We start from the raw sequence: 72,089 nt of genomic DNA on the forward strand, positions 1-72,089 counted from the left end.
TTGTCTCGGGGGGTCCATTTGAAAGTCTTTTGGAGGATGCAGAGGGTGTTGAAGCAGCTGGAGGTAATGGCGTTGGCCTGTCGGATCATGGAAAGGGAGGAGTCGCGTGTGATGCCTAGGTTTCGGGCGTGGTCTGGGGGGTGGGGGGGCTTTCGAGGGCAGTGGGCTACCAGGTGTTGTCCCATGCAGAGGAGGAGTGTCTCAGGATGAGGACCTCTGTCTTCTCGGAGTTGACTGTCACCACATTCATTGCTGAGTGTACTGTCAGCCTCAGTACCCTTCAATATTATGCTCCCCAACAGCAAGTGTAGATTGCTGTATTCAACTTGATAGCAGAACTCCCTTTTTCAATCACTATGCATTCTCCTTATTATTCTTTACACCAATGTTCGTCTTATTATAAAATAAATCTCTGCAGAATCCTTCATACAGCCGCTTTCTTGCCTTTTAAATGAACACGCCTAAAAGGGAAGCATAAAGTACCCTCCGCCTATCCATGCAATCATGGTACAACTCGTGTCAGCAGGTTCCCATTTGTACCAGGTTGCGGTGGTTCGGCGACTTCCAATAACTTGGAGAATACTGAAAAGTGACACAATGGACCATCTTGAGGATCGGTGCTCAAACATGCCTGTGGCAGCTATATATCTAGCACTGGATCGCTCCCTTTGGGAACCAGGCCAGAGCAAACAGCGCGTTTGCAGGACTTAACTTTATTAGACCAGCATGACATGTTTTGGCTTCATTGCCTTTTTCAAATGCTGATGACACAGATGTTAGAATTCAGCATTTTAAATAAGTTTCACCCCACTAAAATTGGAGGATGCAAAGTAGCCACCGTGGAACGACTAAGCAAACACAGCACTTCTGAATCAGTTTGAAGAGGCGCTGTCACCACATATATTGTTGTGTGGTCTTTCAGCTTTAATGCCCTTCAGTATTATGCTCTCCAACCTCAGGTGCTGATTGCAGCATTTAACTCAGTATGAGCACTCCGCATTCCTAGGTGTCATCTACATAATCTCATAATAATGATGACCCTTATCAAAATAAATCTGTATTGTGGGTTGAAAAGTTGGCAACTTCTACAGTTGACTGTTTGTTAATTTGATTGAGGATTTCAACACTCCTACAGGGAGTGTTGCCTGTTACATCCTAATGTCCCTATCAGTCACATGTATATATTTGCATCATGTATTTCATTTGCGCACTATTTATTCACTTCATCACTCTCACTGCACCATCACGCGAATAGGAGCACCTTGTTTAAGATTGATACTGAGAACTGTTAAATGAAGTTCTAGTTTGAAACAAGATTTTTTTTTGCGGCTAATGAAAATAAACTTCCAAATTGCATATTAAACCTTACTAATGGAGATTTTCCTAAACTATTGAATTGGAAGTCAAGGGTTACAATGTACCCCACAGGGACCAAATATGTCTATAATAAGAGATCTGATTGGTGGCCACCACATCAACAACAATGTGGCAGTATCATCCTAGGACTCAGGACTGAGCCCTACAAAAAAACAATAAAGAAGACATAAGGGGGCTGGGTAGGGGTACTCGGATAACCTAGGCCTGGTGGTAGGATCGTAAGAGGACCCTGCCTGGGGCCCAAAAACAAATTTTACCCCTAATTTGGCATAAAATTCCCCCAAATCCTTCCAGGGTGGGCCGGAGCTAGTAACTATAACTTTCGCCGTTGCATGTAGTGCAATTAGCCCACATAATATATCACTCGTCACAGGTTCTGTGCCATCTTTGATAATGTCACTGTAACATTTGCTATGAAATTATTGATGAGAAAGCAACAACCACAATCCTTGTTAGGGTCTACCACAAAAGTTACAAAAGTAGTTTGGAAGGAAAGCAGTAGGGCTTATCTTAGAGGCAACTTGTAAAGTATTTTTGCAGCACCCACATTGTAATAAAGTGAAAACACAATAATAGAATAATCCCACAAAAATTGAGAAAAATAGATACAAATGTATTATATAAAATAACATCAGAACAAATTAATTCAGCAAAATCCAAGTTATCAATCTTCAAAGTTGTTCGTGGAATGTAGAGCCTGACTTTTAAAAGCACCAACAACAGGTATCAGGTCACGGGAGACCATGGCAAATTAGAAAAGTTAAGGCACACCTCGATGAAGCACAATTCAGATTCACAAGGTGGATTGGGCCTAGTCTTAGCTTATCTTCAGAGTTAGACAACATTATGAAAAAAAGTCTAAGAGTTCAGCAAGTCAAGGAAAGAAGCAGTATCTGGGGAGGAGTAATCATCTCCAAGGAGCAGTGGATTAGACCTTGGTGAAGCTGTCGACCATGACAGGAAAAAGCTCCTAGTAGAAGTCACCTGAATTCCAGTCCGAGGAGGTCATCATTGTCAATGGAGAGCCTGTCGCTATCGAGTTGGTGAATTTTGTGAACGTTGAAAACCTCTAGCAGGATGAAGCTCTAAGCCTTAGCTGAAATGGGCTCCATGAGGCCAGATACTGACACTTGGAAATCACGCTGAATAGGATTTTCTGCTGTGAATAAGAACATTGTATGAGCTACTGCAGTCAAGCTGACATCAATGCACCCTGGGCAGATTGGCCTACTGATAGGCCCTGGCCTTTCTATCAGTTCTTTTAGCACTTTTGGTAAAGTGTTTAGGGTTTGGCAGGAACAGTACCTCTAACCCCACTTCCAAGAGTCCAGGATCTGGGAGCACCAATTGGGGGTGTTTAGGGTTCACATTATCAGCTGCCGAGGACAGGGTTCAAAATCTTTGGGGCTTGTTATGTCCATGTAGCTCACGTAGGAAACCAGTCAGCTAGCCCTTGGAATCCCTCTGGTAGTCCTGGTTTTAAAGAGATGGTCTCCTCTCATTCAAGCAGCAAGGTAGGCCTTAAGCAGACAGTAGTTGTCTGGTAGCAACAGGGCAGTCCTTTGATGAATAAGAAAAGCCTCCAGCAGCAGGGTAGGCCTCTGGAGTACAAGGCAACCCTTATGAATTTTTCCACAGTTCCAGAAGTGTATTGAAGTGGTGATGGAGGAGATTCGGTATTTATACTTGATGTCAGCCTTTGAAGAGGGGTAACATTCCAGCTACCCGCACATCTCGCTCTGGACATTTCTTCCCTTTCCCTGTCAACGCTCCAAGTAGGCTGGAGTGACAAAAGACTGGTGTTAGGTTATATTGTGTGCGCAAATTGGAGGCAGCCTTCTGAAATGTAAGTGGGAAGGGAACAGCTCTGCAGCCGCGGCCCGTGGAGGGAGTTAAGGTGGGGCAGGAAGGCGGGGCAGGGGAGGGGCAGGGTGGGGGGTGCTAAACACCGGAATATGGATAATTGGAGGTAAGTAAACAATTTAATAAATAAAACGAATTTCGTAGCGTGCCCTGCATCGCAGTTAATAGTACTGTCGCTTTTTTTTATTTTCATCAACTTTTAAAATAAACATATATAATTATTTCACATTAATATTTTTCAGCAAAACATTTTAACTTCTTTTTAAAGTTTAATAAGCATTTTTACTTTTCCATGGTGAGATCTCCACCCTGGTGGCAGAAATCTCCAACTATTTGCTGGATTACAATGTCAGGCGGAAAGCCTCCAACTGACATCCAGATTCTCCTAGACTATGTCTGAACCTATCCTCCCGACTCAGCACCTCATTACGATGTTGGTCGGAAAGGCTCTGAGCGGCATTTGGTTTGTCCACATCCAATTTGGAACACACGTTTCCGACCGACTCGGAAACACATCCGACCGACCGATTACGATAGTTGGAAACCGTTCAGTCATTCCAACTCGGTTCCATTCGGCATTCGGTGATACCGAGTTTGTTGCATCCGAATCGTACATAACTATGGACGTGTTTCCGACGAACGCATTACGATGTAGTATTCGGACAGCCTTTTCGATCAGCTCTTGGAATCAGACTTTGGGGGCCTGCAGCAGGCCCCCTTTCCCCCAGAGACCTCGGGTTGGGGCTTGTGGGGGTACCCATGAGTCCCCTCTTTCTAACCATGCACAGAGTGCAAGGATGTCCATGACCATTACTTTTTTTAATGGGAAACTGTGTTGTCGGTCGGAACACAGGCTCCCATTGAAGTCAAAGGGAGTCCAACCCAATGGTGTTCGGAAACATCGTAATCGGTTAGTCGGACTCCCCAAATCCGATTCCGATTCGGTCAGAAAAGATTCCGAGACCAAGTCGGTCGGAATGCTTTTGGACCAACATCAGAATGATGACCTTGGTCGGAAAAATTTCTGACCGATTACGATGCTCGCGGTCAGCAGGGAAACCGTTTGGTCATTCCCAATCATTTCCAACCTGCATTCGAAGAATCCAAGTCAGTTGGAGCCGATTCATACAGCTCAATGGATAGCGTTTCCGACTGACCAATCGGTCTGTCCGACATGAAAAGGCTGTCTGAATCTTACTTCGGAGCCATCGGCAGTCTTCCAGTTTGGGATCAAGGGTGTAATTCAAGAGACCCCTGTAAAACCATGAACAGTGTGGCAGCCACCATGGGGTGCCAGCCAAACGGTGCAAGGTTTTCCCCAGACACCTGTTTTCCCCAGAGGAGTCTGTGTTGTCGGTTGGAATACAATCCCCCACTGAAGTCAATGGGAGTACTTCCGAATGGTGTTTGGAAGCATTATAATCGGTCTGGAGGAACTGACGTCCACAACTCAGTCTGAACCAAATCCAGCAAGGAGTCGGGCGGTTTGTTTTCCGACCAACAACGGATTCAGTCCCTACGTGTTAAAAGTCACTAGTAATATCTTTACATCCCTAAAGAAGACACCGTCCCTTGAATTCAGCGGATGGATAAATGCGAGCCTACACTTCCAATAAATGTACACTTCCAAACAGTAAACAGCCAAAATTAGTACATTTTCTACAAACTAAATAAATTAATGTGTAGATTTACCCAAGTTTCAGTTAACTTTGTGAATAGGCCCCTGTGTATTGCTTAAAAAATAAGGTAGGTATGCAATTTCAATTTGGACTGTTTACATTCTGAGTGTACTGGACTTGCCTGTGAAATGTTAGAGTATAAATGATGGAAAAATGCCTTTCTCTGTGATCTCAAATGAAATACTATGCTCCAGAAAATATGAAAGAGGTTCATATTACATTGCACAAACATATTTATTTTTTGATGTAATTGGCGTTATTGTTCTTTCCTTTTCTAATTTCAAGGCTCCTCCACTCTTAGACATTGTCCTTATTGTAAGCCCTGTAGATGTGTCAAAAGCAACAGTCATTCGAAACATTTGGGATTAGTTTGTGAAATATTGTCTTGTTTCTTGCACCTTCCCTCAAAACATATTTGCATTACACCGTTACCATCGTTTCTACCACCTGACAACTCTAGAATGTAATTTATAATATTTAATTGTTTATGAAGGGAACACAAACATGTCAACATTTCTTGTCGGTTACCAACTTTCTATCTCTTGTCGTGGTAAATTGGCCAAAACATGCCTTTCCCCAAAACATCTGCTTTCCAAAACTGTAATTGGATTGACTATTTTAATGACGGGTACGGGAAATAAGATGTTGTTCCAATTTGCACCAGCTATCCTTTCACCGAAGAGCACACAAATAAAGGACAGCTCATGCATTTTTTTAAGTAGATTAAGATCTAATTCATGAAATGGAATTCAGCCATGCCACGTTTATTCCATGCATGTGCATGTGTAAATACAGCTATTTTCTTTATTCACAAACAAGTCCAACGTGTATTTCATTAACGTATGCACGTGAGTAGATACAGGCAAAAGTACATATGAACCATGATCAGTAAGGCTGTTTTGCACATCTTCCGTGTATCCTCTATTTTACGTACTGTATATAGTGTAGGTAAAAATTAACTCTTCAAATCGATTTTCTTTTCACTTTAAAAATACTTACATAAATCGCCTTTTCTTCACACACACCCTTTAATAAACGTTTATGATACACTTTTTCACACTTTCGAAAACTTCTGGGTATAACTTCATTTAGCTGAAGTATTTGTGAAATCTACTTAGAAATGTTCATAAATTCACAATGTGTAATGTCTTAGTTAGTTTTCAAAATATTATCATAGGATTTCCCTGCTCAGTTCACAGATTCGTGTTAAGTATGCTAAAGTTTAATTTAAGTATGCTTTGGTATGCATGCGTACACCACACACCTACGTCTGCCAATACATCTTTCAGAATTACACATAGTCAAGCATATCTGTGTTATAATTTTTCCCAAGAGTAATTCGGACCCACCACTTTGAAATATACCTCTTATTTTCTTCCCATCAATATTTATTTATTTATTATGATCGAGGTTTTATATACGTGAAAATGACCTGAAGGTGTCAGAGCGCTTTACAGAGTAAGCACAACAATAATGAAATGAGGTACATAGGGAGTACATCGAGATATGTATATAATAATGGAAAAAAATGCAAACGGTGTACAACAAGTTTTGGAACAAAAATAGCAGCACAATGATTGCATAAGGCGTCAATACAAATAGACTGTAACCACTGTATAAAAGAGTCCGAAGGACAGTAGGATGAGTGAACGCAGAACGTTCTGAGGTAGATGAGACAGTAAATTGTCAGGGTTAGTAGGATAGATGCATAGCTTGACCTAAGGTGGTAAATGAAGATGGGATCCTAGCACTAATGTTCAAGGCAGCTTAGCACTTTACTGCGTAGGAACAATATCAGTAACACGAGGTACATTGAGAGAAAATAACAATATATGGTACACAGTGTATAGTGGGATATGTAAACAGAGAAGCAGGAGGACCCGAGTTAGATAAAAAGTGTAGATAGCAGTTCAAATTGACAGTAAATCGAAGAAGAATGCAATTAACAGTGTACATAAGAGAACCAAGGTAGTAAAGGAGGGGTGGGGATGCATGGTGGGTAGTCTAGTTTTCCCTTAAGTTGTGGCACATAGATAAACAAGGAGGTGTAGAAAACTATAGGTGCAAATGTCAGGCATGTTATGGGGTGATGGGAGGAAGCGGACAAATGGAGGTCGCAGCCAAACAGTGCTACCTGTTTGACTGCGTCCTCCATTTGTCCGCTGTGGCTGAGTCTTCAGTGAGAGTGGAACTTATTGGGAAGGAATTTTTTACAGCTTTCCTGAAGAAGGATGTGGAAGTGTTACATCTAATATCAGTGTGGTGAGAGTTCCAGATATTAGGGGCCATTCCAGAGAAGGAACAGTAGTAGGAAAGGGTATTGTGATGCAATGCTTTATGAGTCAGGCATGCTATTTTGAAATGTATCCTGGCCTCAAGCGGAAGCCAATTCAGAGCTCGTGGGTCAGAGGTGATGTGATCACTTTTTTTAACCTGTGATGAGCCTGGCAGCTGCATTAGGAGTTGCCTTAAGAAGGGCAAGTGCTGTTTTCGGTAGGCACACAATGGTGGTGCTATAATAGTCCAGTTTGGAAAGAACAAGTACTTGAGTCGCAGTTCTGAGGCCAGCTGATGGGAGGAAAGATTGTAGTTTACTAAGGATATGCAACTTGTAGTTGGCTCCTCTAGTAATGGCGCTGCTGTGTTTTTACATGGAGAGATCTTTGCCTAGGGTGATGCCAAGAGATTTGGTGGTTCGATGATGTGTGGAATGCAATTCAGGCAGAGAGAAGGGGAAGCCAATCTTTGATGTTAGAGGTGGAGGTGGGTGAAGCAAGAGATGGGGCAGACAAAATTAGATGAATTCTAATCGTCTGTCCCTGGTCAACATACACGTCCAAGGTGGCAGCTCAGTGATGGTAACTGCTATCCCTCCCCTTTGTGGAAGAGTTAGAAGGCTTCCTGTAAAAGAGTGGGATACACTTACAAGCTGACCTTTGACAAAGGACAGTACCTAAATCATTGACACACAAACACGCACACTTACTTATGGAAGCAGTCCAAATCTATGCTGGTTGTTTTATGGAACCATCACCCTGGCTGATGAATCCTGCTCATGGTCTCCACCTTCAGGGATGATCTTCAAATGGTGATGCTTGGGTATGGTTTGTGTGTGCTGGTTATTGGCACAAAACACTGATGAAATGTACAAGTGTTACAAATGCACCAGCACAGTTCGTCTTACAGATGGATCCGTTAACTCCTAACATATGTATTTGAAAAACGCACATTCACTATTCCTCCATGTTGCTGTCATGTGGTCACTTTAGGCTTGGGCAAGATCACCACAATTTTACATGTTCATGTTTAAAGTTGAGATATTTTATTTAACATTGACATATGACATACATTTGTATGCACGCTTGTATGGATTATGATCCATAAAAAATCTGTGCTTGCATTTACACATCTTCATAGACATATTATCAGAGTATTGAACTTTCTTTGCAAAAGCTAAAATTCCCTGCACAAAATGATGTTGTTGATTATTGTTCACTCAGCGACAGCTTTGTAAGGATATAATCAATAATGACAACCTGACTGGGACTTCAGCTTGGCAACATGGATAAAGTTTAATATATAAACAACATCACTCCTTTGCCTAGTTAAATGAGTATTTCACTGATAATTTTGAGTTTCCGCATGTGAGAATTCCAGCCTACATAAATCCTGTTTACCTCCTGAGAAGTATGGTACCTACCTCTACACAAAGATTGACACCGCAATGAAAATTACCCACATGTAGTTGGATCACCCTATAGGGATTCTGGCAAATTCACCCATCCTAGCCACACTAGGATAGGGAGCACTAGGTAGGAACACAAATATAACTGTACTTATAAGCAAATTTATAGTCTATTTAACAGCACCATGGTTGAATTTTTCATTTTATTTACCATTCTTGAGCTGCTGATTTCTCTGTTTCATTTCCTTCTATTGATTTTTGCAGCATATTTTACACAATAATATTTTTTCTTCAATACATATTGAAATGCCAACTTAACTTTTTCTGGTGTCTCTCTTTGGACATGCCTGAACTACCTACTGAAAGGGGTCTACATCTGTTTCCAAAATTTCCTTGTGAAGTCAGGGTTGTCAAGTTCTGAGGCTGCACATATAACCTGTTAACTTGCTAAGTTAGGGGTGAAGATGGTGTGCTGTGAGCATGCCAGGACTCAGGCCAACGTATCCTGATTGTGTGCGTTCCCTTAGTCTCACACAGTTTTGAGATTTATGTTGTTCAACAAATGCACCGCTTTAGAGAAAGTATGACCCATATAACATGGCGCCTAATGCTCTAGCTAGGGTACTTAATTAATGGGTCCCGAGTAGGTATTCTCCTGTGTGCCCAAAGACCGTACTCACCTACTAACCAGAGGTATTAGAGAATAATCCTCCTCAGCTAGGTAGGGAACCCCTATTTTCCAGCTTTCAAAAGGATCACACCACTGAAGTCCCCTCTCTGAATTCCTCCCTTTATGGTGCTGAGCTTTGGGGATTCGACAAACATAAAGAGCTTAGCAGATCGGAGCAGAAATACTTAAGAGACCTGGTCATGGCACCCTCTTACTCCCTTATTGCTGGATATAGGCAGGCGGTCAATAGCCCATGTAGACAGGTTGTGCCCACTACTCTTCTGGGCCCGCATTAGACGGACTCCAGAACTTTTTTCCTATGCTGAGGCCCTTACTGAAACAACCTGCCTAGACACTGGTTCCAAAATAGGTTGGATAGCTGGCATAAAAAAACCCTGTTAGACATTGGTCTTAGATCCTGCTGGACTAGCCAGGAACCCCCAACGAGAGAAGAACTGAAACTTCAATATTGGGGCTGGTTGGACCAACGGGAGAATTCTAAGCCTGATGTGGGCAGATTGACAGCAGAATTTCTTTCTCACAAACATACAAGGTATCTTGAGCCCTTTCTTGACATACTCCAGGTGCCAAGAGGTAGAAATCTGTACATACACTTCAGGGTTGGATCTCTTCCAGTTTGTGAGGCGACAGCATAGTGGGCCACCAGCAATGGAAAAAACTGTCCTTGCTGTCCAGCCTCTGCAGAAAGTATTGCCCACCTATTATTTGCCTGCCCGGCAAACAAAATACCACGGGTGAAATGGCCGAAACCGCTTTGCCAGCAATCAGCACACAGAACCACCACACAGCACTACGCATCCTTAGGTCCGACTCTAGGCCGCTCTTTGCATGTTGCTTAGCCAAGTTCTTGGGACAAGCATATTCCGTTAGACTGAAAGCCCCTGTAAGATTGGTTTAATTTTAATCAAAACTGGGATAGCAACAATGTCGCGATTTATCAGTATAGATATTTTGTACTTATCCTACACATGCACTTTAAATGCTAAACTTTCGCTGCCAGAAACTGTATAGTTTTATACTTTTATATTTTCAAAAACCTCTAGGGAAGTGGTCCTCACCATTCCTGATGATGAATTATCTGGTTTTATACTTTTTAATTGTAGAAACAAGCTTGATAAATTGATCTACAAGGTTTTCTTGTCTTTTTAATATGCTGAAAATGAAACATCATTCAACGGATTAAGGGCTCAAGAGTTCATTTCATTGTATTAACTGTTTATGCATAATGGAAGTGTTTTATTTATGTATTCTTAGTTTGAAGGAAAAATGTGTTTTTAAACTGTAGCTTTTATGACATCTCTGTAGAATAAAGCTTATACAAACAGACAAACAAACAAATTCCACATATTTCAAATACTACAATGACTGATCCAGCACAAGTAGTCCTACCAATTAATTGCAGACATGCATTAGCACAAATTATATTACAGCATGGACACCCGCAAACAGGAGGGGATGTTACTTTTCTGGTAGATGCCCACAAAGTGCACAAAGAGAGGTATTCTATTTATGGATCACATTCCTGGCAGTTAATGCCAACTAAGGGAATTTTAACAAGTACACTGAAGTAGCAGTATATGAGGAATTAGAAATACCACTACCTTATCAGGAACACAAGAATTAGTCCCTAGGCGCCCTGCCACATACATAGGAAAATGTCAGAAAAGGCCCCGTCAGCAATGAGGGAGCCACCTGGCCATATTTTCCAGTTATACACCCTATCCATACATAGTAAACATTACCAACCTTAAGCTAGGAGAGCTTTACAGAGAATTAGTTACACTCTATAGACATCAAGTACAATTTGTTATGCAAACCATAACTGCTATCCCAAAAAGCTGTACATCCACAATTGGCTACACCTGAATTTAGTCCAGTTACCATCAATGCAATAATGGGTAAGGGTTCCATCAGATGGGATGAGATTCCGTTCTGTATTGCACAAAAAACAAGTTAGCTTGAAGAAGTGTTTCCCCATACTGGACCCTAAGAAAAAATATAGAAATCTCACATTATGCCTGCCAATGGGGATGGTTCCCCCAGTGGAAGACTGTGCTACTTGGGGCACAGTCTTTGCTGCAGTATATACCAGAACATATGATGTACTATCATTAGTTGTTTTGCCTGAAGTGTTCAAACAGATCCAAAATGATTACGGGGCAGCCCCTGCCTAGGATTTGGGGATGAAATCAATGGTCAATATTGCCACAGTATCTTCAATTATACTAAGTGATACAAAAGGGGAAGAGCAACATTGGCTATATGCCAGTAACTCACACAGGTTGCTCTGGTAGATCAGGAGCGCCAATTACTTAAAATGAGTGAGAAAACGTATACATTTATAGGTAGGGATCATTTGGAAGCCAGACTTAATAAACCAAATATTAAGGGCAAATCTGAAAAGGATAGCTCGAAGTAGGCACCTGAGTCTTCAGAAAAAAATGCAATAGTAAGAAAAATAAAGAAAAGGCTAAAACATGGGATGGATCTTCCCAACAGGAGTCCACTGAATTTGCATAACCCTGATTCAAATAAACAGCCTGATAGGTATATGGATACTGACACAAACTTGACTTCCAGGGTGAAATATAAAGCTGCACCTCACAAATGAATAGTCTCTTGTTTCCGGTATTGAAACCAGACCATTTATATTGTCTTAGAAACAGACACTTGAACAATGCTACACTCACATTTGCAGTACAAAACATGCATAGTGTGACACTAATGAACAATATAGTGCACAAAAAATACTAAACCACATTAGACATTTCAAATGGGTTTGCCTGCCAAAACATAGCCCCTTGAAATCAAATAGTTGACTGCATTTAGTGCTGTCAGATCACAAAAACAGTTCTGTTGAATGCCCCAAGGATGTTAATATATCTTCAGGGTGTTTCCAGTCCATTTATCTGAACTATGACAAGATTTTGATGGCCAAGCATTGTCCCATGTCTATGACATATACTTGACGGATGATGACATAACAACACACCTGACCAGAGTAGAGTGCATAATTTTAGGATTTGCTCACATGGGTAATAAATGTAATGTAAATAAATCAAAGATTGCTCATCTCAGTATCCTGTCCTTGGGCTACAACCTTTCAAGTGAAGGCAAAAGCCTGGTGACACATTTCTTAGAGATGTATGAACTTTTACAATCTCCAAACATGTTGAATAAACTCCAGTCAATATTGAATTTTCTACATTTTGTCAGAGCCCACAAACCAGATTAAGCATAAAGGGTAACACCATTATATGACTTGATTTGACCAGACTTTTCAAGCACATATTGAACATCTGAATATACACAGATTTTACATTCAGCACATGCTGAGGTTAGCTTCATAGCACTTATATATTCATGTATGCACCATGGGCCCGATTCACAGAACTAACTTAAGACAAAATCCTAAACGTACTACCATTTTGGTATTCACAGAAAGCACTTACTCATTTGGTACTCACAGAAGGCACTTACTCATTGATGAGTAAGTGCCTTCTGTGAATACCAAAATGAGTAAGTGCACTTACTGACAATAGAACTATTATAAAGGACTTGCAAGTCTTTAACGGCATATGTGCGGTAGCGACAGTCTATTTGGACCAGGGTCCGATGTTTGCCTTCAGGGTGTACAGAGACACCATGGGAAAATTGGGCGCAGTACTCCTGCTCCTATCATCCCAAGGGAAATGCAGTAGTGGAATGACAAAAATCACTTAAGGCAGTCTTTAACAGCTAGATTCTTAGGTTCCAGTCCAAGTTGTCATCACCACCTGTATGGGTTTCAGAGAGCCTTAAACAATCTGGCTAGAAGATCCTACAGTGGTCGGACTTCCTATGATGTCCTATTCGGGGTTTAGATGTAGAATCCAGACCTTCACAGTTCCAGTACAGTGGCAACAGAAACACCTTTTGATTTCAGTGTATGTTTGGATGGTTTACAGGACCTGAATGACTTCAGAGACGCACAGAGCAACATCCAGCAGAAACGTTCTGCCACTGGTGAAGTAAAGGAAGCACTGGCAACTCCTGGCTGGATTCCAATAATCAGGGATCTAGTAAGGAGAAAATAATCAACTAGAAGGAATTTGGGCCAGCTTACAGAGCACTAGTGCCTGTCCTGGCTGTTGATGGTACCATAACAGTTCTTTTATCACCCCTTGAGAGCAGCAAACACAAGCTATGTGTGTCTATTGATCTAATCAAACCACATAATGTGGCTGGTTCTTCAGAGGAGGCCCGATTGCTCCTGGGTAGTAATCTGTAATGATGAACCTTCTTCTCTCCAGCTGGGGACAGTATAACTGCTTCCAGTTATATCATCGAATACAACTACCCAGATTTCAAATAAAAAAGCAGACAATGATGGAGTTTACCATGTACCACCATTGAAGTCAGCTACCGGTTCTACACAGCTACACATGTCTCCCGCGGTTGGACAACATCCTCCGGCTTTGATGATTTCTCTTCGAATTCATCAGACCGACCTCCACAAAGAGGACAACATGAACTTTTTATTTGGCACAACAAGAAATACTTTATTCCTCTGAGGATATACATTTGGATTGCAATTTCATTACCTTTCTTTTTGATTTGGATTGCTTTTGTGACTGTCTTTTTTGCTTCTTTTGCTGAAACAAAACGATCACTTTAATGTGTAAAAAATGTGTGCAAAAAAAGGAGGAACAAGCAATCAAGGGTTAAATTCCTTAGTGTGTGTTTTTTAGCTGTGTCTGCTGATTCTATGTATTTGCTCCCTGATTTCAGAGGCTTTCTTCTGCTCAATATGTTTTGGGACACACTGGTTGTGCATTGGCTACTTGCAGCTGTTGTTGCCGTAATTTACAAGCCCTGGATACATGTAGCACCACAATACTAAGGACTTACAAATAACTGAAACATGCCAATTGGGTGTAAGCCAATATTACCATATGTAAAGGAAAGTGCACAAGCACTGCAGCACTGGTTAGCAGTGGTAAAGTGTGCAGAGCCCTAAGGCGAGTAAAAATGAAGTCAGAAAAAACTTGAGTCTGGAAGGCAAAAAGTTGTAGGTAAACCACACCAGGGATGTAAAGTCCAACACTAAAAATATGATATCAAATGATATTGCTCTTTTTCTGTAATTTTACAAGGTCACAACTCCAGAAGGGGACGTTTACATATTCAAGGGATTGCGTATTGAGGTGGGACTCTCTGCTTTTGGCTCAAGGGGTTCTACCTTCATTCAGGTCCTCGAACAAGTAACAACATTGCACAGTGTTTTCAACAATCTGACCCCATATAACACTTATATATTGAATGCAAATATTAATGATTGTATTTACAACTTTATATATAGCTTTCTTTGTGTGACCTAAGGTAGTGAATACGGAATCAGAAACCCATGGGCTCAAGTCAAGACTTTCTGCCGATGTTGATAACGTTTTAAGGTGAGAGTCCCTAAAATCTTGCAACTCTAGCAAACTTCATAAATTGAAGAAAAATTGTAGTTCATGCTTCACTTTTTATTTTTCAATGCTTTGTAAACCATTGAACACTCCCCTCGAGGTCGTGCACAGCTCTGGTTTGACGCAGTAGGTATTCTCCTAGTTTGACATGGTGGCCTAAGAAGCTTGATTCCGGTCCAGGGAAGGCATGGCTCGGCAGTTCGGTCTGGACTGTTCCCATGAGACACAGGGTCAGACTGATTTGCATATGGCCATGTCTGAACTGGGGTTGCAGAGTGGGATAAAGAACGGTGATGGATTAAACCCAGATCTGTTGATTGGGTGTGAGTGTTTGATTGGTTCAGATCCTCCGTCACACACCACCCCCTTTTGTACCGCTTTGTTCGCTATAAGTTGGCAGGGTATGCTCAGACGTTGAGTCCCTTGCTCACTGTGCCACTGGATTCAAGCAAACCTGGCTGAAGGCGGCTGAAATGCCGGAAACCAGTCCTAGGAAGCTTGATTCCGGTCCAGGGAAGGCATGGCTTGGCAGTTTGGGCTGGACTGTTCCCATGAAGCACAGGGTCAGACTGATTTGCATATGGCCATGTCTGAACTGGGGTGGCAGAGTGGGCTAAAGAACGGTGATGGATTAAACCCAGATCTGTTGATTGGGTGTGAGTGTTTGATTGGTTCAGATGCTCCGTCCATCACCACCCCCTTTTGTACCGCTTTGTTCACCATAAGTTGGCAGGGTATGCTCAGACGTTGAGTCCCTTGCTCACTTAGCCACTGGATTCAAGTAAGCCTGGCTGAAGACGACTGAAATGCCAGATACCGGTCCTAGGAAGCTTGATTCTGGTCCAGGGAAGGCATGGCTTGGCAGTTCGGGCTGGACTGTTCCCATGAGGCACAGCGTCAGGCTAATTTGCATATGGCCATGTCTGAACTGGGGTGGCAGAGTGGGCTAAAGAACGGTGATGGATTAAACCCAGATCTGTTGACTGGGTGTGACTGTTTGATTGGTTCAGATGCTCCGTCCATCACCAACCCCTTTTGTACCGCTTTCTTTGCCATAAGTTGGCAGGGTATGCTCAGACATTGAGTACCTTGCTCACTTTGCCACGGGATTCAAGCAAGCTTGGCTGAAGATGGCTGAAATGCCAGAAACCGAACCTAGGAAGCTTGATTCCGGTCTAGGGAAGGCATGGCTTGGCATTTCGGGCTGAACTGTTCCCATGAGGCACAGGGTCAGACTGATTTGCATATGGCCATGTCTGAACTGGGGTGGCAGAGTGGGCTAAAGAACGGTGATAATTTAAACCCAGATCTGTTGACTGGGTGTGAGTGTTTGATTGGTTCAGATGCTCCATCCATCACCACCCCCTTTTGTACGGCAAGTGGTGTAGCGGGAGTGTAAGGGTGGTTGGTGTTTGTGTGGCATGTGTGTTAGGAGTTGGTGTTGAGAGCATTGTTAGTATTTGCTTGGAGGCTATGGGTGGGAGGGCAGTTTGTGGTTGCAGGTGAAAATTTCTACTATGATGTGAGGCGAGGCAGCAGATAGGGGTATGGGGTTTGGTGTTTAACAAACTATTGAATGCTGCAGAGTCTCATGAGGCGGGGATGAGACCATTCTGCCTGGTACTGGAGCATGGTCAAAGCACAAATGAACTTGCCTTCTGCACCCCACTGGTGCATCTGCAGCTCATCCGTGTTGCAGCTGCTGTTAAGGAGGTCCTGTGCAGGGGGAGAATTGGGTCATAATCTAAAGCTGAGACAAATCCCATTACAGTCACAACCCACTAATCAGGATGCATTGTTCCTATAGCATCTGCATGTGAAGACCACAGAGTAGTGAATGGAACTGGTGCCAGATCACACAACGTTTCATGTCCATGATGCAAAGTTAAGTCAGGACACAACACAACAACCTCTTTAAAACACAAGAAAATTGAATTGCAATAATACAGCACAAAATATAGTGCCTAAAAAAACCAGATCATGTCAACACAACAACAAACTGTCACACAAATATCACCTCCAAATAAAGTTTTTCATAATAAGGTGGTGAAGGGTGTTTGGAGCAAGCACTGCCTTGAGTTACCACATTGGTTATGAAATGCCTTCTGTGCAAAATGTTTTGTGGCCCGGCCCCTTATGTTAACATAGCGCTCAAAGTGCTCACTTTATGTGATACCGTTGTGGAGTGCTAACTTAGTTCACAGAATGCAGCTATACTGAGAGACCTACTGCTCGGCAAAAAATCTCTCGAACTCGTCACTTTACTTTTCAACAGGCTGGGGAATAAAAATGTGTTTGTTCTTGCTGCTCCCACCAAATATGTCTTTAACTGTGTAATCCACCAAATAAATCGTATTATTTAAATGCACAGATAAGAAGAATGTTTGAGTTTAAGAAAATACTTATCTGATGTTTGCTTTATTGACCTATACTTAGTGTTGTGGTTTGTACGTTTTTCAAACTGGGAAGGTGGTAATAGTTAAAATGAATAACAGGTACATGCCGTGTTTTCAAACTGAAAAATCCCATACAATGTGGCAATCTCATCACGCACACATTTGCCTATTTAAGGTTTAAATGTAACTATAAAACACTCCTATGGTGCAGTAATATGCAAACGAGAGCTACAGCATGACGTAAAATAGAACTGGAAGGGACACTGTTACAGAAAGATTATGTTGCAGTGATTGGAATCAAAAGGATGAGTTTCCTAACTAGGAAAATCATTTTTGATGGACACTGTAGTACCGTTGTCCTCCCTAATTTTATATCTACTTTTTCTGTGGCCCAAATAATTCCTTTTAACTAGCATTTTTTTTATAAACAAATTTTATTAAGTTTCCACAGATGATACATTCACATCTTACACATGTCTATCCGCCATCCATGAATACATATTATAATGTACTATTATAATTCAAACACACAGACACATTTATGTTTCGACAAAATGCATTCATATTAAATCTGTCAATATGCATTTTTTTTACTTTGTCCAACACAAAGGGGCATATTTACAAGCCCCTACTGCCACCACAGTGTCACTTACAGTGATGTTGTGATAGGGGCCTCGCCTTATTTACAAGGCACCCTTTCCCGCTATGTTTAGCATGAAAGGTGAGGGCAATGGGTGTTGCGGTGGGCATTCCACTGCAAAACACATCAATTTTAATGCTGCCCCTATTTACAAGGGCAGCACAAATAGGAGTCAGCACCAAAATTAAGACCAGAGAAAACCTGGTCTTAACTAGACGAAACAAGGATAAATGCTTTTTATTTCTCCTGGTTTTTGCTGTTTCCATGTGTGCTGCCTTGTGCAGCACACATAGAAACAGCAAATTACCTATGATTGTTTTTTGTGCAGGAAGGATCCCATTCATGCACATAAACACTCATTTAAAAAAAGGCAGTTTTGCAACTTCTATGTGTGCTGCATAAAGCAGCACGCACAGAAGTTTAAAAATGCCATGAATGATTGTTTATGTGCAGGAAAGGAGATGTTCCTACACATAAACAATAATTTCCCCTAACGCAGACAGTCGTGCACCTGCGTTGGCGCTAGGTAGCTGAACTCAGCGGCAGAGCTGGGGGAAATGCAGGGGTGCGCCGTATTCTTCTACGGCACATACCTGCGTATTCAGAATGGAGAAGCAGTGTTTGCTTAACGCCAGCTACTCCAGTCTGTTGTAAATATGCCCAAAGTATTTTGAATCTTGAGCATGTTCATCTAGTCAGGTGCTAAGAAGAATGGCAACAAAACGAGCAGTAACATTTCTGATTTGGGTAGCACAAAGTATCAATGTAAATGAGGGACATGAAGATATATGACGGGGAAACGACCGTGTATAGTCCAAGATTTAGCAGCTAGCAGTACAAATATATTTACAGTCGCAAAAGTCTGTAATTTCCAAAGTCACATGGATTGTGACTGCACAGCACTTTTGTGGAAGGCATAAGAGTCATTTTATGATTCAGTAAAGTCCTTCCAACTTTCATAGCTCTCCTAAAGGATTTTGGGCAAGATGTACGACTGTTTTTTGTGGGTATTCAACCCTTTTGTGATCGTAAAAAATGGTGGTGATATCTATCAATGCAATGTTGTGAGTCTGTGACTCGCAAAATCGCATTTGCGACTTGTTATTAGGAAGGGGCGTGCCAAGGGCATCCCTTTCTTATTGCGAGTCCAAATGGTATGTGCCATTGTTTTGCGACTGCATATTTTGTCGCAAAACACTCACAGTTTACCACCTACTTCAAGTAGGCAGTAAAACATTTGCGAACGGGAAGGGGTACCCGGGGACCACTTCCCTTTTATGAATGTGTGCGAAAATATTTTTTAAGAGCAGACAGTGTTCCCAGGGAACACTGCCTGCCCTTAAAAATGAAACTGGAAAGTTTAATTTTTCTTTTTTAAATGCATCAAGTTTTCCTTTAAGGAAGACGTGCTGCATTTAATTATTGAAAAAGCAGTCACAGACATGGTGGTCTGCTGACCCCAGCAGGGCACCATCCCTGGGAGTGTTAGCCATTCCCAGTTTGGTTGCAAATGGCGCTTGCCTCCTAAATTTTGATGAGGCTTGCGATTTGCGATCCCCATTGGGAATCGCAAACAGTGTCTGAGACACTGTTGTACATTGCATTTTGCAAGTCGCAAAATGCGAGTTTCAAAGTCACACATTTTGTGAGATGCAAAATGCAAGCGTCATACACCTGGTCCTTTGTGAATAATTCCAATTCACAATGAGGAGGAAAATTGCAGAGTGATTTCTCTCCTATTTGCAATGTGGAACTCAGGGTATCGATGGTTTGGGACACCAGCAATTATGTATTGAAAACATAGATCATGTACTGATGCCCGAAATGGGAAAGTAACTGATTTATGAAGAACAATCTGACCCTTCAGGACAGGTTCCCCTTTGAGACAGAGCTGGCAGGGCAACACTGCATGCTTAACCTATATTTTCCCATGAAGTCAACATGTTTTCTAAAACAGCGCCTGTCCCCTTATGTGGACGAGGATGAAAAATAATATTAATATCCAGTGAAAACAAATGCATAGATGGAGGAGTGTTGTTACTTTGCAGGTCTCACTCTCAATCTCTCCATACACAGGAATTCCTAGTGATGTTGATATTCATGAGGATGGAGGTTTTGCCCCCTCCTAAAAAACTAAGAATACATAATTTGCAATGTGGTCCATTTATTGATGTACTATTTTGGCATACTAGGTTGAAAACAAAGCTTAGGATAGTGGGCCCCTGACTATGAAATGGGATTTTGCACATAGCAAGAAAACATTTTCACAAACAATAATAATTATAACTAAATGGCATATTTTGATTTCTACACCTCTGCCCCACCTATCCTTCCTGCACATGTATCTTTGCCCCGGTGACAGAGATATTTGCACATGCAAGCATAGGCTTTAGTAGACATTGTGGTAGGTGTAAGGGATTATGGGCGGAAAATTGGATAATTACTCAAGGAGCATTTGAGGAGGGTTCAGAGAACGGTATACTAATACAAAACTCACACCCATGCAAAGGAGCAGGCTACACTTACACCACATAGGAAACAATATCAAATACATATATATATATATATATATTCACTGAAAAAACCATAGGTTTCAGCCACGTTATAGTTAGGAATTAGCATTGAGAAAAACTTAGAAATTCACTGAAAAAACCATAGGTTTCACACGTTATAGTTAGCTGAGCATTTCACTCATACAAAACCATTGAAATTCCCCCGTTATGGATGTATGACATTACAACGCATGCTTTTACCACGCATGCCTTTACAACGCTGTTTTTACAACGCATGCCTTTACAACGCATAGTGCTTTGGGGCGCTGGATAGAGAATAGTTACATTTACTATTCCAACTCCAGTCCCCGTGGATAGTAGGGAAGGTGTTGGATAGTAAATTAAACCTATTCCCTATCCTAGAGCGCCCCCCAGCGCAATGCGTTGTAATGGTTTGCGTTGTAAAAGTTGCATCGTAAAGGCACTGCGTGGTAAAAGTTGCATAGTAAAGGATGTTTCCCCCGTTATAGTTAGTTCAGCTAACTATAATTCGCGCGCCCGCAATGCACTGCTGATGATGTCACATATTACATCCCTCATGACATGGTCAGTGACATCAATCATGACATCACTGATGACATCTCAAATGACATCAGTGATGACATCGCTGATTACATCCTCCTGGGAATGTGTGTCTTTCTGAAAAATAAATATTTTTTATATGTATATCTAAAGGTCGATGGAAGAATAAATGGGTAAATAACTGTCTAAATTGATGTTTTTTTGTAAAATTGATTGTATAACTGACTTATTAAGTATATCTCAGTGAATACATGTATTAGCGACTAATGTTTAAATATGTAAATATCTGTATCAGTGTCTCAATTTGTGTATAAGTGGCTGCATGGGTTAGTGAGTAGCTACATGAGTGTCTATATGGGTTAGTTGGTTTTTGGAGTATCAGAATGAGTGTCTGTATGTTTTGATGGGGTATTACTTAGCACACAGATGCATGAATGACTAACTCACTGTTCCTCTGTGTTTTGAAGGCAGCATGTGTGCATCACTCTATGGGTGGATGAGTGTATGTATGGGTGTGTTAGTGAGTGAATGACTGCCCTAGTCATTATATGGGCTTCCTTAAGTTCTTCCCATGGCGGTTCATAAAAGATGTGAATTAGGACCAAGTTGATATGTCCTACATCTAATTATGAGACATAGGGTCATCACATAGATGGTAAATGATGGTGTTGAGTGAGGGGTAAGAATGAAAAAACTGCAGTGCGTGAAAGGTGTCAAAAAAAGTGAGTGACTTTAAAATTGGGTAAGTGAGAGAAAAACAGAACGCCCAACTTGCCCAAGATTAAAAACAGTATGGCAGTTTAAAGAGATATCTGCCAAGAGTGAAAATTGGTCAACATGTTTCGGCAGTTATTCAGGACACTGTTATCCTCTGCCTTCATCTGGACCTAAATAAGTGATAGCTACTGCATTAAACAAAGAATAATGTGAAGTTATTAAAAATTATCAAGGAACCATGTCACCTGAAATCCTTGGTGTCTGGTCAAATCCTCCTGTATGTGGTTATACCCTGCCACTGTGGAGCAGAAAAAACAATCTGTTGGTTGTATGTAAATCAAAAGACAAAAGCTAATCTAGACATCTTAAGCCAACACATTAAGCAGGCGCAAATATCTTTACACAAATAGACAGCGTACATTGTACATATATTCTTGCACATAGTATGCAACTTCTCCAGCTTACCTATTTAGCAGGAGGGTACAGGCTCACCAATGTCATATAACCTGCTTTTAATGATAGGTATGTGCACTTCATGTAGAAAACATCATTCGCAACATTAATCATAATCTCTACAATGAATCTATCTTAACGTTTCTTAAAGACTCCAAAAAGCTCACTTCCAGGTCCTAAGAGTGACATGGATCCAGGAATGTGCTATCTGTATAAGTGAATGAGTCCCGGGTTGTGCGGATATCTATAATTAGAAAACCATATTCGCAATCATTCTCGGGCCGTGTAAACCTGAGACTATCTGATGTTCTATCTCTCCCTCCATTGTGTACCGAAGCAGAGGGTGTGGTTATGCTCGTAAAATCACACTCACAGTCTATCTCGTAAAAACGTTCTGTTCAAGGCAAACGCCCATACCGAGTCCATGCAGTGGACTTTACGCCTACGAATACCCCCAACATGCCCCCACTGTTGCGACCTAGAGTTGGTTGCACCTGATCAGAGGGGGTACACCGAAATCATTGCAGACTTTAAATTCTGACATCCTCAATCATAGAATCAAGAAACCATTTCATTGTTCGGACCTGTTGTACAGCACTGTAAGTCCAGCGACTACAGTCAACAAAACCCAATAATCTGGTACAGCAGTTAGCTACGGAAGCACAGACTGTGATGCACCTCAATGGAGGGAGTCCTATCAAAACCAAGCAACAGATAATATCGGACATCGTCCATTGTGGGATCAAGACACCATTCCACTATTGGAATGTAGAGTTGGTTGCACCTGCTCAAAAAGGAGTACCTTCATCTCCACTCTCAGATGCATTTCTAACATCGTCCATTGTCAGCTCAAGACACCGTTCCACTCTTGGGACCTAGAGCTGGATGCACCTGGTCAAAAGGAATACCTTCATCTCCACTCTCACATACAGTTCTAGCATCACCCACTATGGTATCAAAAACACCGTTCCACTGTCGGTACCTGTCAGACTACTGTGTTAGTAGTATACAGAGCCCTCCATGGTGCTGGGCTTCAGGTTGGGCGCTGTGTGCCTGTATTGCGGTAGCCAGCGTTAATCCCAGGAGCCTTCCGAGCTTGCAGACCTCGGCTCAGGAGCTTCCGCCGGCAGGTGGTGGGCCCTGTTTCACATACGGCGGTGTCGAAAAGTGAACTGTGGAGCATATGCAGTGGCCATGACAGTTTCTGGATACCAGCACGCTGAGAGCATCATTCATGCAGCCACCTTCACTCACGGCATCAACCTTGTGGCGGTGTAAGCTGCGCAGGCCTGGCAGACAAGTTCGCCAATCCGGTAGAGAACCACACCCAGAGAAACGAGCCTCTTCTTCATACCCCTATGCTAGCATTGCGTATGCTGAGCCAGCCCAATACTCTAAACATTTAGGGAGGGAGGAGGCACGTACATGCTACCATTCCATAATCTTCCCTACTGACTGTACTATCATGGTTGTGTCCACTGTCCACTTCACTCAATAGACCATAAGTGTATGTTGACATGTACATGTCTGTGCTCTGCATACTCAACTCTGTCTGGCACATTCCCTCAAGACTTTGCATTATATACTTTTATAATTGATAATTACTTGCCACCTTTGAACATACTTTGCTCCCATCTCTCCCGTATTCTGCATTGTGTGGCAGAGGTGCCATGCCATGTTTAGTTTGTGTACATGTCTAGCCATGGTTCCCACAGTATGTAGTGTTGTTGTGTCTGCTATGTGCACATGTTGTTTGTCATATTGAATGTGATTATATAAGGTAGCACGTTTATTTACAAGCAGTGGTTTATCCCATTTGCATAGCGCTGTCTTTAACAGCATACAAAAGTTTTTCTCATAGGTGAATAGTGCGACCACAATAGCAGTCATTCATTACTATCCAAGAATGTCCAACTAGACTGCGCTTATAAAATTTTAGCCACCAATCTTGCGTCCTTTCTTAAAAGGACGCCAACTCCCACAATCAGACCAACATTCACACAGCTTTCTAACAGCAGTTACCTGCTTCTCAATAACATGCACTCCTACGGAATGTGAGCTGGCACACCGCATATTCTTACTGTTTCAAACACAGTAACTTCCTGTGGCAATGTCTATTCCCACCCACACAAACTAACTTCCAAACTTCAACTTGGCCTTCAATTTCTAGTTTGAAAACCGATTTCAAGAAACAAAACAAACTAAAATCGCCTTTGTTCAGAACAGAAGTCTCCCTCACTTCTGCAAAAGAAATGTATCGACTGCAGATACCACGAACATCAAATAAAATACACTCCCTTTTAAATACGAACCGCCAATTACACTTTGTGAATTGTTACACAATTTTCAACACATGTCACACTCAATGGCTGGCACACTTTTTTAACACTGCCTCCTACAGCCTTCTTACATGCTTTCAAACTGTTCTTCTTTTAATAGCAAACTACATTCTGACATTTATTCGATCATCTCTGGAATACCAGGAACAGTGCCCATAATTCTTGCCCTCTTTGCCGCCATCCTACTACTAATTCTACTTCTAGAAATGGCTACACTCTCTGTGGTAACAACTATGTCCAACAGAATACGCCTCTACGCCAAGGTACATCAATACTGTAAAAAACAGAAAAAAAATGTGGCTACCTTCCTCTATCTATTATCGGAGCTAGCTACAACATAACATTTATCTACACTTTACTTATAACCATCGTTTGATTGCAAAACATCCCAACAATCGCTCCCGATATCCAGCAGGTAATGCACTATCTTGAAAACCATGAACGTGATTGTTCTAGCAGTGGAGCTATGGTGAATACAATGCAAAAAGAAATCACAGCAGAATGGGATTTCTGCCCAGCCTCGAAAGATCTCCTGCAACGTGCGACCTTTCCATTCAAATTGCCGCTCCAACATTCGAGGAACATTACTGTCCCTTCGAGGATATGAATTGGATCGCTTTGCTTTTCTCAGACGACGGCAACAATAGCCTCTTGGAACAATATGCATCTCAAGCCACTGAAGATTTTCTGGACTGGAATCTCCAAGACTTGTCAGAAACTATGTTATTCTTGAATGGATTTTTTTCCGTCTTTTTTGACTTTTTCCTTAAATTTTTTTATAATACACTTCAATCCTACTACTTTCATATAATAACTTCCTAAGTATATTCAGACATTTGAACTCTATCTTCATTATTGCCCCTCATGTCTTCACTCTAACCAGGGATCAGTGATGTATGGCCTATGCAAATATGCTATGTACTTCCTAAATTACCCTAAACGTGATACCCATTTAAAAAGCACGTCTATTCTTTGTGTACACGCCTCTCTGCCTGTCTGTTAGTCACAAAGCCCTTTCACACACATTTACTCAAAGTCAGCCTCTGCTCAGATAAAAATGAAATCGTAATCGTAAACTACCTTTATTATCATTATACAAAGTATTCATCCATGTCTATTAGCTATTGTGTAGGTCACATGGAACTGTAACATAACATGTGCAATTCACTGATGCAGGAGCTTTGATTTGCCTACAGCAGAAGCGGTTGGAGTTTGTCTCAGCTCGATGCCTTAGCTCTCTACACAAGAATGTTTTTTTTTAAACAGCTGAAGACAATAATGTATGGTTTGACTACACAGGTATTGAATGTGCTTCTCAGAAGCACAAGGTTTGTTTCCATCCCCAAAATTCCAATGTGGGTAGAACTAGTACCAATTCTGACACACACCATATTGAATCTACTGTACAAGAGACTGCTAACTATTCTACTGTTGATAATTTTCTGTTACAAAAAAGCACTGCCAAGGTACCTAAAAAGTTTGATGATTACATTTTGCAATTTCTTTTTTATTTCTTTTCTTAAAGGATACATGTGGTAATTGTATCCTTCCTTTATTTTCCTTATAGAATGTAGAGTCATTCAAGTGTAATAGCTATTGTTTATTTCACATGCAACTGTAACATGTAATATGCAATTCACTGATGCAGGAGCTTACGTTTGAATACAGCAGAACTGGTTCAACTTTGCATCAGCTGGATGCCCTAGCTCATGCACCAGTGGGTCCAATTATGGCACTTAAATAAAGATACTTTCTATATCATTTTCAAACTCACCCACGGATATATACGCGCTCTACAAATTGCTTAAATACATTTATTACACACAACCACTTTCTTAGATACACCTCATTTTACCATTATCCTTCTCTGGCATTGCAACTTTCTGCATTATATTCTTCACAATTATTTCTTTATTCTTGCTTCCTAAAACACTACATTCGAGTCTTCAGACCGGTAGGGGTGTGTAGTTCATTTCCCACTCCCTGTATAGAATAAACATACAATAACACTACTTACAAAGGTACACTACAGCAGGCAGTATCCTACAGCACCCACAGCACATCACTTCACAGCAATAAACTCACGACTTACACTCACAGTTTCATCCCTGAGTCTTCAGACCAGTACCAGTGAGTAGTGTGCTTCCCACTCCGGATACACTCTAAATGCATACTAACACCACCTGCACACATATGCTACAACACCCACTATGCTACACCACCCGGAGCACATCAGTTTACAGCACTCAGCTCCCAGTTTAGGCGCACAGTTTCATCCCCGAGTTTAGCAGTACCTCACCTCTACACCATCTCACTCTAGACAAAACAGAACTTTCACACAGTAAGGGTAAATACTTAGCTTCTGCCAGTATACTACAGAGCACTCAACTCACAGTTTAGGCACACGCTTTCATCCCTGAGTGTACCGGCACCTCACCTTCGCACCATCTCACAGCGGGCAAAACAGCACTTTCACACCGGTAGGGGTAAATACTTCACTTCGGCCAGTATGCTAGACCACCCAGAGCACATCAGTTTACTTTAGGCACACACTTTCATCCCCGACTTTACCGATACCTCACCTCAACACCATCTCACTCTAGATAAAACAGCACTGTCTCACTGGTAAGGGTAAATACCTTGCTTCTACCAGTATGCTACAAAGCACTCAGCTCACACTTTAGGCACACGCTTTCATTGCCGAGTTCACCGGCCCCTCACCTCCGCACCATCTCACAGTGTGAAAACAGCGCTTTCACACCGGTAGAGGTAAACACTTCACGTCGGACACTATGCTACAGCGCCCAGAGCACATCAGTTTACAGCACTCAGCTCACAGTTTAGGCGCACGGATTAATCCCCGAGTGTACCGGCATCTCACCTCAGCACCATCTCACAGTGGGCAAAACAGCACTTTCACACCAGTAGCACCAGTAGGGGTAAATACTTTGCTTCACACTCCCTCTATAGCACACCCCAACAACCCTACAAACCTCACAGCGCTCCTACCCTCCTCGTTCCCACTTTTTTCTCCCTTTTCCCCTTACACGCTTCAACAGAATCACAAAACGGCAGCCAACACTTCCTAGTTGCAACCGCTCGCACCCATTCAGCAGCAGGCTTGTGCTTGTAACGCCTCAGCCAATCAGATGGCAGAATTCCCAAATATCTAGATCTGTAAATTTTTATATTTCTCAAAAACTACTGAACGGATTTACACCAAATAAACAAAAGCGTGCTTTCTAGACCAAGACCTTATCCCTGCCAAATCTGGGGTAATTCCGTTCACCCGTTCGACCTGTAGCCTTGTCTAAAGTTTACTATGGAAATTAACATGGAGAAAACACGTTTTGGGACCCCCCTTTTTATCGGCCCCCCTTTGAGGATTCACCCCCAAACTTTCAACATAGGAGCTGATATCAACAAAGAATTAGTTTTGAAAATTTCGCAAAGATTTGTCAATCGGCGCCAAAGTTATTTGGAATAGAATGTTGAGATTTTCCTATAGTAGCTCGGTCCTAACTGTAAATACCTACTGGCAACCGCCAGTAGGTAATATATATATATATATATATATATATATACATATATATATATATATATATATATATATATATATATATATATTACCTACTGGCGGTCGCCAGTAGGTATATATAGTTAGGATTTTTTCTCTATGGGTTTTTTGAAAATTCTATGTCTAATAACTTTGGCGTTTGTGGACGGAATTGGCTGAAATTGTCAGGAAAATGGCACATTTTGTTTCTGAGCAGCCCTTGAAAATTTGGGGGGGGTTCGTCCAGTGGGGGCCGAGAAAAAAGGGGGGTCCGAAAACGTGTTTTTAACATTGAGTTTTCCATAGGGCGGTTGGCCTCACTTTTAGCCCGAACGGCTGAATGGATTTGCACGAAACTTGGCAAAATTGTAGGGACTGGTAGCCCGATGTGCCTTTTGTAGGTCTCAATATATGTGCTCCAGTGGATTTTGAGAAATTAACGTTTAAAAAAAGATATATATCTGTAACAGCGGACCGGGCAGCGCTCTGGTTCGCGGACTTTTCGCGCAACGGAGCTTTGTGAAGCGAAGCTGATTGGTTCTCCGGCGTCTGTCAACATTCCAAACAGTCCGTAGCGGCCGCCATCTTGTCTCACGGTAGGATCGAGAGACAAGAGGAGGCCGAAGCGAAGGGGCAAATGACCATAAGGGGGCATAGTACATTGTCGCTCACCCCCTAGGTTTGATGTGGAGGTTTTAAAAGGGCCCCGCGGGGCAAAAAAAAATAAAAATAATAATAATCGAACAGCTGAATGGATTTGCACGAAACTTGGCAAAATTGTAGGGACTGGTAGCCCGATGTGCCTTTGCTAGATCTCAATATATGTGCTCCAGTGGATTTTGAGAAATTAACGTTCAAAAAAAGGTATATATCTGTAACAGCGCACCGCTTCGCGTACTTTTCGCGTTACGGAGCTTTGCGAAGCGAAGCTGATTGGCTCTCCGGTGTCTGTAAACATTCCAAACAGTCCGTAGCGGCCGCCATCTTGTCTCTCGGTAGGATCGAACAGCTGAATGGATTTGCACGAAACTTGGCAAAATTGTAGGGACTGGTAGCCCGATGTGCCTTTGCTAGGTCTCAATATATGTGCTTCAGTGCATTTTGAGAAATTAACGTTCAGAAACAAGATATATATCTGTAACAGCGCTCCGCTTCGCGGAGATAAAATTATATGTGTATTACCTAGCTGTTGCTAACACCAGTTAGCGACGGCTAGTAGAAGATAGCGACCATCTTGGGCCCCACTTTGCATGTGAGTGATATTTATCACTAATGACATGCAAAGTGGGCATGCCAAGATGTTAGCGACTGGAAACAGTCGCTAACATCGCTATCTCCTATTATCAACTTTTGGAAATATTCGAGATAAGGGCGAATATCTCTAAAAGCTACCACCTGCCCTGAGCAGTTCTTAGCCATGTTATCCAATGGGAGGTGGATAACATGGCTAAGAGCATTAGCTCGGTAATGCATGAATATCGCTGAGTTTTCAGCGATATTAATGCATTGCGGTCGTTTTTTATCGTATTTCCGATAAACCTTGATAATAGCAAGGTTTATCTGCGATAATTTCTGACGGTAAAAAAATCGTTGCTAAGCATCGTTAGGGATAAATATCGCTTAACTTTGGTAATATGCCCCAACGTCTGTTAACGTTCGATTCGAAGGAAATCAGGAAGTGTTGAAAAACATTGTCTGCACCATCTTGTCTTTTTTCAAATGCCACACTTTTGTCGTGCATGGCAGCCATTTTAGATGCCTTGACCAGACCCACTCTGTGCACGCTGTCGATCCTTAGCATGGCTTCCCACCCTCGCAAACATCTCCCCCAGGCAGTGGTCACCCCCGCTCTCTGTCTTATGCATGGGTAATAAACCTCCCCCATCTGCGCTGCTGTTCCCTGAGAATCACACCCTGTGCCCGCCCGACACCTCCCTTTCGCCCTATTCACTACCGCACCCTCTGACACTCCTTTTCCTCTGTGTCCGATTGTCCAGGCTGGTCCTAGGGTATCAGCTAGCCCTGCAGATGTAGTTTATGGCCACAGCTGTAAAGAATCACCCCTCTTCAAAGGAGTTATAGTAGATCAAGGCCCACACTCGATGAGATTCGTCACAGCAGAAGCGTTGCTATTATCTGAAAACCATCCTGTATTGTGATTGGGGAGGGGACCGAGCCTGAAGCGGAATATTCCAGGGATGACTGTTTGTACATCAAAGTTTTTACAATTATGTGTCACATTAAAAATATATAGCACTCCGACAAAGTAGTAAGATTATAAAACTTTAATAATTTATAAATATATACAAGAAAACAAAAATAGTAATAACATATAAACATTTTTAGGGAAAAACAACGAAGTAGCGGTCGGCTGTGCGAATAGTCCCAACGCAGCACAACGTCCAGATTTCCGGCGTGGGGCGTCGCGGGGGGTGGGTCATCAGTAGCAAACTGTTGTGCGAATAGTTCCAAGGCAGCAGAACGCGTTGAAATCTAGATGACACGAAAGTGATGTCTAGTAAGTTGCCACCCAGCAAATAACGGCATGGGGCGTCGCGGGGGGTGGGTCATCAGTAGCAAACTGTTGCGCGAATAGTTCCAAGGCAGCAGAACGATGGCACCAAGGTGATTTCCAGTAAGTTGCCGCACTGGTTTTGGTATCCTACAATGCTGCTCCGAATAACGGCGTGGAGCGCCCCGGGGGAGGCGGCGTGAACGGGCCTCTCCAGGTGGAGTGTCATCTGTTGTAGTGGGGCGCCCCTTTACCGTTTCAGTTGCCATTCCGTCCGTTTTTGGTCCACTGTGTCAAAAGCCGCAATTCAGCTGAGTTGCGCCCACTCTTGCGGTGCAGCGATAGGCGGCTGTCACAGGACTCTCAAAATGGCGGCAGGCTGTTTCCTTTTTAGGCCTGGTCCACTGAAATGGCCCTGGGACACCTTGGAAATCGGACGCTTGTCTGCTAGGTCTTGGACCTCATTCTCGAAAGCGTCCCCTCCGCCTTGAGAATTCATCAAAAGTTTTGGGGGCTCCGACTCCTGCAGGCTTCTGGTGTGGAGCGGCTGCCATGATTGCTCGCGGAATGACCACGACTGAGCTACGAGATGGTGGTGCTTTCATGCTGACGCCAGCTTCAGTCTGAAACATCCAGAAACAAGGTGGGGCTTTCATCGTTTGGGGAAAAAAAAAAGTTTTCATCCTATGAAAAGTGTTGTTTTTAGGTCACATGATCAAGCCTTCCATCATTAGGAAACCAAAAGTAAAATGAACCAATGAAAAGTTTTATAAACAAGTCACATGACCTGTTATGTGGCATAGGGTGTAAAATTAGGAGAAAATACGTTGGCACGTGAGGCGGCGTCAGTAGCGGACCGATGTGCGAATAGGCCGAAGGCAACACAACGCGCCAAGATCCGGATGGCACCGAGGTGGTGTCCAGCAAGTTGCAGCACTGGTGTGGCCATCCTACAATGCTGAAAGTCGGCGTGGGGCGCCCCGTTGGCCTGTGAGTTTGCGTCAGTAGCGGACCGATGTGCGAATAGGCCGAAGGCAGCACAACGCGCCAAGATCCGGATGGCACCGAGGTGGTGTCTAGTAAGTTGTCGCACTGGTGTGGCCATCCAACAATGCTGAAAGTCGGCGTGGGGCGCCCCGTTGGCCTGTGAGTTTGCGTCAGTAGCGGACCAATGTGCGAATAGGCCGAAGGCAGCACAACGCGCCAAGATCCGGATGGCACCGAGGTGGTGTCTAGTAAGTTGCCGCACTGGTGTGGCCATCCTACAATGCTGAAAGTCGGCGTGGGGCGCCCCGTTGGCCTGTGAGTTTGCGTCAGTAGCGGACCGATGTGCGAATAGGTCGAAGGCAGCACAACGCGCCAAGATCCGGATGGCACCGAGGTGGTGTCTAGTAAGTTGTCGCACTTCTGTGGCCATCCTACAATGTTGAAAGTCGGCGTGGGGCGCCCCGTTGGCCTGTGAGATGGCGTCAGTAGCGGACCGATGTGCGAATGGGGCCAAAGGCAGCGCAACAATATTTTCTGATTTGAAGACACCACAAGGCGCTGAGATGCCAAGATCCGGATGGCACCGAGGTGGTGTCTAGCAAGTTGTGGCACTGGTGTGGCCATCGTACAATGGTAAAAGTCGGCGTGGGGCGCCCTGTTGGCCTGTGAGATGGTGTCAGTAGCGGACTGATGTGTGAATGGGGCCAAAGGCAGCGCAACAATATTTTCTACTATATTTTCGGAGTAGAAGACACCACAAGGCGCTGAGATGCCAAGATCCGGATGGCACCGAGGTGATGTGTAAGTTGCGGACGGATGTGCGAATGGGGCCAAAGGCAGCTCAACAATATTTTCTGAAGAGAATACACCACAAGGCGCTGAGATGCCAAGATCCGGATGGCACCGAGGTGATGTCTAAGTTGAGGACCGATGTGCGAATGGGGCCAAAGGTAGCGTAACAAGATTTTCTGTATGGAAGATACCACTAGGCGTTGAGATGCCAAGATTCGGATGGCACCGAGGTGATGTCTAGGAAGTTGTGCCACTGGTGTGGCCATCGTACAATGGTAAAAGTCGGCGTGGGGCGCCCTATTGGCCTGTGAGATGGTGTCAGTAGCGGACTGATGTGCGAATGGGGCCAAAGGCAGCGCAACAATATTTTCTGACTGACACCACAAGGCGCTGAGATGCCAAGATCCAGATGGCATCGAGGTGATGTCTAAGTTGCGGACTGATGTGCGAATGGGGCCAAAGGCAGCGTAACAATATTTTCTGTATGGAAGATACCACTAGGCGTTGAGATGCCAAGATTCGGATGGCACCGAGGTGATGTCTAGCAAGTTGGTGTGGTCATCCTACAATGCTGAAACTCGGCGTGGGTCACCCCATTAGCCTGTGAGATGGCGTCAGTAGCGGACCGATGTGCGAATAGGCCGAAGGCAGCACAACGCGCCAAGATCCGGATGTCACCGTGGTGGTTTCATAGTTGAGAGGCACTTCATCTGCAGTGGGGCGCCGAGATCCGGATGGCACCGAGGTGATGTCTAGCAAGTTGCTGTACTTGTGTGGTCATCCTACAATGCTGAAACTCGGCGTGGGTCGCCCCATTAGCCTGTGAGATAGCTGTTCTTTGGATTTGGGCCTGGTCCACTAAAATGGCCCTGGGACACCTAAGAACTCGAACGCTCGATTTTTTTTTCCTTTCCTGTACATGCAAAAAAAGGTAAATGCCCGGTATGTTACACGCTTCATCTGCCACGATGAACTCTCCAGAGGAACCGAAAAAATATATAGTTGTGGTAACTATACCATGCATCGTCATATGGAGAGGTGGCACCAATTAATTATAGTGCTGCATAAAAGAGAGATTTGGAGGAGAACCCCTGACCTGCTAGTACATTCATCAAAGAAGTGGCACTGAGAGCTTCAGAGGCAAGGGAAACGGTCCCAAATATTTAGAAGAACTTTGGAAAGATTAAAATGACATGTTTAGATTGTGGTAAATTAATTTCATGTGGGCAGATGAGTGTTACTCTAATAAATACAGCATATGAACATCATCATAGTCGATGGTTGGTAGAGACATTTTGACTATATCCTGGACCTGCCCGTCCTCGCCCAAAATGGCGCCGGAATAAATGGGACTCGTAACTCCTTGTTGTGTACTGGTTGCAGAACCTTGAAATCACGAGATACGTATGCAGTTTTGAAGCACATGGCGGGCGGGGACGAGAATTGATTGAATATTTCGACATCCCTATTGATATTAAGTTCTGATGTGTTATTGATTACTGTACTGTTGAAAATTCGAATTAACGTCACCCATGGTACTTGCCCGCAAATGTATATCTAGATAATTTTATTGTAACTGGCCCTGTCGTATTTTAATTATAAAATGTACGTCCACCGATTCCGTAACTGTTAGACACCTTAGTTTTTGCAACCTAATGGCCCGCCCGTTACGTTCCTCTACAGTGTAAATGTCTATTCATCATATACGATTACAGTTTGCTCCGTGGCAGGCCCACGTGGTTATAGGCTCGTATTTGTATAATGAAATTTTCACAATAAAGGTTTTTAAAAGAAAACATGGTAGTAGTGTATACATTGGTAAAGTTTTTAATAATAGTCACTGTTTTAGAATCATTAAAAGGCAAGTGAAATAAAGCAGACCAATTACATGAAGGGTAAAAGGTATAATACGAAGGAACGCAGTAAAGATAAATGGTCAAGGGCTGTTGTGTTTTCTATTCCTGCAACATAAAGTGATCGATAAGAATCTCATATTCGGGGGGAGGAGCTTGGCGGGCATCCGAGATGGCCGCTTGAGCACAACGCTCTCCGGACCCTCGCCGCTCCCGACATTTTATCCTGGCTGAATCCTGATTTCTTGCAAGAATTCGTGTAGGGGACGTTTGGCTGATTACCCTGGCACTTTTCAGAAATCGATTTGGATCTCGTATTCCTGAGTTATGGTGCTCTGAACTTTTGGGCTCCGCCCTTGAGGTGCGCCCGGGACGGGGTGCGGTACTGTAGCCGTCCTGCAATTGAACAACAACGGCAGGAGATCTGGCCTTGTGGGTCTCCCCTTCCTAAGTTTCGGTTTCGATTCCGTTCCGACTTGGGCCGCGGCTGTGGATGTCGTGTTGCGACTGAGACTTGGAGGCAGATCGGCTGTTGGGCTTTCATGTGACCTATTTGCTGGTTTGGCGACCTCTACCCGAGTTGTGCCCCCCCCTTTTTATGTACTTTTGATTCTGTACTTTGGGTGTCGGGCCCGTCGAACCTGGTGGCTTGTCCTGTGACGCATTTTCAAAATGGCGGGCAGAGGGGACAGAGAGACGCGCAAGACGAAAACACCTCTGCGCGGAGCTCCAGTTCAATCAAATGTCATGGACCGTTATACCCATTCTAAGGGGTCCCCCGGAGCTGCCCTGCCTGGTTCTAGTATTGCGTCCGAACGAATTTTGGAAGAATCGGCGGAGCCCTCCTTACAGGATATCATGGGCGCCATCTCGGGTGTGAGGGAATCCATCGGCCTACAGTACGAGGCCTTGGCCCACAAACTTGACACCGTGGCTATTGAGGTGAATCTGATTCGTGCTGATCTCGGCAAGACGAATGAGAGGGTACAATCACTGGATATTAAATCCTCTAGCCTTACGAATGATGTCTCGGAGCTCCAAACAGAGATTGGAAATCTCCGTCGGGGGAACGACTTCATGACCCGTCGCCTGGAGGACTTTGAAAATAGGGCGCGTCGCTGCAATGTTCGCCTGGTTGGTGTACCGGAAAACCCTGAACCCCACTCGGTGGATCTCCTGGTTGAGGATCTGGTCTTGAACCATTTGGCCCCTTCTGGTCTCACGAAATTTTTCACGGTGGAACGTGCACATCGTGTTCCAGGGGGCAAAGTCAAGCCGGGAGCCCCGCCGAGACCCATTGTAGCGAAGCTTTTTCATTATAGAGACCGGGACGCTATCCTGCAGGCCTCGCGGGTGAAGGGCCCGGTGGCCTTTGAGAATGCTACGGTGAACTTTTACCCGGACTTTTCCCAACAGGTTCAGAGACAACGTATGGAGTTTCGTGGTGCCAAGAAACGTCTCCGGGATCGGGGCCTACGTTACGCCATGCTCTTTCCCACTAGACTCCGGGTTGAATACAATGAACGTACCCTTTTCTTTGATCGGCCAGATGCTGTTAATGACTGGCTGGACTCATTGCCTGACCGTCCCCCTGAGACAGACTCCGCCGCTCACCCTGGCGGTGCCGAAGGTGGTGTGGAGATCTAACTGTTCGGCTCTTCTGTCTTATTTTGAATACATTCTCAGGAGTGTTGGCCGGCGTCCCTCTACATTGTGATCATTCTGTCTTTTCGTTTGTTATTTTTGTTCTTGCTGAGGTCGGGGGGTGGATGGAACGGAGACCTTTCCTCCTCCGGGGTCTTTGTGTAGAATAGGGGTTCTTGGGCGACAGGCACACTGCAGGTTGGGGTGGCTCTTTAGCTTTTTGCAGGGGTGCAGGGTGGGGGGTGTTTCTCTTCAGTTTGGGGGAGGGGGGTTGGGAAGTTTTTTCTTTTCTGTGTGTTGTTTTCAAGGCGATTTGCTCCTGTGTTTGCTGCTGTTTCTGATGTCTAGCTCATGGACGGGGGGTCTTGGCTCGGGTGGTTGGGATGGGGGGTAGAGGGTTGAAATTTCTTTCCTGGAACGTTAATGGCCTGGGAGATCGTATTAAGCGCAGTGTGGTCTTAAAATGTATACGACGTTTGTCACCGGACATTGTTTTCATGCAAGAAACCCATTTGATTGGTAATGTTTGTTATGCAATGAATAGATGGGGCTACCGCCTTGTGGCGCACTCAGGGTTTACCTCCGGATCTAGGGGTGTGGGTATTCTTGTTCGAACCTCCCTCCCCCTGGCTATTGATGAGGTGATTCATGATGACCGTGGGAGATATACTGTCCTGGTGGGTAGATATGAAGGCCGCACCCTATCTCTCTTCAATGTTTATGTTCCCCCGGGTTTGCAGGCCTCTACTTTTACTGACTTGGGCCGTGTTCTGTTGGATCTCCCTGATAGCACTCTCTTTCTTGCCGGTGATTTTAATTCGGTGCTTTCCGGCCTTCACGATCGCCATCCCCCTAGAGATACCCCGCAGGCTCAGCAGTGGTTGGGTGGGTTTTTAGATACCTTTGGCCTTGTGGACTGCTGGCGACTGTTGCATCCTACTCAACTCCAATACACCTTCCATTCTGGGGCCCATGGCAGTCTGTCCCGGCTGGATTATTTCCTGATGCCCGCAGCCCAATCATCGGCGGTTCGTGAGATTTTACACTTGCCGAGGGGTATTTCTGATCACTCGCCGCTCTGGCTTCGTTTCGAGGTTGGGGTAGAGGCGGCGGGCCGAGTGGCTCCCATTAACCCTTGGTATCTTTCCTCCCCTGAGACTCGTACCCTCTTGCTCAAGTCCATGGATTCATATTTCCTGGAAAATGAGGGGTCGGTCTCTTCGGCTGTGTCCCTGTGGGAGGCTTTTAAAACTGTGATTCGTGGACAGGCCCTTTCCTTGATTGTTGAAGCTAAGAGGGCAGGGAGGAAGGCGGTGGTGGACCTTGAGGGGGAGATCTCTGCTTTGGAGGACGAGTTGGAATCTGGTGTCACGCCTGACAAACTCCATGCCCTGGGTCTAAAGCAGTTTGCATATAAATCTTTGGTCACTGACGCTGCAAAGGTGATGTTTCGTGAGCAGCAGGGCAGATTGTACGATGTGGGTGACAAAGCGGGCAAACTCCTAGCGTGGTTGGACAAGAAAGAAAGAGTTAATCATGTGGTGCCCGTGATTCAGTCTGCGAGTGGTGAGAATGTGATAGATCCGACCGCCATTGTTGATCGTTTTGCGGAATATTTCCGTGTGGTATATGCTCCCGTGTCTGTGAGGGATGTTGCCGACTCCCGCCTTCTTCTGCGTGATATCGCTTTGCCCTGTGTCACCGACTTGGACCGTATTGCTTTGGACTCCCCTTTTACGAATGATGAGATAGCCAATGCAGTTCGATCGCTCCGTTCGGGCAAAGCATTGGGCCCGAACGGTTTGCCTATTGAGTTGTACAAATTATGCCCCGATAAGGTGGCGCCGTATCTCCGCGCCATGTTTCTAGAATCTCGTGAGCGGAACATGCTTCCCTATGATCAGCGTCTGGCGACAATCGTCGTCATTCCCAAAGAGGGTAAACCGCGTGACCTCTGTTCCTCGTATAGGCCCATATCCCTATTGAATGTTGAACCTAAGGTGTTGGCTAAACTTTTGGCGACCCGTCTCCTTTCGGTTCTTGGGGAGTTGGTCCATCCGGATCAGTCTGGCTTTATCCCGCATCGCAACACTGCTCTGAATTTACGTCGCCTCCACGGCGCGCTGGCGAGGGCGGGGCTTTTGACTGAACCGGCCATTTTGGCGTCCCTGGATGCCTCCATGGCCTTTGATACTGTGGAGTGGCCCTATTTATGGGCGACACTTGAGAAATTTGGATTCGGGTGCGAGTTTATTAGCTGGATTAGGCTGTTGTACGCGGAACCTCTGGCGCAAGTTGTAGTTAACGGTAGAGTGTCGGCCCCCTTCTCCTTGGGCAGGGGTACCCGTCAGGGTTGCCCCTTGTCCCCTCTGTTGTTCGCGCTCGCTCTTGAACCGTTGGCGGCCTGGCTCCGTTGGGAACCGTCCCTTAAAGGTATTCGTTGGGCCCCGGACTTCGAAGACCGCGTCTCGCTTTATGCGGACGACATCCTCTTGTATCTTACTTCCCCTCGCAAGTCTTTATCTGTTTTATTTGACGTTCTTGCGTCCTTTGGCGCTAACTCAGGCCTCGTCATCAACTGGTCTAAATCCTGTGTATACGTTTTATCTGGTATCTTGCCTCCGTTGCCGAGTAGACTTCCTCTTCAGGTGGTCCGGGATGGTTTCAAATACTTGGGGGTGTTCGTTACCTTGGATCCGTCCCTTCGTTTTGATCGTAATCTCCTCCCCCCGTTGCTTAGGCTCCGTTTGGACGTTGCCCGCTGGCGCAAACTTCCCCTGTCTCCACTGGGTCGGGCGGCCCTGTTTAAGATGATGTCACTACCGCGGTTTCTCTACGCTCTCCAGAATTATTATGATCCTATCCCCAAGACCTATTTTCGGGAGATTGAGAGCCTTCAGAGACAACTTATTTGGGATGGGCGACCGCGCATTGCTCTCGCGAAACTTTCCATCCCATGGTACGATGGGGGCATGGCGCTCCCCGATATTAAGAGATACTACTGGGCTTCCCATCTGTCCGCTATTAATCACGCTATGTTCTCTCCGGGTCGTAATCCGGCGTTTGAGATGGATAAACTTCAGCTTCCGGGAGGTGATTTTAATAGAGTACTCTATTCTCGCTCCGCTGGGCGCCATCTTGTGGGACCTACTTTGACTGCTTTGACAGTGTGGCGTGCTGCGAATGTGAGCCTGGGCTGGGAGGATCGCTTGACGTTGGCGACGCCGCTTTATGCTTCGGAACGTCTGGGCGGTCTTTGGTCTTCCAAGGGTTTTGACCGTTGGGACTTGATTGGGATCTCTAAAGTGGGGGATGTATATTCTAAGGGTTCTGTGCGCCCGTTTCAGGCCCTCCAGGCTGACTACGGCCTGAGTAGTCGGGAATTCTTTCGTTATTTACAGATCAGGCACGCTTTGGTTTCGGTGTTTGCCCCTGGTGAGATTCCGCCTGACTCTTCCCCACTTGAAGACCGTATCCTTGACGGACATCTTCCTGATAGCACTATCTCCCTGATCTATAAAAAGTTGATCAACAATCGGACTGACTTATTGGCCCGACTTCGGGAACAGTGGATGGGTTGGAACTTGATGATGAGGATTGGCAATCGGCCCTCTCCTCTCCGAAGGAGGTGGCTATACCGGCTCGACTCCGTCTGGTCCAATTGAAGATCCTTCATCGGGTGTACGTTACGGGACCGCGACTGATGGTGATGGGCTTTTCCTCCGATGGACTGTGTAAGCGTGGATGTGGTTTGCGTGCTACTTTCCTGCATATTCTTTGGGAGTGCCCGATGGTGGCTGCTTATTGGGTGGCTGTGCTTGATCTGATGACTGTGGTGACGGGGATGTCCTTGCGACCGGAACCTCGTCGCTGTCTTTTGAATGTTTGGGAGCCCACGGACTATTCGGTGGCACAGACTAGATGGGCCACCCTGGGCTATATGATCGCGAAGCGAGATGTTGCGCAACTCTGGGGGGCCTCCAGGCCCCCTGCCCTCTCGCAATGGGAGGATAATATGGATTGGTCCATGTTCCGTGAGAAAACTGTTTATGTGGCCAGGGGTAGACCCAGGGCATGGGTGAAGGTGTGGGGTCAATGGAACGAATACCGTGGCGACATTTGTACTCCTCCCCTTGTGGACACTATCGAGATTACCCTATCTCCCTAGGCTGGCGTTCCCGGACTCTTCATATAGGGACTGAGCTGGTGTCACCGGCTCTTCCCCCCTTCTTCTTCCTGATCTCTGCCCCCCTCCCCCCCCCCCCGCTCCATACTCCTTAGTGCTTAGGATATTATTACTGCACCTCCGCTGCTGTCCCCCCCTTGCGTCCCTTGGGCTGACCTTCAGTGATACACTCTCGCCTTTTTGTATGTTTGTTCTTTCATATATATAAAACCTGTTTTGGTCCTGTATATAATGTGGAGTATTGCATTGTTGACTGATGGTTACCTCTGCGGGCTTATGTGATATGTCTCTCCTCCTTTTTAGCGGCTGGCCCGTGTGGTTGTAGGCCAATCCTTGTACATTTCTGCTTGCTCAAATAAAGGTTTTTAAAAAAAAAAAAAAAAAAAAAAAAAAAAGAATCTCATATTCAGGCGTATCGGCGACTAAGACAGCAGGTCGACCCTCTTTTGCTCAACGGCTCCGTCATGGGACGAAGAAACGCTCTTTTTCTCGAAAAAAGAATATATTTTACTTGCAGGACAGTTGTAAATTTTCCGGGAAAGTACATTAGCCTGGAACATTATAACATATATTTAAGAAAAAATAATGTTCGGAAGTAATTAAAAGCGTAATTTTTAGGTGATATGACCAAGGCTTTCATCATTAGAATAAGAAAAGTAAAATGAACCAATGAAAAGTTTTATTAACAAGTCACATGACTTGTTATGCTTACGTTACGCGCTGCGCGCCCCGGATGACTTCCGGATGCGCTAACGCGGCGCGTCATATGACGCATTACGCGACAACGCAGGTCCAGAATATAGTCAAAATGTCTCCACCAACCAGCGGTCGAAACACAACCCCTTTCAGCAGGCTAAATAGTTCTGTTAAATGACAACAGAAAGGACAGGCAACAAGAACCATCAGTCAAAGAGGGGAGGGCTAGTTCTTCTCTACCGGGTTACATTGGGGCGCTACCGGAACTGATCGAATTGGTAGTCTACAGTGTTTCTGGATGTTTCAGACCGAAGCTGGGGTTAGCATGAGAGCAGCACCATTTCGTAGCTCCGTTGTGGCCATTCCGCAACCAATCATGGCAGCCGCTCTTTATCGTTATTTTGGGCGGGGTGGGTGGCGGAGCCGAGCTGTTTTGCAGCCATCATTGTGTGGAGTTCAGTTCATCTCACTAGTTTTGTATTTGTCATGAGGGGTTGTTCCTAATGTTTCTATTTTAGCGAGGTCAAAAAGAGATCCCATTAGTGGCCTACTGATTTTGCTCGATTCCTTTTCTTTTTTTTACACGATTTTTCGTTATCTGCAAAGACTAAACAGAGTATTGCGACTCTGTGTTAGTTTGTAAATAGAGAATGAACCAAAGAGAACTAATTCTAAAACAGTAAATACTTGGATAACAATCAATCAAATGGAGAGAGAAGCAGGCACGACGGATTACAACGGGGGCAAAGGCCTGCGTTAACTACCTTTCACTATCTGCAAAGAGAGAGTACTCCTAATAGAAATGAGGGGGGGGGGGGCACCATTCAAAGCAGATCAGTGTGCATAAACACGAAAATGTTTTCACTTACCACGTACTTGACATTCGACAGCTTATGATATTTGCTATTAAAAAACCATTGAAATTCACTGAAAAAACCATAGGTTATAGACCATATATAGTTAGGAATTAGCATTTACAAAACCTTGAAAATTCACTGAAAAAACCATAGGTTATACACCATATATAGTTAGGAATTAGCATTTAAAAAACCTTATTTTACTCACACAAAACCATTGAAATTCCATATATAGTTAGTTGCACTAACTATATATCGCGCACCCGCAATCCACTGCTGATCATGTCACATATTACATCATTCATGACATGGTCAGTGACATCACTGATGACATCACTGATGACATCTCAAATGACATCACTGATGAGATCACTGATGACATCTCATTTGACATCAATGACCACATCACTGATGATATCATTCATGTGACAATACAATGCATCTCCTCACGTTTTAATATAACCTCTGTTTCACCCAGTGTTAAATACAGAGTATAATTTTTGAAACCATTGACACACCAATACTAGTTACTACATACGTACTCACTGATTCCTACGTCTACACACACATTCACTCATTCACCCATACAATCATTCATACATACAATCACTCATCTTTACAACACTATCATATGCACTCATACACCTATACAGACACTTACACTCTGCCACTCATCCATGGAGTTACTCACACACCTAGTCAGTCCTGTAAAGAATCAATCACACTTCCATTTTCTTGTCTATACAGTTAAACATAGAGCACCTTACATTTTCAAACATATACTAACACATACTTACTTTCTTATACAATCATTGATACAAGTACACATTGATCTGCACAGAGTCACACACCTCCCAGCCAGCCACACACACACTCAGTCTCCTATACAAATACTTGGACAATCAATCAATAACCCATATAGTTAATCATATAGCTACTGATCAACACATGCAGCAGTTTACAGAACAACAGACATAATGATGCACAAATTAAGACAGTTTACTCACTAACCCATGCACTCAGTGAGACACATTTAATCACTCACTCATACATTCAGTCATGCACCTACTAAATCCTTCGTCCAGACACTTATACATCTACTCATTCTTCAATATGTAAAACATATTTAAACTTTACAGAAACACACAGTCACTGGATGATGTCATCAGTGATCTCATCAGTGATGTCATTTGAGATGTCATCAGTGATGTCATCAGTGATGTCATTTGAGATGTCATCAGTGATGTCATTTGAGATGTCATCAGTGATGTCATCAGTGATGTCACTGACCATGTCATGAATGATGTAATATGTGGCATGATCAGCAGTGGATTGCGGGTGCGCGATATATAGTTAGTGCAACTAACTATATATGGAATTTCAATGGTTTTGTGTGAGTAAAATAAGGTTTTTTAAATGCTAATTCCTAACTATATATGGTGTATAACCTATGGTTTTTTCAGTGAATTTTCAAGGTTTTGTAAATGCTAATTCCTAACTATATATGGTCTATAACCTATGGTTTTTTCAGTGAATATATATATGTATGTATATGCCAAGGTGTATAGAAGAATGAGTGGGTGTATAAGTGTCTGAATGAATGATTTAGTAGGTGTATGACTGACGGTATAAGTGAGTGATTACACATGTTTTACTAAATGCATGGGTTAGTGACTAAACTGTGTGAAGGTCAGTATCAGTATGTCAGTTGGTGTGTAAGTGGCTGCATGGGTTGGTGTGTAGCTACATGGGTGTCTAAATGGGTTATTGATTGGTTGTCTGAGTATCAGTATGGCTGCCTGAGTGCCTTTGTGGGTGGGTGGGTGTTGTGTGACTGTGCATGTGTGAATGGGTGGTTCACTGGGTGTATGGGTTTAAGAGTGCATCTGTGCAGGGCTGCATGGATGGGTGAGTATGTGTATGGGTGTGTTTGTGAGTGAATGGATATCTCAGTGGTACATGTGTGAGTAACTACATATGTGAAAGGCAGTATATGTGAGTATTAGAGTATACAAAGTACTATCAGCTAGATTCATAAAGCTCAATTGCGCTCGCAAAGGGCCAGATTCTGAGAATCTGGCCCTTTGCGAGTGCAATTTTTGCATTTGGGATTCATCATCCCAAATGCAAAATTCGCTAATAAAGAATTCGCACATTTGCGAGGAAATGCATTTAAGGAATCTCTATTTGCGGTTCCTTAAATGCAATTCATTAACCATTTCTACATTGCGAATTCGCTATTTTTGGTCGCTATTTACCACGAAGTCTGACTTCGTGGTAAATAGAGAAAAAATAGAAAAAAGCACTTTAGTGCATTTTTCTCAATTGCATGTTACACACACACATGTCCTTTGGACATGTGTGTGCGCAACACCTGTGTAAATTTACATTTCAGGGGTGCTACAGGGTGTCCTTTGGACACCCTGGCACCCTTGAAATCGCAATCTTATTTGTGATTAGCTAATTGCTAATCGCAAATAAGGAATAACTCCCCATGCATTCCTATGGGCCTTTAGGCCCAAAGGAATGAATGGAGAGTTATTCCTTATTTGCGATTAGCAATTAGCTAATCGCAAATAAGGAATCAGTGGGAATCGCAATAAATATTGCGATTCCTACATGAATCCCGTGTTGCGAGTCTGTAATAGCGATTCCTTATGAATCGCTATTATAGACTCGCAAAACGGGTCTTTCATGAATCTAGCTGATAATGTGAGAGTGAGTGATTGCGAGAGTGGCTGTGTTGATTAGTGTGTGCTTTTATCAGTGATTGTATAAGAGAATAAATATGTCTTACTATCTATGAATAAGTGAGGTGGTGTGTATAACTGTATAGGTGAGAAAATGGGATTGCGATTGATTCTTTGTATGACTGACTAGATGTGTGAGTAACTCCATGGATGAGTGGTGGTGTGTGAGTGTCTGTATAGGTATATGAGTGTATATGATAGTGTTGTATTGATGAGTGACTGCATGTATTAGTGACTGTATGGGTGAATGAGTGGATGTGTGTGTAGTCCTAGGAATCAGTGAGTCGGTATGTAGTAACTGGTATTGGTGTGTATATGTTTTTGAAAATGGTATTCTGTATTTTAGAGTGGGTGTACCAAATGTTATATTAGGGTGTGAGGAGGTCCCGCAGATTATCACATGGATGATGTCATCAGTGATGTCATTTGAGAAGTCATCAGTGATGTCATCAGTAATGTCACTGACCATGTCATGAGTGATGTAATTAGGCCTGGGCGGTAAATTCTGTTCGGCTCGCGGAATTTGCGGAATTTGGGTAATTTTGCGTTCTGCGGAGAATGCAAAATTGTCCAAAACTCAGAGTTCCGCGACTTCGCAAAATTTTTGCTTGTTCGCATTCTCAAAATGCGTGTTTGTGAGATATTTCCCCCGGAGCACGCAAACAGTGATTGGGAACAGTAAAAAAGCATCATGAACAAGCAATTTCATGTGTTCGCGGAATTTCTGCTTGTTTGTGGAGATTTTTTGCCATTTCAAGGAGATTAGTGTAATGCGATTACGCGAATTCCGCCCACCCCTAGATGTAATATGTGATGTCATCAGCAGTGCATTGCGGGGTCGCGAGTTATAGTTAGCTCACCTAACTATCACGGCAGAATTTCTCTGGTATTGTACGATTGAAATGTCCAACTAACTATAACACCCCTGAAACCTGGGTTTTTAAGTGAATCTCTAACATTTTTTAAATGCTAATTGCTCTCTATAACGTCCCAGAAACCTGTGTTTTTTTCAGTGAATTTCTAAGGTTTTTTAAATGCTAATTACTAACTATGTGAAAATATCAATACACGTCCTGGTACCATGAATTACCAAGGCGGACAGACTTGTGTCTGGGATTACTTTTTTATTTTATAAAAAGGTTTTTTGAGAAAGATTTTTTAAGCGTCAAAAGACACAACAAAACATTCAACAAATTACATCAACAATACATTACATGAATGCACACAAAATAAATGAAATTATCAATCAATGAAATCCAAAAAACAACATTTCTTGGACGGACAACTGTAATATGCCTACAAATAAGTAGTCTATGAGGCACCAATCCTAAATATAATACAAACAAGTGGTCTAACAGTATAAAACACTGGCCTACTTGTTTAGCATCTGCAAGAAAACACCAAGTACATTTCTGCATCAAGTGCTAGAGCAATAGGAATAGCATAGAAGCTAATTCAGGATTTAACATGCATAATTTCATTCCTATTACGCCTTCCAACGTTGGTGTCTTGCAGGGAAGAACGTCGACGCGTTTCGAACCCGAGTGTGTTAAAGGGTTCTCCTCAGGACATGGATTGGGGGGTCGTTGTCCTAATGGTTGTTGAACTCGGAGTTGGGTGCCTCTTCTCTACGCTCTTCAATTACGAGAGTATTAGAGTATACAAAGTACTATCAGCTAGATTCATAAAGCTCAATTGCGCTCGCAAAGGGCCAGATTCTGAGAATCTGGCCCTTTGCGAGTGCAATTTTTGCATTTGGGATTCATCATCCCAAATGCAAAATTCGCTAATAAAGAATTCGCACATTTGCGAGGAAATGCATTTAAGGAATCTCTATTTGCGGTTCCTTAAATGCAATTCATTAACCATTTCTACATTGCGAATTCGCTATTTTTGGTCGCTATTTACCACGAAGTCTGACTTCGTGGTAAATAGAGAAAAAATAGAAAAAAGCACTTTAGTGCATTTTTCTCAATTGCATGTTACACACACACATGTCCTTTGGACATGTGTGTGCGCAACACCTGTGTAAATTTACATTTCAGGGGTGCTACAGGGTGTCCTTTGGACACCCTGGCACCCTTGAAATCGCAATCTTATTTGCGATTAGCTAATTGCTAATCGCAAATAAGGAATAACTCCCCATGCATTCCTATGGGCCTTTAGGCCCAAAGGAATGAATGGAGAGTTATTCCTTATTTGCGATTAGCAATTAGCTAATCGCAAATAAGGAATCAGTGGGAATCGCAATAAATATTGCGATTCCTACATGAATCCCGTGTTGCGAGTCTGTAATAGCGATTCCTTATGAATCGCTATTATAGACTCGCAAAACGGGTCTTTCATGAATCTAGCTGATAATGTGAGAGTGAGTGATTGCGAGAGTGGCTGTGTTGATTAGTGTGTGCTTTTATCAGTGATTGTATAAGAGAATAAATATGTCTTACTATCTATGAATAAGTGAGGTGGTGTGTATAACTGTATAGGTGAGAAAATGGGATTGCGATTGATTCTTTGTATGACTGACTAGATGTGTGAGTAACTCCATGGATGAGTGGTGGTGTGTGAGTGTCTGTATAGGTATATGAGTGTATATGATAGTGTTGTATTGATGAGTGACTGCATGTATTAGTGACTGTATGGGTGAATGAGTGGATGTGTGTGTAGTCCTAGGAATCAGTGAGTCGGTATGTAGTAACTGGTATTGGTGTGTATATGTTTTTGAAAATGGTATTCTGTATTTTAGAGTGGGTGTACCAAATGTTATATTAGGGTGTGAGGAGGTCCCGCAGATTATCACATGGATGATGTCATCAGTGATGTCATTTGAGAAGTCATCAGTGATGTCATCAGTAATGTCACTGACCATGTCATGAGTGATGTAATTAGGCCTGGGCGGTAAATTCTGTTCGGCTCGCGGAATTTGCGGAATTTGGGTAATTTTGCGTTCTGCGGAGAATGCAAAATTGTCCAAAACTCAGAGTTCCGCGACTTCGCAAAATTTTTGCTTGTTCGCATTCTCAAAATGCGTGTTTGTGAGATATTTCCCCCGGAGCACGCAAACAGTGATTGGGAACAGTAAAAAAGCATCATGAACAAGCAATTTCATGTGTTCGCGGAATTTCTGCTTGTTTGTGGAGATTTTTTGCCATTTCAAGGAGATTAGTGTAATGCGATTACGCGAATTCCGCCCACCCCTAGATGTAATATGTGATGTCATCAGCAGTGCATTGCGGGGTCGCGAGTTATAGTTAGCTCACCTAACTATCACGGCAGAATTTCTCTGGTATTGTACGATTGAAATGTCCAACTAACTATAACACCCCTGAAACCTGGGTTTTTAAGTGAATCTCTAACATTTTTTAAATGCTAATTGCTCTCTATAACGTCCCAGAAACCTGTGTTTTTTTCAGTGAATTTCTAAGGTTTTTTAAATGCTAATTACTAACTATGTGAAAATATCAATACACGTCCTGGTACCATGAATTACCAAGGCGGACAGACTTGTGTCTGGGATTACTTTTTTATTTTATAAAAAGGTTTTTTGAGAAAGATTTTTTAAGCGTCAAAAGACACAACAAAACATTCAACAAATTACATCAACAATACATTACATGAATGCACACAAAATAAATGAAATTATCAATCAATGAAATCCAAAAAACAACATTTCTTGGACGGACAACTGTAATATGCATACAAATAAGTAGTCTATGAGGCACCAATCCTAAATATAATACAAACAAGTGGTCTAACAGTATAAAACACTGGCCTACTTGTTTAGCATCTGCAAGAAAACACCAAGTACATTTCTGCATCAAGTGCTAGAGCAATAGGAATAGCATAGAAGCTAATTCAGGATTTAACATGCATAATTTCATTCCTATTACGCCTTCCAACGTTGGTGTCTTGCAGGGAAGAACGTCGACGCGTTTCGAACCCGAGTGTGTTAAAGGGTTCTCCTCAGGACATGGATTGGGGGGTCGTTGTCCTAATGGTTGTTGAACTCGGAGTTGGGTGCCTCTTCTCTACGCTCTTCAATTACGAGAGAGAACGCACGAGTGCAGGCGGCAGCCGCCGCTTGTTCGAGCAGTCATGGTGGGACTCATGCCCGCTTGTTGAAGCACTTTCTGACTGCGGAATCGTGTATCTTATACGTGTGCTGGCAACCCCCCCCTCCCTCCTCCCAGTGACCTCTTTAGGCGCATTACTAAGGGAATTGTTCCAACCGCCCTGTCATTAAGGGACAACGACCCCCCAATCCATGTCCTGAGGAGAACCCTTTAACACACTCGGGTTCGAAACGCGTCGACGTTCTTCCCTGCAAGACACCAATGTTGGAAGGCGTAATAGGAATGAAATTATGCATGTTAAATCCTGAATTAGCTTCTATTTTTAGTTTTATACTGTTAGACCACTTGTTTGTATTATATTTAGGATCGGTGCCTCATAGACTACTTATTTGTAGGCATATTACAGTTGTCCGTCCAAGAAATGTTGTTTTTTGGATTTCATTGATTGATAATTTCATTTATTTTGTGTGCATTCATGTAATGTATTGTTGATGTAATTTGTTGAATGTTTTGTTGTGTCTTTTGACGCTTAAAAAATCTTTCTCAAAAAACCTTTTTATAAAATAAAAAAGTAATCCCAGACACAAGTCTGTCCGCCTTGGTAATTCATGGTACCAGGACGTGTATTGATATTTTCACACAGGCTGTCCGGCCACTTTGTTTGTTTACTCAATTAAGAGCGGTCCAGGCCGGATGGTGACAGGACCCAAGCCTCCTCAGTCCCTTTTAATTACTAACTATAGCGTCCCGGAAACCTGTGTTTTTTTCAGTGAATTTCAAAGGTTTTTTAAATGCTAATTTTTTTACTGTAATGTCCAAAAAATACTTTTTCTTTGTTTTTTAATGGTTATAAAAATAATGTCATGTTTTCTCTTTTCTAAATTAATGATACAATTAATATTTTTTTAAAGTGGATTTGTGTACCAATCATGTACCTGTCTCGGTGGGTACGAGAATCCAAGACTTTTGCCGCCAAATTGGATAAGCTGTGTAGGATGCGCCATCGGTATGTAAAGGGTACGTGGATCTCAGCTCTATGTAACATCATGTATGGGTCTCGTCAGGTGGGTGAATCCACAATAAATGCCTTATGTTTTAAAAGTATATTTATATAAGTTTAATATGTATCTTATAGCAAGAGATTGGTTAATCCTATTATAAAAATCATATATTTGAAATTGTAATAAAGATATAATATTGTTAAATATAATTTTTGGGAATCACATCAGGTGCGAGCTGGGTGCGTGCCGGGTGCGCGAATCCCATGTGACTTCAAAAGAATCAATTTCATTGGTTAAGAACCTTTTCATTCTAGAACTTGAAGGACCCCACCCATTTTTTTCATTTCTTCAAGAGCTATTTAGCAGGCACACCTGTTGTTTTTTTTAAGTCATCTACAAATGGCAGCTAGCAATCAGCCTCAGCAAGTTCTACCTGAAGGGGAAGAAGACCTGGAGAAATCCGTGAAGTAAAGGAACGAAAGTATTGTGTGGGCATTTTTCTCCATTCCACCACTGGAAGAAATAGGTGAATGCCCGAAAAGTCACCTGCACTATTTGTCAGAATGTCCTCTCTTGAGGTTCGGAAAAGAAATATTTCTGCGGGACTTCATCGATGATGAAACAACTTCAGACAATGCATCCTCAACGTCTTGCTAGGTAAGAGCTTTGAAGGGAACAAGAAAGGAGGGCAACTGACAACAACGCTGCTGGCCTTAGCACGTCATCTGCTTCAACGTCATCTGACACACCCAACATCATCCCTGACTTCGCCAGGATGAAGCAGCATTGTGTCAAATGTAAAAGAAATATTTGTATTGGCATGAAATCATTGGATGCCATTCTGGTTGCTATTAGGAACCACCAGTGTTAATTTTCATTTTGATTTTCTATGCAATGAGTTCATAATTGCATAATTTTTTAACATGTTCACTGTTGGTTCTGCTTTTTCCCCTTTTTAAAAAAATCACCCAAAACTTTAGAAAAAGAGTTAAAAAAATACAAAAAATATATAAAACAAAAAAAGAAGAAAAAAATGGTTCTTTTTAGAACCGCCTAATTGGTTAAAAATAGACAAACTTGTATATGTTCTTTGAATGAATGCAAGGGTAATGGCTGAGTCATTGTATGAGTTTAATAAGTACTGTTTCAGTGAAAGAATGAGTGCAGCAGAATTGCCTGACTCATTGGATGAGTGCATGCATAGTGTTGGAGGGCATGACTGAGTGCAGCAGTAGTCCCTGAGTGATTAAGGAGTGCATGGCTAATACCTGGGTGCATAGAAGAATGAATGGGTAGTACCAGGGTGCATTTCTGACCGCATGGGTAATTCCTGTGTGAATGCATGAGTGCTAGAAAAGTGCCTGAGTGCATGTATGACTGTATGGGTAGTGCCTTAGTGATTGTATTAGTGCATGGGTAATACCGGGTGATTGCATGAATGCAGGGGTACTGTCTGGGTGAATGGAGGAGTGCATGGGTAGTGCCTGAGTGATTAGATGAGTTCATAGGTAGTGTCTGGGTAAAATGTATAAGTGCATGGATAGTAGCAGTGTGATAGAAGGAGTGCGAAGGTTCTGCCTAGGTTATTCCATGAGTGCATAGGTAGTGCCTGGGTGATTTTATGACTGCAGAGATAGTGCCTGAGTGATTAAAGGAGTGCATGGGTAATGCCTGTGTGATTGCATGAGCGCAGGGGTAATGTCTGGGTGTTTAAAGTAGTGTATGGGTAATGCCTGGGTGCATAGAAGAGTGCCTAAGTAGTGCATGGGTACACGTAGGACTGCTTGTGAAGTTCTTGAGTGATTGGAGGAGTGCATGAGTAGTTCCAGGGGGATTGCATGAGGGCAGGAGTAGTGCCTGGATAATTGCAAGACTGCTTGGGTAGTGCTTGGGTAACTGCATGAGTGCTACAGAAGTGGCTGAGTGATTTTCCATTAATTTGTCCTTGATTTTTCCTTCTGATTGGTTGTACAACTTTTCTTTCTCTTCTCCCCATTTTGAAAATCCATTACATTCTATAAAACTCTTTTAACAAATTCCTTAGTTCTCTTACCAGAAGACGTTTTCTACATCACATGCTGTACTTCATCTAATATCTCCTTTTCTCTCCCCTTTAAATAGTACTGCTCCTTTTTTGTCATGCTGAATCTTTCTTAATAACTATGGAGAATATCTGAAAAAAATGAAAATTTTAAAAACTTTCAAAAAATCATTTGATATATTAAAATAATTATATACACATATTCCCATCAATGAATACAAAAATACATTCAATTTAAAAGGTACAGAAATATGCATATATGATTTCTGAATATACTGAGACTTACAGCTGACACATGTCATAGATGTTCCTTTATATTTGCCTATGCCCAACACCCTGACCATTACATGAATGGTGAAGCAGCAGCACAAAAGTGAGGTTTAAGGCATGTTAGGAGATGGATTAGTTATTACACTACTTTGGATGAGTTTGTACAAAAGTTCACTTGACGTATCCAAATAATTATAGTAAATACTTTCCAAACCTCTTTTGCTTTTTTCTCCACCCATCTTGCTTCTTTCTGCAATCCTCATGCCTCTTTCAGATCATCTTCCTTCTTTCTGCACCCCTCTTCCCCCTTTCTGCAGCTCTCTTGTTTCTTTCTTTATCCCTCTTGCCTCTTTCTCCACCCCTCTTCCCCCTTACTACATCTTTGTTGCTTCTTCTTGCACTTCTCTTACTTCTTTCTTTATATCTCTTGCTTCTTTATGAACCCATCTTGCTTCTTTCTGCAAACCTCATGACTCTTCCACACTCCTCTTCCCCCTTATGACATCTGTATCTGTGTTGCTTCTGCATGCACTTCTCTTACTTCTTTCTGTATATCTATTGCTTCTTTACTCTCCCCTCTTACCTCTTTCTGCATCTCTATTCCTTCCTTCTGTAGTTCTTATGTTTATTTCTGCACCTCTCTTGTATCCCTATTGCCTATTTCTCCACCCCACTTTCTCCTTTCTGTATCTCTTTTGATTCTTTATGCACTTCTCTTATTTCTTTCTGCATTTCTGTTGCTTCTTTCTGCACCCTTTGTGCCTCTTTCTGCATCCCTCTACCCTCTTTCTGTACTCCTCTTGCCTCTTTGTACACCTCTTTTGCTTCTTTCTGCAATTCTTTTGTTTTTTCAGCACTCCTCTTGCTTTTTTCTTATTCTCTGTTAATTTCTTCTGCACTCCTTTTGTTTCTTTCTATACCACTCTTGTGTCTCTTTTACATCCCTGTTCGCTCCTTCTGCACCCCTCTTCCATCTCTTAGACCTCTGTTCCTACTTTCTCCACTCTTCAGTTTCTTTCTACACCTCTCCTGTTTCTTTCTGTCTCCCTCTTGCCTCTTTTTCCACCCCACTACTCCCTTTTTGCATCTCCATTACTTCTTTATATACTTCTCTTGCTTCTTTGTGCACCTCTCTTCCTTTTTTCGGCACCTCTCATGCTTCTTTTTGCACCCCTCTCCCCTCTTTCTGCACCACTCTTCCCTCTTTCTCCACCTCTGTTGTTTTTTTATGTAACCCTCATGCCTCCTCATTCACACCCTCTTCCCTCTGTTTGCACCCCTATTGCCTCTTTCTGTACCTCTTTTCCTTCTTTCGACACCTCTGTTCCTTTTTTCTGCAAAAATTAAAACTAAAGAAGCTGCACTACTCATTTCAAGTAGAGACCTTAAATCATGTGGTGTACTTTATGCAAACCTTTCACAGACAAATATAAAGCAGCAACCTATCACATATGTATGCTGTAAGTGTGACCATCTTCCTGAAAGCATCCATGCATATGTTTGTTCACCACATAAATGTAGGTGTGTATGAACTTATGTCTCTACTTACAGATATACTCTGATATGTGTTATCCATCTGAAGATGCTACATGTGTAAAACACAAGCATACACCTAGTTCTATCCTTCTTTTAAATATGGTGCACTACCAAGGTGTAAGAATCTGTGGAAAGGTTCACCTGAAGTATGCCACATAAATCTACGAGTCTGTTTGAAATGTAAAGTGAAATCTCTCAAATGTTAAACTCTTCATAGTTTTGCAACTGAGGTATATCTCTACTTGCATATCCATTTTGATACATATCATACATGGGAAGTTGATACATATATAAAACACAGCTATACATCTATTTGTATATCACTTATATGTATGAATTTGCTAGGAAAAAAACAGACTTATGTATACAATATTTCAGGAATATAGTAAGGGTGTGCAGTAAACTCTGCTCCGCTGGCTTCACGTTTTTGCAACTTCACGCTCTGCTGGGACCGGAATTTCAGCAAAAACTCCGTCATCCGCGTTATGGCGGGGTTTACCGGCACACAGCTTTAAAGTTTAAAGATGCCTGCATTGATCATTAACATCAGTAGGCAGACAACTTTCTCAGTACAATACCCAAAAAACACATACTATAGTTGATCCCAAAAAGTTGCTTACTCTGGTAGTTTCAAGAAAAGAGTGGCCTCTCAGTCTCCCGCACTCTCCCTCTAGGATTTCACAGATGTAATCATGTTTTACCACATTCACTGCAGATTAACAATGCAAACTCAGACTGAGCTGCTGTGATGGAGCAGAAATGCAGAGTTATCATGTCACTTAGAGAGCCATAGATTCTTTGCCGTCAAAGCCCCCTCTTCTCCTCGGCATATGGCAGCGGCCTCCCCTCTCACCCCTTGATTGCATATGGAAGTACCGAAGGAGCACCTCAAAGATAGTTTTTGCAGTCCTGCATGGTGCAAAGCTCTCCATTGGTGTAGTGTCCTAAACAGCACTAGGAAAAAGGTCAAAACAGACCATAAAATAGAACAGAGCGGGTGAAAAAAATATCCTCCGACTACGCCGCAGCAAACTCCGACTCAAGAAGGAAACTTAGGTTTCAATTCCCCTAGCACATTTGGGCTGACCTTGTCAAGGCAACTGAAGTTCCCTTTTTGTAATAAAATAGAAACAAAAATTGCTGCTGACAATTTCCATAATCAAACTTAATCAGTATACAGCTTGTTAGGGCTTTATGCAAATCTGCCCTCAGTAGCAAGGCATCCGGCAATTTGAGAACACACGATCATGCTTTTAAAACTCTTGTGGAACAGAGAGCTCTTTATGACGGTCGCTAGGGCTGGGACAGAGCACATCAGAAAAATATACATCAGTGCCTCTAAAACTCTGGCACAACATCATGTCAGGCTGAGACCTATAAACTTTCCTGAGCTTGGATGGAGACATGTTGGATAAAGACATACCAATGCCACACAGGTAGGCCTGGGGCAGAGTCAATCACATGTCAAGCAAACATACTCCAATGCTTCTTGATGGCTGGTGGGGATGAGTCACTTGATAGACAGAAGCCTGTCATGCGACTGGGCTAGCCCAGCCCCTTACGCCTTACAAATCCCCGATTTCCCTAAAGGCCAGTCCCCCTCTGACACCAGGCCACAGACCCACGATACTCAGGAGCCACATGCTGGTGATGTACAGGACTGCAAGCACCAGGGTGAGAGGGACAAAGACCTGTAGAGGCTCTGGAAGCTCATGGTGGAGAAGGGCATCACTGCCCATTGGCCTCACACCCAGGTACTGATTGAGCTAGAGCCCTGGGATCAGCTGCTGGTGCGCAACCTGGACTCCCGCCTTGCTCAACAGGTACAGAGTCAGGCAGTAGAGATAAACAGCAAATACACTGTAATGACAGCAGTTCAGTAGGGCAGATTGTCGTCCGAGAAGCGAGAAGCTCATCAGCACCCACCACTGGGTGTGCTATTAGGGATTAAGTACTCGGAGAAATGGTCTTGATTGTTTAGTAATATATACTAAGATGAAAGAAAATATATTATTTATTTAAAACATTAACTGTTCTCTACCCAAAGAATAAGCATATTAAAAGCCTAGATACCGAGACCTCACCTACTTCTTTTTTTATAAAACCAGACACTTGATGGCGCTGTTTACATTTTTTTTATTGTTTTGCAAAACTTGATTAAGAAAACTTCAGTTTTCATACGTTAAGGCATTTAATTGTGAAATTAATTACAGGGTACGGTGCCAATTACCCAAGAAGGTTATTATGATGCTGGTGTCCAATAGTGCCAGTTTACCAGAAGGCAACAGTGAGTGCCTCTGGAGACTGGTATACTATAAAGTGTAGACCAGTCCTGACCCACAAGGTAAATTAGCTATGTGGATGCATAACTCTTGGAAATAATATACAGTACAATCCATGCTCTGCCGCTCGCGGAACTTCAGGGAATCTGGCTGAGTTTTTTGGTAAACTTCGCAGAATTACACAGAGTGAAACTCTGTAAACTCCACCCAGGCTTAGAATATAGCGAAACCTACAACAGACACATGTAATAGATCTGCCTGAGTGATTACATAACTCCATGGGTAGTGCATGAGTGAGTGTATGAGTCTAAGTTTGTCGCTGGGTAATTGGGTGAGAGGATATATACTGACTGGCTAATTTCATGAGTGCACACATAGAGGTTGAGTGTATGGATACGTGTATACATGCTACCTGAAGGCATAGCTGAGTGGTTGAGTAGTGACTAGAGAAATAGATGAGTGCAACAGTAGGGCCTGTGTGATTCTACAACTACAAGGGTAGTGCCTGGGTTATTTTATGAGTGCATAGGTAGAGCCTGCATGATTGCAAGACTACAGAGGGAGTATATAAGTAGTGTCTTGGTGATTTTATAAGTGTATGGGTAGTGAATGTGCAATTGCATGAGTACATGAATAGTGCCTGGGTGATTGGAGAACTGCAAGGGTAGTGCCTGGATCATTATATAAGTGTATCGGTAATGGCTTGATGTTTGAAGGAGTGCTTGGGTAATGCCTAGGTCATTCATGAGTGCAGAGATAATGTGTGAGTGATTACAGGAGTGAATGAGTAATGTCTGGGTGATTGTTTGAGTGCAAGGGTAATGTCTGGGTGTTTGTATAAGTGTAGTGGTTGTGCCTGCATGATTGGAAGAGTGAAAGGGTAGTGCCTGGGAGATTGAAGCAGTGTAAAGCTACTGCACTGGTGGTTCAATGAGTACTGGGGCAAAATCTGGGGGATTAAAGAAGTACGTAGCTAATGCCTGAGTGATTGCATGACTGTAGGAGTAAAATCTAGGGTATTACAGGAGTACATAGGAAGTGACTGGGTGATGTTATATGTGTATGGATACTGCCTGAGTGCCTGAGTGATGGCAATAGAGGTTGAGTACATGGGTAAGTGTAGGAATAGCACCTGAAGGCATAGATGAGTCATTGAGTAGTGCATGGGTGAATAGATGAGTGCAACAGTAGGTCCTGGGTGATTCTATAACTGCAAGGGTAGTACCTGGGTAATAACATGAGTGCATAGGTAGACCCTGCGTGATTGCATGACTGCAGGGCTAGTACATAAGTAGTATCTGGGTGATTTTTATAAGTCTGTTGGTACAGCCTGGGTAATTACATGAGTACAGATATGGTGCCTGTGTGATTGGAGGAGTGCAAGGGTAGTGCCTGGGTCATTATATAAGTGTATGGGTAATGGCTCAGTAATTGAAGGAGTGCCTGGGTAATGCCTATGTGATTGCATGAGTGCAGAGGTAATGTGTGGGTAATTGGAGGAGTGCTTGAGTAATGTCTGGATGATTGCATAAGTGTAGAGAAATGTCTGGGTGATTGTATGAGTGTAGTGGTAGTACCTGGTTTATTGGAGTAGTGCACAGGTAGTGCCTGGGTGATTTTATAAGTGAATGGGTACTGATTGGGTAATTAGAAGAGTACAAGGGTGGTGCCTGTGTGATTTGAAGTGTGCAGAGCTAGTGCCTGGGTCATTATATACCTGTATGGGTACTGCCTGGATCATTGAAGTAGTGCTTTGGTAATACGCATCTGATTGCATGATTGCAGGGATAACGCCTTGGTGATTACATAACTGCGCAGGTAGTACCTAAGTGATTGCATTATTGCAGGGGTAGTGCCTGGGTGATTGTATGAGAATAAGAGTAGTGCCTGGGTGATTCGAGGAATGCTAGGGTACTGCCTGACTGATTGCATTACAGCATGGGTACTGGCACAGTGATTGGAGGAGTGCATAGATACTGACAGAGTGATTGGAAGAGGGCAAGGTTAGTGCCTGGGTGATTGAAGCAGTGCACAGCTAATACATTGGTGATTACATCAGTACAGGGGTAACGTCTTGGAGATTGCAGGAGTATATAGAAAGTAACTGGGTGATTTTATACGTACATGGGTACTGCCTGTTTGATTGCATGAGTACTGAGGTAGTGCCTGAGTGATTGGAGTGGTAAAAAGGTAGTGCCTGGGTGATTTTATAAGTGCATGTGTACTGGCTGAGTGATTACATGAGTACAAGAGTAGTGTAGGCATGATAGAACGACTCTAAGGATAGTGCTCGGGCGATTGAAGCAATGTATAATTAATGCATTGGTGATTGCATGAGTACAGGGGTAACATCTGGGGGATTAAAGGAGTACATAGGTAATGCCTGGGTGATTACAGGACTGCAGGTGTAATATCTGGAGGATTACAGGAGTACATATGAAGTGACTGGGTGATTTATATGTGCATGGATTTTGACTGGGTAATTGCTGGAATACTGAGGTAGCGCCTGAGAGATTGGAGGAGTACAAAGGTAGTACCTGGGTAACTTTATATGTGCATGAGTACTAGCTGAGTGATTACATAGGTACAAGGGTAGTGCCTGTGTGATTGGAACAGTGCAAGGGTAGTGCCTGGGTGATAGAAGCAGTGTATAGCTAATGCATTGGTGATTGCATGAGCACATGGATACGCCTGGGGTGAAAGGAGTACATAAGTAATGCCTGGTTTAGTTACAGATGTGAGTATAACTGCTCATCATTATTTAACCCAATTGACATGGTTCCCTCCTCTAGGGTGTTTGGGTGTCCAACCCAAAATATTTGCCTAGTGTCCAGTCACTGTTGTGGACTTCATGGAAATGTTTTGCTGTGCTGTAACTGAAGTCTCAATTCGTGATTGCCCTCCAATGCTCAAGCATGTGCTTTTTTACTGCAAAAGTGGTGGATCCGATTTACCACTTGTCACAAGAGCAGATCATTACATACACCACAAATACGGTTCCAAATGTAATAGATCTCTGAATTTTCCATTGCATTTTAGCCCTTCCCAGTGTCACTTCTTTGATGCTTACACTATGGCTATTACATTTCTTGCACTTGTGGGATCCTTCACCCTGCTCCAACCAACGTGGTTTAAGAAGGCTGTTAACTTAGAGATCCTTCACGGATAGTTTTTTTTCTGTATGAAACAGAGAGTGCTCCACCTAGTTTTTTCCCTAGAAGGGGGTCCTGCGTAAGGATATCCCATTTTTTTCTTAGCATAATCTTGAAGTCTGTTGACTGTGTATTAAATGTGGTGGGTGTGTGTCAATATTAACTCCTGTCTTGGGTTTGGGTGGTTGGAAAAGAGCCTCCTCCCTTAATATTGTCTGCCTTGATGACTCCCTTACGTACATCTTTGTGGGATATACTCTTTCTCTGAACCTGTTCAACATGTCTAGTTTTCTCACAGGAGGCATCTGAGCTACAGTTATGCTTTGCTCAGAGAAATTCCCCATGAGGATGCTCCATCTGAAGTTAGGGGATGGCAACCTGCTGCATGTAGGATGGAATTCCCTCCAGTTTGCTTTGAATGGAGATCTGTGGAGAAATGTCCCTCATGGACTCTCAGCGTGAGATCGAGAAAGTCAACCGTGGTTTGGCTGTGTAGCATGGTGAACTTAGGGTTCATATTATTGCTATTCAATTTGGTCACAAAAGTCATCAGATCACGCTCTCTTCCCTCCTACCATCTAAGTACCTCAGCCAAACATTGATCATCTTAGTCCAGGGTTCCATCTCCTCACTCCATAGCACCTGCTTCTCCCACCAGCTCACCGTGAGGTTGGCATAACTGGGAGCAAAGCAGGTGCCCATTGAAGTGCCCTGTATTTGTTTATACCAAATACCATTGAAGATAAACACATTTTCTTTAAACATATTTCAATCATTTGGAGGATCATACTTGTATGTTCCAAAACTGTATGTCACGTGCCTTAAGGAAATCTTGGCAGTCTCTTAAACCATCTGTGTGTCTTATACTTGTGTACAGGCTCTCAACGTCAAGACAGACTGACCGGTGTTCTTTTACCCAGTGTAGGATTTGGACTCTATATAGAAAATCCTTTCTGTCCCTTACATTAGAGCTCGGATCCTTTACATATGTGAACAAGAAATGGTTTACATAAATAGAGGTGTTCTTTAGTAAGCTCTCCTTAGAGACTTTAATGGCACAAAGGACGCGTTTCGAACTCTCTTGAGGTCTTGGTCACATGATCAGGTGCAACGTTCATGGAGTTATATGGTGGCAATGTCATGCAGGACACAGCGTGCAATTGACATAAACAAAAGACTGTATGGATTCAAAGTGAAGTTGTGTGAATACAAAAAATGAACAAAGTAAGTGTAGATTCACACTAGACTATTTAGGAAGAAACAGCCGGCAACAGCTTCCTTCATGCCTACAGTAATCATCCGGATAACCTAAAGAGAAGTATCTCATATAGAGAACTTCTGAGGGGGAAAAGGAACTGCTGCACCAAAGAGGCATATGCAGCAGAAGAGAAGAGGATGGTAGGAAGATTTAAAATAAGATGGTATGCTGGAAAAACCATTAGAGCAGCAATTGAAAAGGCATCTAGAATAGATAGGACAAGCCTACTAACACCCAAAAGCAGGGATATGAACAACCAAGATGTGAGATTGATATCAACTTTTAACTGTGAATCCAGGTATATGTAGCAGATTGTGAAAGAACACTGGCACCTTATAAGGTCAGATACAGCTATTGGCAGACTAGTCAGTTCCAGCCCACACATCACCCACCGTAAGAGTAATTCCTTATGTGATATCTTGGTTCACAGCCATTTGACCCAAGGCAGTGCAAATGCAGGATCTTGGTTGAGGGAACTCCTGGGCTTTCACAAGTGTGGGAGATGCAAGGCCTGTGTCAACAGCTCTAACATGAAATGTTACAATCTTCCTACAGGCAAGACAGCGAAAATACACAAATTCATTGGCTGCAATAGCAACTATATGGTGTATGTGTTAGTGTGTATATGTGGCTTGTACTATGTGGGCAGCACCATTTTCCTTGTAAAAAAGAGGATATGAGAACATCTTCATGCAATCAAGAACAAGGACATGACATGTACAATTGCAAAACATTGTGAACAAGTACATGGAAATGTCTCAAACATAGTCTCTAAAATATCGTTTTTTGGTGGTGACAGAATCCCAGCCAAGTCAAGAGGGGGAAACAGACAACGCAGCTTGAGGTGAATGGAGTCTGAATATATCATCTGACTCAGCAGCAGACATCCTGGTGTCCTCAACCATGATGAGGAGCTCCACTTACACTTAGGATAGTTTCCCCCTAGGGGATATCCATTGCCGATTTCTCAGTATGATATTTCATCTGTGAAAAATGCAATTTTTTTGCTTAAACCGGAAAGAACACCACACCGAGTAGACCCTTTTTTGTATGTTGTTTTATTTTCTTTGGATTTATTTCCTTTCTGCACCTTTTTTCCAAAATAGCATCAAGATTTTGCAGGACTTTTTCGAACACGGCCAGGAAAGCATAGAGCTTTATCAGGAGGAGACTTAGCCACTGGGCTTTATTCCATTTAATTTAGGCATCAAACCATTGGTACCTTGAATCTGCCGCTGGGCATGCACTATTGTAGCAGTTGATTCACGTGTTAATAATATGCATTGTTGACTATGTACAACCTGAGAAATATTTTATTATTTGTTAAGTTGAAATATGTACATATTACTTTGTGATTATCACAGTATACATTTATCTGTGTATTTATGTCACTACAATGTTGAGCATAGTGGGCAGTATTTTCTCCCAGGAAATCAGGACTTACTTGTGTTCTCCTAAAGTTTTGTTCTATGAATGTTCATTCACAACTTTTTGTAGAAAATAGAGCACATCCGGGTATGAAAAGTGAGTCTGACAAAGCCCGTTCCTGTCGAAACGTGTCAGTCAATAAAATGTTATTTCTCCAAGATCCTGGAGTGTGGTTAATTCTTTTGCGTGACAACGTGAGGACCTTTTGAAACAAAAAATATTTATATATATAGATATATATATAATATAGTTTCATTTTGGCAAAGGCATTTCTCATGCACTCCCGGCTCCTTAATAAACGACAACCATCACATCCATGCTGTGCAGATTATTTTAATTTCATAGCAGCTCAGCCAGCAGCACCACTCGATGCTTGTATGAGACCGAAACGCGTCAAGTGGTGCTGCTGGCTGAGCTGTTATGAAATTAAAATAACCTGCACGGCATGGAACTGATGGTTGTCATTTATTAAGGAGCCGGGAGTGCGCGAGAAATGCCTATGGCAAAGTGAAACTATTTAATTACGGCGAGGTTCTGCCGCTCTCTGAACGCACCACCTGAGAGCGCCCGGGAGCCCTAAGGTGGGCCACACTTGAATTTTAATATATATATATATATATATATATACATCTCAAGTTCTTTGTCATTGATATTGTGCCTACATTAAGACGAGGTAGTAACCATGAAAACTACTTAGACAGTTGGCGACATGCTATATATTAGATCTTAATACTAAAACACCATGGGGTCTATATATGAGTGAGGATCTCTGTAATTACATATAATTAACTGAACTTGTATCTGTATTTTTATCCATTCACCTGTATGCTGTGTTATTTCTATTTTATTTCTTCACCATGTTGCTTTATCTAAGTACCATTATTAGTTTAGTGTCTATGATTATGTGCCTTTGTTGAATCACACTCTCATGACTATGTATATGAGCATATCCATTCTACATTTATTCAAGTTTTTGTGACTTCGTCTCACTGTGTCTTTGACCACCGACAGTGACATTATGTTATCCTGTTCATCAGATTATCAATTGTCTGTTCAATATATTTACACAGAAGAATAACTTTGCTTCATGTTTCCCACGTATCTGTGGGAAATGTGGGTTCCGGCTTGAGCACATTATGTCCTTTCGGAATATGATTTCTGCACTTTATGTTCGTATTCAGCTTTTTACACTTTTTTACACTTATCCACATTCGCTTTGATACAAGTGCTTTTGTAGCTTTTCTAGTAGCACTTGCTCGCGAATTTTAGCAAAATGTACACTTTGCACTTCTCTAGCCCTAGGTATTCCTATCATGTCTGATGTCTTTGAGTATTGGCATATCAGCATCCTTGACTTTGTGCCCACGCAGTTGTTGATCATTAAATGCAGAGAGAACATCTTTTTCTTACTAAGTGGTCGAGGTACGAGCTGTGTTTTTTTAATCATCATTTTGTATTATTATTTTTCCTACTGTATTCTTGCTGGTGTACTATCCCATTTCAAGCACATTTGCATGTTCTGAGCCAATGTACAGGTAGTTTGGTTGTATTTTTACCTCAATTCTACCATGATCTTGTATGCAATGTTACCTGATTTATCAAATGAGGTCTCTCCTTATATTGCGCTATGCAGTTATATATTATGTTGGAACTCAGTACTTATGGCTTTTTATTTTGTGCTATTAAATAACGAGTAACATTTATACATGTAGTTCAGTATTGTTTCTATTTTCATTTACCTGGTCATCTTGTGAGTCTGTCTATATTGTCTATGACCAGCATGTCATCACCATGTGATTCAGTGTCTAGGGTGTATTCAAATTTACTCACCTGTGTAAAGAATAACAAAAAAATGCAAAAAAAGTTTTTAAAAAAAGCCTGCAGGACAAAAAAACGTGAGTTGCACTTACCACATTATGTGATGAAGGCCGCAGGTCGGTGGATAAATGCATCATATGGACCATGTCAAGTAAATTAACTTTCACGCAATCTGGAGTTTGTGTCCGAGCTGTTTATTTGTATTAGGGTATTTGCTAAACCAGGAGTTTCTTGGATATATATGGGCAGCTACATTGTTAACGTGGACAATGAGAACTCGATGGACAGTGCATTTGAGGTAAAGTGAAAAGTAATTGCCACGTAGCACATGATTGCAAGGTTTTAAAATGAAGGACATTACTAAGCATGATAGACATTTGTAATGCATGATGCGCTCTGTAGTCTGATGAACCACAGGATTGTGAAACAGGACCTGTGAACTTGAACATTATTTAATGGAAAGCATTAGCCATATATCTTTTAAAGAGTACTAAACAAACAAATTAAGGTCACCTGGTACCTGATATTCACAAAATACTGTTTATTGAAAACTACATATATATATATATCTATATAATACCTACTGGCGGTTGCCAGTAGGTAGTTATAGTTAGGACCTATTATCCATAAGAAATCTGCAACATTCTATTTGGAGGAACCGCTCCGGTCCGCTCCTATCCAGAAAGTCTCGGAGTGATTCGTCAAGCAGGGGCTGAGAAAAAAGAGGGGTCCCAAAACGTGTTTGCCATGCAATTTTTCATAGGAACCTTTAATCATGGCTACAGCCCGAACTGCTGAACGGAATTACACCAAATTAGGCAAAGAGGTAGTCCTTGGTTCAGACTCGTGCCTTTTGGTTAAATGGTGAAAATCTGTTAGGTAGTTTTTTAGATATTAAAGAAAAAAATACATATATATCTGGGCGGAGCCTAATGACACATCTCATCATGAGATCTGATTGGCTGTCAGCACTTCATCCAAGAAGTGTTGGCAGCCATCTTGGGACCAATATACATGATAGCAACACATTAACAAGCATAGAGTAGTAGAGTGAGTAGTAGAGAGAGAGTAGTAAAGAGTGAGTAGTAGAGAGAAGGAGAGAATGAGTAATAGAGAGTGAGTAGTATAGTGAGTAGTAGAGAGTGAGTAGTAGTGAGTAGTATAGCGAGAGTAGTGGAGAATGAGTAGTAGAGAGTAGTAGATGGTGAGTAGTAGAGGGAGAGTAGTAGAGAGTGAGTAGCGGAGAGTGGTAGTAGAGTAGTAGAGAGTGAGTAGTAGAGAGCGAGTAGTAGAGACTGAATAGTAGAGAGTGTGTAGTAGAGAGAGAGTAGTAGAGAGTGAGTAGTAGAGTAGTAGAGAGTGAGTGGTAAAGAGTAGTAGAGAGTAGTAGAGAGTAGTCGAGAGTGAGTAGTAGAGAGTAGTAAAGAGTAGTAGTAGGTGAGTAGCAGAGGGAGAGTAGTGGAGAGAGTAGTAGAGAGTGAAATGTAGAGAGGGAATAGTAGAGAGTAGTAGAGAGTGAGTAGTAGAGAGATAGTAGTAGGGAGTAGTAGTAGTGAGTGAGTAGTAGAGAGTAGTGAAAAAGTAGAGAGTGAGTAGTAGAGAGTAGTAGGGAGTGAGTAGTAGAGAGTGAGTAGTAGAGAGCGAGTAGTAGAGAGAGAGTAGTAGAGAGTAGTAGAGAGTGGTAGTAGAGAGTAATAGAGAAGTAGAGAGAGTAGTACAGAGTGAGTAGTAGAGAGTGAGTAGTAGAGAGAGTAGAAGTGAGTAGTAGAGTAGTAGAGAGTGAGTAGTAGAGAGTAGTAGAGAGTGAGTAGTAGAGAGAGAGTAGTAGAGAGTGAGTAGTAGAGTAGTAGAGAGTGAGTGGTAAAGAGTAGTAGAGAGTAGTAGAGTGAGTAGGAGAGAGTAGTAGAGAGTGAGTAGTGGAGAGTAGTAGTAGAGAGTAGTAAAGAGTTGTAGAGAGTGAGTAGTACGGAGTGAGTAGTAGAGAGGAGTAGAGCGTGAGTAGTAGAGAGAGAGTAGTAGAGAGTGAAATGTAGAGAGTGAATAGTAGAGAGTAGTAGAGAGTGAGTAGTAGAGAGATAGTAGTAGGGAGTAGTAGTAGTGAGTGAGTAGTAGAGAGTCATGAAAAATTAGAGAGATAGTAGTAGAGAGTGAGTAGTAGAGAGTGTAGGGAGTGAGTAGTTGAGAGAGAGTAGTAGGGAATGAGTAGTAGAGTAGTAGAGAGTGAGTAGTAGAGAGTAGTAGAGAGTGAGTAGTAGAGAGAGAGTAGTAGAGAGTGAGTAGTAGAGTAGTAGAGAGTAGGCAGTCAGTATCAGTCAGTGTCAGTCAGTCAGTATCAGTCAGTCAGTCAGTGTCAGTCAATCAGTGTCAGTCAATCAGTGTCAGTCAGTGTCAGTTAGTCAGTGTCAGTCAATCAGTGCCAGTCAATGTCAGTCAGTCAGTCAGTGTCAGTCAGTCAGTGTCAGTCAATCAGTGTCAGTCAGTGTCAGTCAGTCAGTGTCAGTCAGTCAGTGTCAGTCAGTCAGTGTTAGTCAATCCGTGTCAGTCAGTCAGTGTCAGCTAGTCAGTGTCAGCTGGAGCAGCTCTGCTGACCTGGTTCTCTGGCTCCAAAGCAACTCTGCCGACCTGGTTCTCTGGCTCTAAAGCAGATCTGCTGACCTGGTTCTCTTCCTCTAGAGAAGCTCTGCTGACCTGGTTTCTCTGGCTCTAGAGCAGCTCTGCTGACCTGGTTCCCTGGCTCTAAAGCTGCTCTGCTGACCTGGTTCTCTCCCTCTAAAGCAGCTCTGCTGACCTGGTTCTCTGGCTCTAGAACAGCTCTGCTGACCTGGTTCTCTCCCTCTAGAGCAGCTCTGCTGACCTCATTCTCTCCCTCTAAAGCAGCTCTGATGACCTGATTCTTAGGCTCTAGAGCAGCTCTGCTGACCTGGTTCTCTGGCTTTAAAACAGCTCTACTGACCTGGTTCTATGACTCTTAAGCAGCTCTACCGACTTGGTTCTCTGGCTCTAGAGCAGCTCTGCTGACCTGGTTCTGTGGCTCTAACGCAGCTCTGATGACCTGGTTCTCTGGCTCTAAAGCAGCTCTGCTGACCCGGTTCTATGGCTCTAAAGCAGTTCTGCTGACCTGGTTCTCTGGCTCTAGGACATCTCTGCTGACCTGGTCCCTTGGCTCTAAAGCAGCTCTGCTGACCTGGTTCTCTCCCTCTAAAGCAGCTTTGCTGACCTGGTTTTCTCGCTCTGAAGCAGCTCTACTGACCTGGTTTCACTGGCTCTACAGCAGCTCTGCTAACCTGGTTCTCTGGTTCTAGAGCAGCTCTGCTGACCTGGTTCTTAGGCTCTAGAGCAGCTCTGCTGACCTGGTTCTCTGGCTCTAAAGAAGCTCTGCTGGCCTGGTTCTATGGCTCTAAAGCAGCTCAGCTCACCTGGTTCTCTGGCTCTAGAGCAGCTCTCTTGACCTGGTTCTCTGGCTCTAAAGAAGCTCTGCTGACCTGGTTCTCTCCCTCCAAATCAGCTCTGCTGACCTGGTTATCTGCCTCTAGAGCAGCTCTGCTGACCTAGTTGTATGGCTCTAAAGCAGCTCTGCTGACCTGGTTCTCTGGCTCTAGATCAGCTCTGCTGGCCTGGTTCTCCGGCTCTAAAGCAGCTCACCTGACCTGGTTTTCTTCCTCTAAAGCAGCTCTGCCGACCTGGTTTGTCTGGCACTAGAGCAGCTCTGCTGACATGGTTTGACTGGCTCTAGAGCAGCTCTGCTGACCTGGTTCTTTCCCTCTAACACAGCTCTGCTGACCTGGTTCTCTGCCTGTAGAGCAGCTCTGATGACCTGGTTCTCTGGCTCTAAAGCAGCTCTGCTGACCTGATTCTATGTCTCTAAAGCAGCTCTGCTGACCTTGTTCTCTGGCTCCAAAGCAGCTCTGCTGACCTGGTTTTCTGGCTCTAAAACAGCTCTGCTGACCTGGTTCTCTCCCTCTAAAGAGCTCTGCTGACCTGGTTCTTGGGTTCTAGAGAAGCTCTGCTGACCCTGTTCTCTGGCTCTAAAGCAGTTCTGCTGACCTGGTTCTCTCCCTCTAAAGGAGCTCTGCTGACCTGGTTTATTTGGCTCTACAGCAGATCTGCTGACCTGGTTCTCAGCCTCTAGAGCAGCTCTGCTGACCTGGGTCTTTGGCTCTAGAGCAGCTCTGCTGACCTGGTTCTCTGGCTCTAGAGCAGCTCTGCTGACCAAGTTCTCTGGCTCTACAGCAGCTCTGGTGACCTGGTTCTCTCCCTCTAAAGAGCTCTGCTGACCTGGTTCTCTGGCTCTACCTCTAAAGCTGCACTGCTGCCCTGGTTTCTCTGGCTCTACATCAGCTCTGCTGACCTGGTTCTCGGCCTCTAGAGCAGCTCTGCTGACCTGGGTCTCTGGCTCTAGAGCAGCTCAGCTGACCTGGGTCTCTGGTTCTAGAGCAGATCTGCTGACCTGCTTCTTAGGCTCTAGAGCATCTCTGCTGACCTGGTTCTCTGGCTCTACAACGGCTTTGCTGACCTTTTTCTCTTGCTCTAAAGCAGCTCTGCTGACCTGGGTCTCTTGCTCTAGAGCAGCTCAGCTGACCTGTCTCTCTGGTTCTAGAGCAGCTCTGCTGACCTGCTTCTTAGACTCTAGAGCAGCTCTGATGACCTGGTTCTCTGGCTCTACAACAGCTCTGCTGACATTTTTCTCTTGCTCTAAAGCAGCTCTGCTGACCTGGTTTCTCTGGCTTTACAGCAGCTCTGCTGACCTGGTTCTGTGGCTCTAAAGCAGCTCTGCTGACCTGCTTCTCTGCCTCTACAGCAGCTCTGCTGACCTGGGTCCCTGGCTCTACAATGGCTCTGCTGACCTGGTCCTAAAGCAGCTCTGTCCACTCCTACAATTATCCTGACAGAAGCATTTCCTAATCTAATCACTCTGCTGAAACATAAGTGCTTATAAGTGTATCCTGCTGTCAACTACTAGCACTCTAGGAACCCAGCCACTGTCTATGCACTTGCAGAATGACTCAGGCATTGAAACAATACCTAAGCACTTATAAATTAACTGAGCACTCTGTTTGCAGCACTCCCATCATTCTAGTTACTAGTCATGTTCTTATAAAATGACCTAGGCACCAACACAAGTACACATACTCTAGGAACTCAGTCACTATCTATGCACTTGCAGAATGACTCAGGTATTAAGACAAACAGTGGTACAGTCAAATGTGCACAATGTATGCAGTCCCTTAACCCCTTGCAGACTTCTGAGTCAGTCCTGCAAAAGTCCAGGTAATAGTCATGCTTGTTTGGAATCACACTGTGAGTCTGTGTCCACTCCTATAATCATCCTGACAGAAGCATGTCCTTATCAAATCACTCCGCTGAAACATAAGTGCTTATAAACGTATCCTGCTGTCAACTACTAGCACTCTAGGAACCCAGTCACTGTCTATGCACTTGCAGAATGACTCAGGCATTGAAACAATACCTAAGCACTTATAAATTAACTGAGCACTCTGTTTGCAGCACTCCCATCATTCTAGTTACTAGTCATGTTCTAATAAAATGACCTAGGCACCAACACAAGTACACGTACAATATTCTGTGCACAATCCCTACAAACCTCTAAGCAGATACATACTATTGGTATACACTCCACTAAATACTGTAGTAGTACTCATACAGCCTAGGATACCTCCTGTCAGTCTCATGCAGTTAGACAATCAGCCATCCAGCACTATGTTCTTCTTGTATCACTATGCCAATAGCTACGAACATATGGGGCAGATTTACAAGCCCCCTGCGCCACCAGTACGTCACTTTTTGTAACATAGTGATGGCGCTGGGGACTCCTCCATATTTACAAGGAGAGGAAAAGCCACTCTGCGTGGCTGTTCCTCTACTTGAAAATACGACAATTCAAACGCAGCACTTTGCGTTGAAGGGGGGCTTCATGGGTGTTGCTGTGTCTGTTCCCACACAACATCCATGGAATAACACATCTCAAGACTTACGAGAAAGTGTAAATCTGTAGATACGTGTGAATGATGCACCACCCTAGAGGTGTTGTAGCGAGGCACAACAAGGAGAAATGTTTTCATTACTCCTCATTTTTTCCTCTTTTAACGCATGCTGCATGCCACAGCACACATTCAAGGAGGAAAATGCCTTTAGTGATTGTTTTTGTGCAGGAAGTAGTCCCTTCCTGCACAAAAACAATCTCCCCAAAACACAGATATCTTTGCACCATGGTGCAAGGGGGCATGCGTCACTGCATGGCTGCAGTTTGTGTGCTAGCGCAGAGGGAGCACAGAATTGCAAAATATTCTTGTAAATATGTCTCATCCCTGTGCTGCAGAAGTGCCGCAGCACAGTACAGCTAAAGGGCTTGCAGTGTTACGCTGTAGCACTTCTCATAGATCTGCCCCTATAAATTTACCATACAGTACTAATGCATTCTTTCAGTCAATCATGCTCTACACACACATTCAACCAAACTTTCAGACATTACCATGCAATTATAGTTCATTTTTTAAACCAGATAAGGTAGTTCTGAACTTTTTTTTCTTCTGTTTTTTTTCTATTTTTTTTCTATTTTTTTCTAATTTTGTATTTTTTTGGGTGTTTTTTTAAAAATTGAACAAAAAATGAACTAAGTGAACAGTTAGCTTTTGGAGTTTAACATCATTGAAAAAACAAAAAAATAAAAAAAATGTGCATTTGTGGTTCCGTTGAGCTGCACAAATAGCGTCCACTGACTGTTCAGCATAACAGATGACGGTTTTGAACTTAGTGCAGTGCTGCTGCAGAAAAGCAAATTCTGGCCGAATGTCCACTGGTGGTGCTGAAGTGGATGCTCCAGAGATGCTAGCAATGCCTGGTGGTGGATTTTTTGCTGCACGCCTCATTTATTCTCGTGACAGATTCTTCGGGTGAATGGTCCGCAGATGTTTATACATACTTGCTGTTCCGCAGGACTATTTCTTGTCACTGCCTCACAAAAAGACCCTGTCACACAGCTAGCATGTGACTTTTCTTGTGTTGACCTTTATTTCTCCGGCAAGAAAGGTAAAAAATCCCACTGATTCAGGCCTCTGCTTGTGTGGATCTCCTTTCAAGACAGATGAGGAGCTTAAGAACCAGATGCCATTTATCCAATGTAATTTTTTAAAAACACCCCAAAAATTCCAAAACCAGCTCTGGAAGAAGAAGAGATGTCTCTCATCAACTGCTCCAAACAGAATAATTAAAATGGGTGGGGTCCTTCAATAGTTGCAGTGGGAAATGTTATGAACTAATCAAATCTTTTTTTTGAGGTCACATGGGATCCGCGCACCGTGCGCTCACGAAGCGCGCACCTGCCACGACTTCACGAAAATATATTTAAAAATAATATAAGTTTATTACAAGTAGAAATATATTATTTTCATGAATAACTTAGATAATCTTTTGCCCTAATATGTACATTTGACACATACATATAATTTGAGAACACAAAAAATTTCACGTGAGTCGCGCACGCAGAGCGCCCCAGCACGTATATGATGTCACGTGGGGCCGCCACCGTGCAAGCGTTGCGTACCGTAATACGCATGTGTTGCGAATGCGTTGGAGCAGGAGTTGCGGACCGGTCGCATACCGGATGCTCACATTACGTAACATTGTACGTATATGACGTATCTGAAAAAACCACGCACTCATCGGTCACCATACGCTGATCTTTCACGACTTTTCCGAGCTGGCTGCTAGAATACGCGGACCCGCTGCGGTAGGTACCTTTGGGTGCGCAACTCCCCAAAAAACGTTGAAAAAAATGTTTTAAAAGAAAGTTATATAAATATATTAAAATACAAAAAAACGAAATAATTAAAAATATTTGAGTTTTACATTTATTAAAAGATTTGTTTTGCAATTCTAAGAAAAATATATAATGTTGTTTAATAAATAAAATATTGATAAATACACTGTTAAAAAACTGTAGAAATTCATTACAAAAAAATAGGTATAACTACTATTGCACTTAAAGATTAGCATTTAAAAAACCTTTGACATTCACTGAAAATACCATAGGTTTCAGAGACATTATAGTTAGAAATTATCATTTAAAAAACCTTTGATATTTACCGAAAAAATCATAATTTTCAGAGACATTATATTTAGGAATTAACATTTAAAAAACCTTTGAAATTCACTGAAAAAACCGTAGGTTTCATGAGTGTTATAGTTAGCTAGATATTTCACTCATACAAAACTATAGAAATTCCTCCTTTATATTTAGTTGTGCTAACTATAACTTGCGCGCCCGCAATGCACTGCTGATGATGTCACATATTACATCATTCATGACATGGCCAGTGACATCACTGATGACATCACTGATGACATCTCAAATGACATCACTGATGACATCATCCATATGACAATCTGATACATCTCATCACACACTAGTATAACCTTTGATCACTCACTGTAAAATACAGAGTACCATATTTAAAGCATTGACACACAAATACCAGTTACTACATATGCACTCACTGATTCCTAAGTCTACACACACAACTGTCCATTCACCCACAGAATCACTTTACATGCAGCCACTGATCAATGGTAACACTATCAAATGTACTCATACACCTATATAGACATTGACACATCAGCAGTCATTCTAGTCGGTATGCAGTGATGCTACTCACTCATGAAAAGAATCAATCACACTTATATTTACTCACCTACACAGTTATACATACACCTGATTAATACATACACGTAGTAAATCATAGTTACTATGTTAAAAAATCACTATTACGATTATACACTCATTCACACAGTTACTCTCACAATCACAGACTCTTATGTATACTTATTTATATATACCAACTCCCATATACAATGCTTTAAATTTTTCTACTTTATTGTAGATGTACCACTGACACATATATTCACTTACCAACACACTCATAAACACACTCAGACACCCACACAACTCTTTCCATAAACACTCCTAAACCCATATGCCTAGGCAATCAATCACTCACACATCTATGCATAGAGTTC

The sequence above is a fragment of the Lissotriton helveticus genome, chromosome 8 (genome assembly GCF_964261635.1).
Source record: "Lissotriton helveticus chromosome 8, aLisHel1.1, whole genome shotgun sequence".
NCBI classification, from domain to species: Eukaryota; Metazoa; Chordata; class Amphibia; order Caudata; family Salamandridae; genus Lissotriton; species Lissotriton helveticus.